We start from the raw sequence: 72,089 nt of genomic DNA, 5'->3' as shown, positions 1-72,089 counted from the left end.
TCCAGGTGTTGCAACCTGGTGCACTGGGGTGCAGGACCACTCAAGTTAAGTCCAGCTGCCCCTCCATCATAACGGAAGTGCAGCAGGTTGAAAATTGAGCTAGTAGCATTGTGACCTGGTGCACAAGGTTGCACCACACGTTTGGCCTGGCCAGCCCTTCATCACAACCTAATCTTTTAAACATCCACCAGCACTGTTTGTACGCTGCCCACCTATGACCATCACCACCTGCTTGACATCAAATCTGGGCACGTTAAATACCAAGCTGGAGGTTGCTTGATGGCAATGGCTAGGGACTTAGTTTTATCTGGATTAATAACCAGTCCAATGCATGCTGCTTCTTGCCCAAGCAAATACTCCATTAGCTGCAGTGATTCACCAAACAGAGACAACAAGACAATATTGACATTCTGAAGATCTCAAAACAGAATGGCATTCCACTTAGTGCCACTGACATCTGCCTCCTGAAGTTATCTGTCAACTAATTAATGCTGATATTGAACAATGATGGTGATAGAATGAATGGAGCATTTCTGAACTCCCGTGGAGCTAGGAAACCATGCTGTATATCTTCCATTGACTCAGGCACATCTTTCCATTCCTCTACAAACACTGGTTTTCAATATTTTTTCATTTACAGACTCCTAAAAATTTTCAAACGGAGATGTGGATCCCTTTGGAAATCTTAGTCTGCTGACCCCCAGAGGTCCACAGACCACAGGATGAAAATCACTGCTCTAGAAAGCTCTTCTTTCTATGACACTATTTTCTCAGGGATGCTGAGTTGCCTCATCAGCTCTCAAAAACCTGCTTGATGCACTGAATCAAAGGCCTGAAGGAAATTTATAAAAAATTATGCTTGTGGCTTATTAAATTCAGCCACCTTCACAAAAAGCTGTCCCCAGGTAGAGATCTGGTTGACAATGGAACAACCAGGTTGAACACCACATGAGTATCCCAGCCTTTGCCACAAACTACATCATTGATTTGAGATGTTAATGCAGAAGCGAAGACTCTCCCCGGCACCAACAAAAGCATAATGTTTGGCCTTATTGTCCTTTTCGAACAAAGGCAGAATAATGCCGTTCTTCTAGCCATCAGGGATGATATCAATGTGCCAGATGGTCCAGAAAAAGCCTTTGCAGCCATGGTAGAACAAAATTCTCACCTGTCTTCAGCAACTCAAGGCTGATGTTTACAAACCCCTGTTGCCTCCCCAAACTTCAGCTTATGGACTACGATCCAGATCTCTTCTTGACTGAAGGAAGGTGGCTCTACTGGAACTTCCTGCCAGGGGCGGCTCCAGGCCCCAGCACGCCAAGCGCGTGCTTGGGGCGGCAAGCCGTGGGGGGCACTCTGTCGGCGCTGTGCGGGCCGCAGCTTGCCTGTGGAGGGTCCGCTGGTCCCGCGGCTTTGAAGCCATGGGACCAGCAGACCCTTCACAGGCAAGCCACCGAAGGCAGCCTGCCTGCCATGTTTGGGGCGGCAAAATGTCTGGAGCCGCCCCTGCTTCCTGCCCCTCTTCAAATAGCAGAGGGTGGACAGTTGGACAGTTGAGGAGCAGCTTGAAATTATTTTCCCATTGATGCAACTGATTCTGCAGACTCTGGCTGATACTGCTATCCCAGTTCTTTGCTGGACAAGCTGGTGCCACCTTCCCCCACAAACACTGCAAAGTTAAATAGAAGGTGCGGAGATAATGCTTGGCAGCAGCCTGCTTTAAACTGGCTGACTGAGTCAACTTCCAGGATTCCTTTCCTTTCTTGTTCCAAAGTCACATCCATTCAGTCTTTGTTTTTGCTCCTCGATGAACACGTCTGAAGACTCAAATTGTATCGTCGTTTTTTTTCTTAGCTCTGACTGCAGTGAACATCTCCTCACTGATCCATGGGTGATTTTTGAAGGGCTGCAACCCAGCATTGAACTCACAATGATCAGCTCTCATGACTCCCTCATCAGATGACAAAGGGAGTGAGACTTTAGTCTCTAATGCTTTGATAGCAGTTCAAAACAGAAAACTGTCCATTAACTTGGTCATACTACGAGCTTTTAGTTGACTCAGACAATTTTGGCCCATTACCTGTCTATCTTCAAAGTCAGAGGTGCACTTTTGTCAGCAGAAGCCGATGGTCAGCGTCAAGTTCAGTATTTGTGAACCTTTGCATCTAGGACTATGATCACCAATGACTGCTGACAACGACATGATCAACAGCAGTCCTAGTGAACCATCTGGGCTGCAACATGTTTGGTTGTGAATCTTTGGGTGATGGAGGAGTCAGCAGCAATCACCATGTCATTGGTAGCCACAAAGTCCAGCAGTCACTGCCTGTTCCTATGCTTCGGCTTGATATCACCCTTCCCAAGTATACCTGCCCAGGTGTCATTATTCCTTCCTACCTGCACATTAAAGTCACACAGGATCATGATAGCATCTCTTCTTGGAGTTTCATTAAGCATTAATTGCAATTGCTGGTAACAATTACCTGCAGCCACTTTGTTTGCCTTGATTTTGGTGTGATGATATGCTGTAATGCCCACAGCTGTTATGGAATCAGATGCTGACGAGTCATTCATTAATTTCCTACCAAGCCTATATTGCCTGTCTCGCATTTGGGTGAAAGTACAAAGGCCACCTCCTGCTGAAGCAACCTGTCAAGGAGGCCTGATAATAAAAACCTGTGGTCCTTAACTTTCCTTTCACTAATCCTGGCCAGTGCACTTCAAAGAAAGTGCAAATATCAACATTCAGGCTTTTAAATTGTTTGACAAGGTGGGTGGCTTTAGTAGTTACTGGCCTTTGATGCTCTAATAGTCTCAGAATTTAAGTAGAAGCCTTTCAATAGTAGCAAGTATATTTAGAAAATGGAGACATTTATTTTTATTTTCATTTTCTCTGTTCAAGTTGAAATTTGCCATTACTGTGTGAATTTTGTAGGTCTGAAGAATTATGGGAGTCACTTCTCAAGAGGCAGCTGGTAGAGCCAGCAAAGTCTTAGTAAAATGCTGCAGAAGGGTAAAATGAGGCCTGCTAGATTTACAGCCTAAATATAGGGATTGAGTATAGGCAAACCACCTCCAAGATTTACCTTGAAATGCTGGGGAATGCAACATGGCAGGGGATTACATCTCAGCATGAGAAATGGAAGTGCTAATCTGCAGGCTCCCATAGAGACCATGCTTTTGTATATGCTCTTTTACCAAATCTGACTCATATTAAGTAGCTGGCATCAATCTCCTTGCTATCCTTAATCTGACCTAACATTGTGATAGGGTTTATTCAAAGCATTTTAAGGCCTCCAAATGGTATTTTGTTAATTTGCTCTATTCCTGCCCAAACCCCAATCAGCAAAGAAGGCATACTATGAATTTTGATCCTAAGGAGGCTTTACGTGCTCACAAAGGTGATGAGCTAGAGAAGAAGTTGGGAATGATGCTAACAGGGTCATTCACGCTGTAGAATTTCTGCTAGCAGTTTGACCCAACCCAGGGAGTTAATGTATGACCTTAGACAGGTCTTCTAAATAAGTATTGTAATGATAGTCTTGCGAGCGCCGTACCACTGCCTGCCGATACTCAAACTTCTGTGCTTATTTTTGCACAGGTATAGGCACTATGAATTCCTCCCGTTGCTACTCAAACTGGGACTTCACTGAGTGATGTTCGGATGAAGATTTTGATGACATAGTGTCTTACCATGTAATAGGGCAGACCATCAGAATGTTGTTATCACCTGCACCATCCTTAGGGAGGAAGGCCTTCTCCTGAAAACCAGAAAAATTATCCCATGCAATGCAATGATAAAATTCTTCCAAGAAGTTCTGATCAGTCACAGATTTCATGTTTTCCTTGGTGAAAAGCTCAGCAGGCCACACACTCCCAATAATGGCTTACCACAGGGATCCTACCTAGAGCTGATCCTATTTAATATTTATACCAGTGATCTTCCCCAGACATCATGGACATTTTGTCTATGCTGATGACATTTCTCTGATGGCATGAGATTTAACCTACTGTAACACTGGCAGACCAGGCACCAGCTCACATCAAGATCCCTAGGCCTCACTGAACACCTACAAATGCATAGCTGGAAACCAGTCTTGTTTATGTGTGTGTTAACAGTAATCAAAATAGATATTAGAATTATAGCAATGTGTTTAGACTTTATGGAATGCTTGCAGGATGCTGCATGTATTAATCCTACTTGTAATATCAGTATCCCAAGTTATAAGGTAACGTTTAAATGTTTGCTCTGTAGCTATAAAAATGTTTGTTAAGATTGTCAATTCCCCACTGCCAGGGAGAAGCAGTACCAATGTTAAATATTAGTTTACCCCAAGAAGTGTTATCTTCTTCCCATCAGGAAGGATGACTGAATACAAATGGGCCATCGTGGAACAATGACTTTGCCAATTGCTCCCTCCACTGCAGGAGTGCTTGTCCCATCTGCTTGGAATCTAGCTGGGGGCAGGGGCGCGGTAAAAATCTGTAACCAGAAGAAAGTGAGGTCTCTATGCTGCGTGCACTCTGAAAGGCAAAGATTCCTAGACATAAGCAAGAGATCTCCAAGCTTCTTGACTTGAGTTAGCCCCAATGGACATAAAAGCTTGATTATTATAGAAGCTTCTATAACCCTTTGAATTTAAGATTGTACCTCTTATGTGTTTGTACGCTTACATGATTTAATCTTGTAAATAACTCACTTATTTTCTTAGTTAATACATCTTTAGTTAATTACAGTGTTGGGTACAAGTGTCTGTGGTTTGAGATCTGAATACAACTGATTTGAGGTAAGTGATGGTCCTTTGGGACTGGGAGTAACCTGGATATTAATGTGATTTTTGGTGCAAAGTGACCATCTAGGACATAGTCCTCTTGGCCGTTCCACTCAGTCTGTAACTCCAAGTGTTACAGTGCTTTAGGAGTTCATACTTATTACTGGGTTGGTGAAATCTAATTTTATAACATACAACCAGTTTGGGTTTCTGGCCTGCCTGTTAACAGTCTGGCACTCATGAGCCATTCCAGACAACATGACACCTACCATTGAACAAAATCTAACTAATGACCTTAAAATCATGGAAGAATATTTGTTACATCCGAGGCTAAAACCAAACCCCACTAAGACTGTTGTGTTAGCATTTCATCTAAACAATCAAAAGGCTAGAGCAGAATTGCACATGGACTTCTGTGGCCCACAGATAAGATACGATCCCACCCCCAAAATATCTTGGTGTGACATTAGACTGAGACCTTGTATAAATCTCATCCAGAAATTGGCAGAACTATGTAGGGAACCAATGGAAAAACTCCATTGACTTCTTCACTGGGCCACGTCTCCTGTACCATACATTACTTCTCACTCATCCGCCTGGATAACTCCCATGTATCACTTGCTGATTCTCAATTTAACACCGTCATGCAGATCATTATGGGCACAGTAAAATTAATTCCAAAACAGTGCCTTCCCATACTGACACATATCCACGCTCCCCAAATTCATCATAACATGAGAATACTTTGGGAGTCCTTCGCATTCAAGGGAACAAGGATCCTCCAATACATGAAGACCTAAACAACATATCAAGAGTCTGACTCAAATCCAGAAAACCTTTTCTGGCTTGCAGTGCAAGGGTTTGAAGACTTGGGGTTTTCCCCTGAAAATCAATGGCAAGCAAGGAGGAAGAATGCCAACATCCTCAACAAAAACCTCATAAAGGACCCAACCAAAGAACCCAGCAGCTTTTCACTTCCACAGAAAATATGGTCCACTTTGAACTGCATCTGCACATGACATGGCAGATGTGCTGATCCCCTCCATAAAGGGAGACTGTGGCAATGTCACTGTGTTTAAGCTATATGAAAAGTGGTGGTAGTGGTAGCAGCGGCACTATGAGCATTTTTTTTAACTGACTCCTATGTGATACTGACTGGTAGATCACTCCCCCAAGTCCCAGCAGATTATCAATGGAGAACAGAGTATCATGAACAAAGACTAAAAGAGAATCAGAATAGACCATGGGGCAGTATGCAAAGGGGCTGGCAAGCAATAGAATCGTTAATTTAAAAAAAATACAGAGGGTCATCAAAGCCAGGATAATATGGGATCATCTAAGTATTGGGGCATTATAGAGGTGATAACAGCAGCAAAAAATTTCAAAACATTCTGTGGAATATAAATGTCAAAACATAAAATTCATCCCTAGTGTAATTCCTTATATTAAGCATATTTAGATGGGGTGAATTCAGTCCACACTATTTTCTGAAATGTATAGGATGAAATTTTATCTTTACAAGAGGCCACCATCTGTGTGATAAAGGAGGATGGAGGGAACAACCTACTTTGTGCCTTAAAAATGTCATGCTTTGGTTGGTAAAGTTTTTGGAACAACATTCCTTGTGGGGGAAAAATACTATAGAATTCTGAAATAAAAGCATTCTGTGAAAAGTAGTTTAGGAACTGTAGTGACAAAAGAAAAATGGGCCAATTTTTGGTAGAGATTCTGTGGAACATCCTTTAGAAATTAAATGAAACTAGTTTAACTGGAAGTCTAAAGGAATGTTAGAGAGAAATTCTATAGACATTCTAAATTGAAAACATTGTCATAAATTGCCCTTTTGAAGTTCATTTGGCAGGACACAATAATCCCCTTTATCTATAAACAAGGCACAAGGCAGAAATGATTAAAAAAAATGCATTTAGTCAACGCCTTGAAGGGGCACTGAAGACAGCCATAAATAGCAGTTCCTATTTCAATCAAAATTGCTGAAAAGAGTACTGGCTCACTGCTGGAAGGAACCCTTACAAAAATGTAACTCAGTCTCTCAGATATTGACACTTATTTTTAAAAGGCTTTTTTTCCCCCCCACTAATACTGGAAACCAGAAGTTATTGAACACCACAAAATCACATTTGCAAATAAATGGATAGGCTTCACTCTGCTATATGGGGGGTCATATTAGTCAATATTTGAAAGTCCTCTGATAACTTCTGGGTATTCATGAAAATGTTTCCAGATCCAAAGAGTTTTCGGAATTTTAATAAAGAATGATAATTTGTCTGAACATTCATACCAGATGCACATTATTCATTTTTTGCTATTTGTTTTTTCTGTATAAATAATTTCATTCATCTCCATCAGGGAGCAGAAACAAGATCATGTAATTTGGAGAGACAACTGCAGCCCATGAATAGCAAATGACAGAATCAACATGTGTAGTTTACAGTCTACAGTGGGAGATACAGCTGCCTTGGAATTCTCCTGTGTGAGAAAATCTTCAGATGGTGGTGGGCTGCTATAGTACCTCTCCTTCCTCTCATACTAGTGCTGGGTGAAATTTTTCAGTTGAATAATGGAGATTCAGGTGGACTGAAACATTTTGCAAATTTGTGTCAAATTTGCTGAATTGCTTTGATTAAATAAAACCTAAAACATTCCAGAAAAAATCCAACCATTTCACTTTGACATTTTCAAAATGAAACTTTTGATTATTTTTTAATTCAAAATGACTTCTCATTTCAACATTTATTTCGGTTTTATTTTAAAAATAAATGTTTAAAACAGCTCAAAACCAAAATGTTTCAGTTTGGGTTGAATCATTTATTTATTTTAATTTTTTTTTTGTTTTCTGGAAAATTTTGAAATTTTCATTTCAGGTTGACCTGAATTATTTCCCCCCCCCAATTTTATGGAACGGACAGCAAAAAAAAAAAAATCAGTTATTTTGCACAGCTCTATAGGCAACCAGAATGGGGACATTCCCATGGGAAGGGCCTCAGGCATCTATATGTGCCAGTGATCCCTAGCTGACGAAATGGCCCCTTTAGGCTCTGGAGAGTAGACACAAATTACGACCACACTCACCCCACAATTGGAGCACCAGAAAGGTAACAAAACTTTGCCTCCTTCTGGGCCAATCTTCTGATGAGCAGAGGATCTTCCCTTAAGAGAGCAAGAACTGACCAGGACAGTAATAGTGATGATGAAATGCTAAGGGAAATTAGAGAGGCTATCAAAATTAAGAACCCAATAATAGTGAGGGATTTCAATTATCCCCATATTGACTGGGAACATTTCACTTCAGGACGAAATGCAGAGATAAAATTTCTCGATACTTTAAATGACTGCTTCATGGAGCAGCTGGTACGGGAACCCACAAGGGGAGAGGCAACTCTAGATTTAATCCTGAGTGGAGTGCAGGAGCTGGTCCAAGAGGTAACTATAGCAGGACCGCTTGGAAATAGTGACCTAATACAATAGCATTCAACATCCCTGTGGTGGGAAGAACACCTCAACAGCCCAATACTGTGGCATTTAATTTCAAAAGAGGGAACTATACAAAAATGAGGGGGTTAGTTAAACAAAAGTTAAAAGGTACAGTGACTAAAGTGAAATCCCTGCAAGTTGCATGGGCCCTTTTTAAAGACACCATAATAGAGGCCCAACTTCAATGTATACCCCAAATTAAGAAACACAGGAAAAGAACTAAAAAAGAGCCACCGTGGCTTAACAACCATGTCAAAGAAGCAGTGAGAGATAAAAAGACTTCCTTTAAAAAGTGGAAGTCAAATCCTAGTGAGGCAAATAGAAAGGAGCACAAACACTGCCAACTTAAGTGCAATAGTGTAATAAGAAAAGCCAAAGAGGAGTTTGAAGAACGGCTAGCCAAAAACTCCAAAGGTAATAACAAAATGTTTTTTAAGTACATCAGAAGCAGGAAGCCCTTTGAGGGCCCCTTGATGATCGAAATACAAAAGGAGCGCTTAAAGACGATTAAGTCATTGCAGAGAAACTAAATGGATTCTTTGCTTCAGTCTTCACGGCTGAGGATGTTAGGGAGATTCCCAAACCTGAGCTGGCTTTTGTAGGTGAGAAATCTGAGGAACTGTCACAGATTGAAGTGTCACTAGAGGAGGTTTTGGAATTAATTGATAAACTCAACATTAACAAGTCACCGGGACCCGATGGCATTCACCCAAGAGTTCTGAAAGAACTCAAATGTGAAGTTGTGGAACTATTAACTAAGGTTTGTAACCTGTCCTTTAAATCGGCTTCAGTACGCAGTGACTGGAAGTTAGCTAATGTAATGCCAATATTTAAAAAGGGCTCTAGAGGTGATCCCGGCAATTACAGACCGGTAAGTCTAACGTCGGTACCGGGCAAATTAGTCGAAACAATAGTTAAGAATAAAATTGTCAGACACATAGAAAAACATAAACTGTTGAGCAATAGTCAACATGGTTTCTGTAAAGGGAAATCGTGTCTTACTAATCTATTAGAGTTCTTTGAAGGGGTCAACAAACATGTGGACAAGGGGGATCCAGTGGACATAGTGTACTTAGATTTCCAGAAAGCCTTTGACAAGATCCCTCACCAAAGGCTCTTACGTAAATTAAGCTGTCATGGAATAAAAGGGAAGGTCCTTTCATGGATTGAGAACTGGTTAAAAGACAGGGAACAAAGGGTAGGAATTAATGGTAAATTCTCAGAATGGAGAGGGGTAACTAGTGGTGTTCCCCAAGGGTCAGTCCTAGGACCAATCCTATTCAATTTATTCATAAATGATCTGGAGAAAGGGGTAAACAGTGAGGTGGCAAAGTTTGCAGATGATACTAAACTACTCAAGATAGTTAAGACCAAAGCAGACTGTGAAGAACTTCAAAAAGATCTCACAAAACTAAGTGATTGGGTAACAAAATGGCAAATGAAATTTAATGTGGATAAATGTAAAGTAATGCACATTGGAAAAAATAACCCCAACTATACATACAATATGATGGGGGCTAATTTAGGTACAACGAGTCAGGAAAAAGATCTTGGAGTCATCGTAGATAGTTCTCTGAAGATGTCCACGCAGTGTGCAGAGGCGGTCAAAAAAGCAAACAGGATGTTAGGAATCATTAAAAAGGGGATAGAGAATAAGACTGAGAATATATTATTGCCCTTATATAAATCAATGGTACGCCCACATCTCGAATACTGTGTACAGATGTGGTCTCCTCACCTCAAAAAAGATATTCTAGCACTAGAAAAGGTTCAGAAAAGGGCAACTAAAATGATTAGGGGTTTGGAGAGGGTCCCATATGAGGAAAGATTAAAGAGGCTAGGACTCTTCAGCTTGGAAAAGAGAAGACTAAGGGGGGATATGATAGAGGTATATAAAATCATGAGTGATGTTGAGAAAGTGGATAGGGAAAAGTTATTTACTTATTCCCATAATACAAGAACTAGGGGTCACCAAATGAAATTAATAGGCAGCAGGTTTAAAACAAATAAAAGGAAGTTCTTCTTCACGCAGCGCACAGTCAACTTGTGGAACTCCTTACCTGAGGAGGTTGTGAAGGCTAGGACTATAACAATGTTTAAAAGGGAACTGGATAAATTCATGGTGGCTAAATCCGTAAATGGCTATTAGCCAGGATGGGTAAGAATGGTGTCCCTAGCCTCTGTTCTTCAGAGGATGGAGATGGATGGCAGGAGAGAGATCACGTGATCATTGCCTGTTAGGTTCACTCCCTCTGGGGCACCTGGCATTGGCCACTGTCGGTAGACAGATACTGGGCTAGATGGACCTTTGGTCTGACCCGGTACGGCCGTTCTTATGTTCTTATCTTCTGCCAAGAACAGAAAACAACATAGGAAAGTTTGCCTCCAGGAAGGAGTCAGTTGTGAGACAGTGCTACCACATATGGTGGAAGTTTTCACAATCCATTCTCACCTACTGTTGCAATAGAATTACCAATATCATGTAGTATATGAGGAGTCATATGTCCTGTCTACTGTTTGGTATTGAGTAATTAGCTAAATCTCACTATTAGAGATATAGTGGTGTTTCAAAAGTCAGTATTCTTTAACATTAGGCAGGTTTCAAGGACACTGATTGAACACTAATATTAAAACTGCTAGCTATGCAGGAGAGAATATATAACAAAAGTAAACACAATTTGGAAGCAATATCTGTATCAGAGTTTCAAAAAATATTTTTTAAAATATGGTTAGAGTTCTTAATGGAGTGTCCCTGCTCTCAGAAATGAAGTGTCTTACCCTAAAATATTGTGACTGCAAGCGTTTGCCACTCTGTAATCTGATCTAGGGGGAGAACTTGACTCTCTTCAATAAAATCATGACAATATAGCATACCTTACTCTTACCTCCGGTGGTACTGAGCTATTGCAATGACAAGCTTCAGAGGTGGAATGGTGATATTTTAACTGATCATAATTCTGGTGGCTGCCTTATAGTCTCACCACTAGATACAAGCAAGTCACACTGAACACAGTTGGTGGTGCTTCTTCTCTGTATTTGAAAACAGGGTGCCTGGACTGTAGCTTGACCATTATGAATTGCAGTCAGTTGAATCATCACTACATGTTAAAAAATCAAAATTACCATTATAGCACATTGACTTTCAAACATTTCTCATAATTCATGATGGAAAACAATGTTTTCCCCCCCAAGGATCAGATACATAGTATGCTATTCTATTTCTTTATATATATAATTATAATGACAATTCAAATAATTATTTAACTACATACATTATCCTTCTGTTTATGGTAATAGGGGAACTATAATTGCATAATGTGAAAAGTCATGGATGTATTTTTCAGCAACTACAGATAGATGAACTGGTTCCAAAAGCCCAAACACCTCAACGGTGGTCCCAAACCTTTAGTGGTACCAAAATTAAGTCTTCTATAAGTTTAGAGAACAGTGTAACGGACAAGCACTCTAAGCTCTCCCTCAGGCTTTTGCATAGACTACAAGGAGAATAAAGTATGCAGTCAAAGTGCCAAAACAGTATTTCTTGATCCCATCCATTGCACTTATTGACCTATTAAAGAGCAATATTTACTTTATTTCCAGATTAAAAAAAAATAGAAATGTGTGTGTCATTTTTTTCAGACAGGGAATCTCAGGAGGCAGATAAGTAAAAACCAAAGTCTTAGGCTTTTCAATTTTCCATTGCAGGTAGGTATGAGTGAGATATAAATATGGGACCCAAAATATAAGATGATAGGGAGAGATTTCCCAATACCTGCTGAAATCACAGAAGTGGGCTACTGCTTGCCAGAGTCAGAAATATACAAGGGCTAGAAGTACATGTTAGCTGCTTACTATTCCAGCTGGATCAGAGAGCACAATGGTAATGCGGACACTGTCTTAGAGAAACCAAGTGAACATGGCTTCTGCTAAACTGAGCAGCCCCCAGAATGATGATGTGCAAAACTGGAAGTGACAATGGAGCAGAAAGACCTGGTTATATTGGTTGATCACAGGATGACTATGAGCTGCCAATGTGATGTGGCTGTGAAAAAGGCTAATGCAGGCCTTTTCATCAGGTGAGGTATTCCCGGAGAGACAGGGAAGTGTTAGTACCATTATACAAAGCACTGGTGAGACCTCATCTAGAACACTGTGTGCAATTCTGGTCCCCATGTTTATGAAAGATTAATTCAAACTGGAAAAAGGTGCAGAGAAGGGCTACTAGGATGATTTGAGGAATGGAAAACCTACCTTATGAAAGGAGACTCAAGGAGCTTGCCTTGCTTAGCCTAACCAAAAGAAGGCTGAGGAGAGAGGAGTTATGTAAGTTAAGCACCAATGTGTACACAAGAACAAAAGGATATCAACTGGTCATCAACAAGTTTAGGCTTGAAATTAGAAGAAGGTTTCTAACCATCAGAGGAGTGAACTTCTGGAACAGCCTTCCAAGGGGAGCAGTGGGGGCAAAAAATCCCTTACTGGCTTCAAGACTGAGCTTGATACATTTGTGGAGGGAATCGTATAATGGGACTGCCTACAATGGCATGGGGCCCATTGACGACTGACAGTAGCAAAAATCCCCAATGGCCAGAGATGGGACACTAGATGGGGAGGGATTTGAGTTACTACAGAGAATTTTCCCAGGGGTCTGGCTGGTGTGTCTTGCCCACATGCTCAGGGTTTAACTGATCGCCATATCTGGGGTCAGGAAGGAATTTCTCCCAGGTCAGATTGGCAGAGACTCTGGGGGTTTTTCACCTTCCTCTGCAGCATGGGACAGAGGTCACTTGCAGGTTTAAACAGTGTAAATGGTGAATTCGCTGTAACTTGAAGTCTTTAAAACATGATTTGAGGACTTCAGTAACTCAGCTAGAGATGGGGGGTGTCTATTACAGGAGTGGGTGAGTGAGGTTCTGTGGCCGGAAATGTGAAGGAGGTCAGACTAGATGATCACGATGGTCCCTTCTGACCTTAAAGTCTATGGGAATGTCTACACTACGAAATTAGGTTGATTTTATAGAAGTCGAGTTTTAGAAATTGATTTTATACAGTCGATTGCATATGTCCACACTAAGCGCATTAAGTCGGCAGAGTGCATCCTCACTACTGTGGCTAGCATCAATTTACAAAGTGGTGCACTGTGGGTAGCCATCCCACAGTTCCCGCAGTCTCCACCACCAATTGGAATTCTGGGTTAAGCTCCCAACACCTGATGGGGCAAAAACATTGCAGAGAAACTAAATGGATTCTTTGCTTCAGTCTTTTTATTTAGGTCACAATACAAGGCACATTTGTTGTGTTTATTTGATTATCTATTCTTGTTTTGTATTTTAATCCCTGTAGTAAAAGTTGCCATAGTGATAGGCACTACAGAAATCAGCAAAATAATAATTAATTGGTATAGTATCTAAGTACCCACTACCATCAGGGAGAATAGGCTCCTGAATTTGTGCTTTATAGAACAGCTGACAGCAGAACTAGTGATAATAGATCACACTGACAACTTTCGATTTATGTAACAGATTAATCCACTTTGCAGATTGGGTTTGCATATATTCTTTGTGTGTGAGAGAGAGGATGATATAAAATGTGCGTATTACACTGTGTACTATTACATATATTATACATTTTATGTATTGTATATAAATTTACACTTACATTTTTAAAAGGCTCATACCAGTGGTGGGCAACCTGCAGCCCGTCAGGGTAATCTGATGGTGGGCCGTGAGACAGTTTGTTTACATTGACCATCTGCAGGCACGGCTGCCCGCAGCTCCCAGTAGCCACGGTTTGCCATTCCCGGCCAATGGAAGCTGAGGGAAGCAGTGGCCAGCGTGTCCCTGCAACCCACGCCACTTCCCGCATCTCCCATTGACCAGAAATGGTGAGCCGTAGCCACTGGGAGCTACAGGCGGCCAAGTCTGCGGACGGTCAATGTAAACAAACTGTCTTGTGGCCCGCCAGCAGATTGCCCTGACAGGCTGCGTGTAGCCCACGGGCCACAGGTTGCCCACCACTGGCTTATACAGTATACTATAAATGTATGTATTAAATAACACACACACACACACACACACACACACACACAATGTCTGGAGGTGAGAACCATGTGCAATGAATTTTGAGTAACTCACTTGGCCTCAGTCCACTAACCCATGCCCTAGGATTTATTCTAATATTCCAAATCCTTGACCAGCTTCAGACAACCACCAGTTTTCTTTCTTTCAACATACTAGAAACATATTTACAGTCTCCACAAGCCGTGGAATTGCCCCCAAAGAACTGTCCCTGCCCCAACTGGGCCAGTGATAAGTTGTCCATAACTAGAACTGTAAGTTTCAGAACAGGGATGAGACCAAAAACCTGAGATAGCAAACATAATGTGCTCATAACATGGATAGGCTGTTATATAGTGGATGCAGCAGGGGTCTGTGCTCTTGTTGGCTTTCCTGCAGCTCCAACAGATGCTTCATCATGTCTGTTTGCGCCCCCATTAGCTTCAGCATTGCATCCTGCCTCTGCTCTTTGTGATCACTTAATTCTTTCCTGGCCTCTGCCACTGAATGCCTCCATGCATTAAGCTGTGCCCTATCAGTGTGGGAGGACTGAATAAGCTCGGGAGGTGGGAGAAGTGAAGCAGCGACAGTGTGCTCGAGGAGGAGGCGGGACAGGGGTGAGCTGCTTCACTTCTCCCGCCTCCCAGGCTTGCGGCACCAATCAGCTTAGGCACCGCAAGCCTGGGAGGCGGGAGAAGTGAAGCAGTGACGGCGTGCTCGGGGTGGAGACGGAGCAGGGGTGAGCTGGGGCGGGTGGGGGTGCCTCAGGGCAGAGGGTCGGGGGTGGGGAGCTGTCACAGGGGGGCACCTCAGGGCGGAGGGAGAGAGCTGCCGTGAGGGGGGGCCTCAGGGTGGGGGCTCGGGGACAGGGAAAGGTGCAAGGTGGAAGTTTCGCCTAGTGCGCGAAACATCCTTGCATCGGCCCTGATCCTAGGCACTTATATGGTCTTCATTACTATGGTATCTGCAATGTAGGGAAGTGCTCTTATCCTTATTATACAGAGTGGGAACTGAAGCACAAAGCAGCTAAGTGACATGCCCAAGGTCACAGAAGTGGTGTGTGGCAGAGCAGAGAACTAAACTCAGGTCTCCTAAGTCCAAAGCTGGTGCCCTGGATCATCCTCACTCTCTTGTTTTTTAAAAAACATTTTCAATTACAAAAAAAATGGGTTTTTGTTTTAAAATTTAGGATTAAAAAAACCTAACTGATTTTTTTTCAGTTTTCATTTTTTTGTTCTTAAATATTTGTTCAACCAATATACAGTAAAAACTTTGTTATCTGGCATATTAGGGCAATAGGGAGTGCTGGTTAGTCAAAAATTCTGGTTAACTAAGAATTATACTTACCAATGGATTACCAATTTTCAAAGAATTAGAATACAATAAAATGAATAAACATTCCTATTCTCGCCCTTTTCAAGACATGTACAAATACCTATTTTCTGTTTTTATGTCAACAATTCTCTTACGCTTCTCTCCTTTGCTTTTTGCTGGTATTTTGGATGCCATATTGGTAGGGTGACATTGATATTTTATGATAAACACCGGCCAATACACCGAGTAATAAACGGACCGATCACAATGGCGGATACAAAAGGAAAGAACCGCATTTGGCTTTTCTCGGCTAACTCGAATGTAGTCTGACTGTTCTCGGAAACACTCGGGTCTCAAATAACTTCCGCCAGTTTCTAGAGTTTTCCAGTTGGTAAAGTGCCAGATAACACAGCTTTTACTGTAAAAGTGCCCCATGTAAATATTTATTCTGGTTGAAAAACCATTTTTGGTCAAAAATATTCCTACCAAAAAATTTCAGCCATCTCTAAATCATGTTTAATGCAGACAGGAAAAAAAAATGACCCAAAGAGCTGTACACAGCTCTGACTGCCCTGGAGGGGTAGTTTGAAATAATTAGTCAGAAATAGCCCTTTGAATATTGTAACTTTACGTGAACTTTGACCATGAAGCTGAAATATTCCACTGTAAGTAATACCTACCAATAATAAACGTATGCAATATGTCTGAACAACTGCTGCAGTTGTTTTGATTGCATTAAATAAGTTTGTAAATGAAGCTGGGTCCATAAATAACTACTTTTGCCACTCACCTGTATTTCTAAAATTGAAAACAAAGAACGTGAAATACAACAAGGGATCAATAATGTTCTCTGATGCTTGGGTACAGTTTCACCTCATGTTAATAGGAGGCCTAAATGTACAGTACTGGAAATTTAACCAAAAATGCCCATAAGTTGCATCCACAAACAGGTAGTTACATACACAAATATGCATACATAATTTGTGTGCGCAACTACAATCACGAGTTTATATTTTACAGAATATCCTACATGCCCCTTTTTCAAAAATGATCCAGATTCTGCTCTGTCTTAATGAAATAAACAAGGCCTACTTCATATAACCCTCTTGTGAGCCTTTTACTTCTATGGGGTAGCTGGACTGTAAAGGAGAAAATAATCTGAGCTAGAGGAAAAAAAAATAAATGAGTTAGACAACTAACTCTCAGGCCCCTCTGAAATCTCAGCTTTGTCTGTTATATAAGTACTGATTAAATAAACATAAACCCACTTCCTTTGTATTCCGTTCTGCCATTTTTCTTCCTCCTTTCTCACATCTTATTTGCATCTCCCGCTCCCAGCACCCACCCTAGGAAACTTTCCCACTATCTGTACTAACTACATGGCAGTTTCCCAGGAGAACAGTGTTGCATGATCTTTTCCCATTGCATTGACATATGCTTTAGCCAGTCTGAAATGCCAGAAGACAGAGTTTAAGTCAGCTGAAATCAGCAAAACTTGCTGTATCTTGATCTTCTTAGGTCCATCTTCCTGCTGAAGGATGAATAATATTTGCAGCAGAAGAGAGATTCATTACTTTAAATTCTCTGAACAGAAAATCTTGTGAGCGGACGACATTTACCATTTTTGCCCCATTGCTTACAGATATCCTGATCAAGGGTTATCATTAACTGTAAGTAATCCTGAAAATTACAGTAGACAGGATTGAAAAAGAGCTTATGTTTGGTTGTCTGGGCTTCCTGTGTAGGAGATAACAATTGACTTGCTTAAGTTTCCCCACCCCCACCCCCGAAGTGCAATTATTGGAATCAGTGGAAAAATAACTAGCAAGATTTGAGCTGATAGAAACTAATGGCGAGGCCAGACTGCTCCTCTGCTGTGATAAAAATACAAATTACTCTAAAAAGAGTACGCGAGAGTGAAAGATTCAAAGGATCAAGGAATGAGCTGCAAGGTAATCAAACCACAAAAGCGAGGGGGAAAAGTAATGAGGAGGTTTTAGGGAAGCGATATTGCTGAATCTCATCCTCCACTCTAGACTTTGCACTTTTATATTCAGATTATTGCTCACAGCAAGTTCCCTTGGCGTCTGGGTTTTCCCTTTGTCTCTGCTATGATTATAGCGACAGATATTCCCTCCAGCAGTTCCTGCTCTCTGCTGTGCTGTCTCCCTCATGAACTTGCTGCTGCTCTTTCTGCCTCTCTCATTATTTGTTCAGGCTTTCAAGCCCTCTGTGACAGCATTCACAGAACAAAAGGCTGCCATTACATTTATCCCTATTTATACTCCTTTGATGCTGAACTGAATTTTGCTCGGTCAGTGTAGAGAACGCCAGAAAATGAGCCTTCACCTTCTTCCTCAGCTCTGTTTTGCTTAAATCACCCTGAATGCAATGGAATTTAGCCCCCAAATTTATCAAAAGCCACAACAACCAACAACTTCCCATTTTTTTTTTTAAATCCATGTTCTTTTTCTAGCAAGAAAAATGATGCACGTGTAGACATGCTGGATTTAAAATGCCCATGGACATCTCTCTCTTATACCTTGAAAATCCCCAGCAGGGTACATAATGGCCAATTAGCCATCTGTGTATGCAGGTAAGAAGAACAGAACAAATACCAAAACTAAACCATCTTCTTGCTTTGTTTCAACTCTCACTTTTTCTGGAAAATCTGAAAAATCCAGATGTGAAACATTCTCTCCTAAATCAAACCTAGGCAGGAAAAGCATTGAACTGGGACCATGTGAAATAATCCCCTTTCCATCCCAACTCTGAATTAATTTAGACTCCCAGAGCTGACTCCTAGAGCCATTCCTCCCCCACCCCGAACAATATTTTAATTGTGATTAAGTTGAAATAGTTCTGATAATTGGAATTAGGACTTGGTGAAATTTGTTGTGAATGTTTTGTAGATGAAATGTATCTGGATTTATAGTTCTTGGGTTTCCCATGAAATTGGTGCAATTACATCATATTCTGGAATTTTTCAGAAACATTTGGAACAACACATTTATCATTACATGGATTTTTGCATGACTTCAAGAGGCTACTTTTGCTCAAAAATTTACACTGTTTTTTTTTTTTGAAGGTGCTGGTGGCAGGAAGTATACATGCCATCCCAGTGTATTTTTAATATTTTGCACTCATAGCATTTATGAATTTATTTAATTATGCTTCTCCACCCCATAACACAGGAAAAATATGATTTTCCCCAAATTATAGATAAGAATATTGAGGCTAAGCTAAGTGACATATCCAAGATCACACTAGCAAATTAGATTTACCATTGGTAAAAGCTTAAAACATACAATCTCCATTGCAGCACATAGACACAGACTATTAGAACATCAGTGGTTAAACAACCCACTCGAAATCTGCAACAGAAGCCAAGATTTTCTGAGAGGAATAAGGCACTGGTATGAGCAGGGCCCGCTCCAGGCACCAGCTAAGGAAGCAGGTGCTTGGGGTGGCCAATACAAAGGGGCAGCACTCCGCCTGCTATTGGGGCGGTACGTCCGGGTCTTCGGCAGGAATTCGGCCGCGGGTCCCTCACTCCCTCTCTTCCTCTTTGAGCTGCCGCCGAAGTGGAAGAGAGGGATTGAAGGACCTGCCACCGAACTGCTGCCGAAGAATGGAGCGGCGTGATTGAGCTGCCGCCGATTGGCCTTTTTTTTTTTCCTCCACCGCTTGGGGCGGCAGAAAACCTGGAGCCAGCCTTGGGTATGAGAGAAGCGAAGACACTTCTCATCCATAGCAGCACTGAGGTTGCGACTGGCATAACTGTTCTCAAAAGTGAATCAGAAAATCAAGCTGGACAGCAAACCCATGCACCAGTTAATGTGAATAACTCGCATCCTATTATGCAGCAGAGGTAACTTGCATGCCCCTTTAGTAGAGCCCTGCATGGATACAAAATTGATACCCACCGATGTGGATATCCATGGTTATAAGGTGGATATCCGTGGAGCTGCAGAGCTCTACCAGGAACCACAGTGGCCAAAGCATCAGGATGTCGGGCCACTGCTCCCAGAAGCCAGCGCCCTGTGCTGGCAGCACTTCTGGCATGGTTGTACCGCCCCCAGCCCTGCACACTGGGGCGGGCACCAGGCTCACCAACAGCAGTCCCTAGTCATGCTAGTGTGTGCAAGTGGCTCGCACCCTCCCGGACAGGAGTCCCTTCACACAGAAGTCTGTGTCTCCTGTCCAGGAGCATGCGAGTCACTTGCAAACACTAGCATGAGCAGGGACAGCTACCAACAGAGGTGAAAGTAAGCCGGTATGCCCTGGTACAGCGTACCGACAAGAGCTGGTGCGCCGTACCAGGGCGGCCCGGCTTCCTCAGGCAGCAATTTAAAGGGGCTGGGGCTCCCAGCAGTGGCTGGAGCCTCAGGCCCTTTAAACTGGTGCTGGAGCCCTGCTGCCAGAGCCCTGCTGCCAGAGCCCTGGGGTAATCATAGCTCCTTCCAACACCCCCAAATAAACTTTTACAACCTTAAACAAACTTCATCCTTCCGCAAATAGATAAGCATTGTATCACACCCTACAGATCAACAAATTCAGATGCAGGTATTTATCTGGTGTAACTCTGTATGTATTTTACATAATGGCTATTGTGACATTCAGGTTTCATTTATACCAATGTAGACAAAGTAACCATTGATTTCAACAGGGTAAGCATCAGAATCTATTTCCTGCAATTTAGATATAGTCCATTAGTATAGTCTGTGTGTTTAGACCTCACTCCAGCAATGCACTTAAACATGGTGTTTAATTTTAAGGGAATGAGTAGTCCCATGACTTTTATGGAGCTACTCACTTAAGATTCAACAGGCACCTAAATGTTTTATTGTATCTGGGCCTTATGTTTTTGCAACAACAAAAAGTTACCATTCATATGGTTAAGTGATATTGCTAAAAATTTCATGTATTTAAATAAAAACAAAATTGAAATATATAAATCCAAAGGCAGCAGTTCAGTTTATAGACTAGAGACTCACAACATTTAATTTAAAAAAATAAATCAAATTGCTTTTTGAATTAGAACAAAAGAAGGTGAAACCATAAAAAGTAATGCAATTTTTCATATACAGCTATGCTTATTTAAAAACACATTATAATTAAATAGAGAGAGAACAAAAATGTTTCCAAACAGAGACTTAACTGAAAAGCAGGTCTCAGCCCTGAGTGAATTTGCACACCCTAGCAATAAACCTCTGGAAATAGCATTTTGAGGGGGAAAATAACATAATTTGAACAGGAACATCTCAATCAGCACTCTCTAATGGACCAACCCATGTACAGTCATTACGTTGCCTGTTAAAATGGAAAATAGAGGTCAGCGTCTTCTTGTCTTTTATACAACAGTCATCTACACATTTATGATGTTAACAGATTAGTATTAAATTAAATTATGTGCCCATGTGCAATATAAATGCATTTTTTGCATTTACTGATGTGTATTATTTATACTGTGGTAGCACACAGAAGGCTGAGCCATGGGCCAGGGCCCATTGTGCTAGGTACTGTACAAAAACAGAACAAAACAAAGGTCCTCACTCTAAAGAGCTACCAGCCTAAGCACAGTGTACAGACAGGGTGCAGAAATGTTTCATTTGGACTTCACAGCTTGAAGTTCCATTCTCACGTTGCTTGTTGCTATGCAAGGTAAAATAACGGAATTAGTGGGAGAGGGCATTACGTTCTTTAAAACCGAATGTACTGCTAATGAATGATGCTGACTGACTGCTCTGGAGATTGAAGACGTCCCTTTGTCCACAAAAGGAGTACATTGAAACCACGTTGTCTCACCTATATGCCACAGCCCCGGCAGGTTCAGTCTGAGGGTAGTTCAGACTCCAAGCCTGTCCATGCCCAGAAGGGTGCCAATTTTGCTGGTAGCTTTGGTAGGGATTGACAAACATCCAAAGGCGGAAGGTACAGTTAAATTTGGATGGCTATTTCTACTTATCTGAGCCTTGTTGATCTGAAAATTGAAGAGAACATGAAAATTGAAGAGAACATGCAGTCTTGTGAGATGTCTGGTACGTCAGTTCTGGCTGGGTATGAAATGCCAGCACAATAGCCTTTCATTTGGGGATATTATTTCAATTTCCAGCAAAGATCAGGAATTGTAACACAGGCAGATCCAAGCAGTATATTTGAAAGCAGGACCTCATGGTGAGAGGCAGGCCTTGACAGAGCAGCGAGTCAGCAAGCAGCAGGCAAAAATTCACCCAGCTAATGGGCACCAATCCAAGGAAAGCACTTAAGCAGATACTTAACTTTAACCATGGGAATAATCCCATTGAAATAATGGGATTACTCAGTGCTTATAATGCAACATGCACCTACGTGCTTTTCCAGAGAGGGGGCATAGTGGCCATCCCAGATGCCTTCCTTCCATCTTGCAAGCCATAGTCCAATGAGACTATGAAGAAAGGAAAGGGAACACACAGTTGCTGAGAGCCACGTGGAGTTCAATATGCCACCCACAACTGACATACGGCTAAATTATTATATTAGGGTAGGAGCAGAAAGGCATAGGTGGATTTGAGCCTGCTTTGGTCTTAATCTGCCTCTGGAGTGAGGAGGCTTGCAAATATGGGGTAAAATAATTAACTGAATAGTTCTGGGTGACAGTTTGATTCTGCAGATTTTTACATGTAGTGACTTACCATAGTAACTTACTTTTTCTTTTTTTTAGGTCAAGATACATAAAGTTGAATTGATAATATTCTAGGACTTAAAGAGGCCAAATACCCATGATTCCAATCTTTCTATATACAATCCAGAGCATTCACTTCAGCTGTCACAGTTTTCTGACCAGCTGTCTTGCACCACTTTTATTTTGTTGCATGTCCAGTGCCCCTTGCGATGTTACATGTCAGTAAAATCTAAGATGAGTTAAAATGATGTAAAAATTAAGAAATTTCCTTTTTGGAGGAGAAGTGGGCTGCACAGTTGCTGTCAGCTTGGATCACGGGTATCGAATGTAAAATGGAAGCAGCAGTCAGCAAGTGGTTTGTGGGGGATATGGTAATGGAGCTATGGACATTGCTGCAGACTAACAAAATTACATTTGACTGCTTCAACATTTTCCTACCATCTATTTGACAACAATGAAAGAGATACCCCATCTCTGCCTCTAACAGTACAAACAAACAAAAAAATCCAAGTCTGCTTGACAGTATCAAGACATGTTCTGCAGGTCACACTGACACCAGAAAATGAACATCACATAAGCAATACATAATTTCTAGTCCTGTGTGAAACTCTTATAATAGAGCCCCAAACCAGTCAAAGTTCCCTGGTCTCTGCAGGTGACAGACATGAGAGCAGCACTGAGCCATTGGAGGGACTGCTGGGTATGGTGCTTCATTACCCATTGTTCAGGAACATAAAATAACCTGATGATAGCAGGCCCTGTGGGCTTGAATACTGTGCCCAGAATACGCCAGCACCAAGAAGCTGCCTGTGAGTGTTTTCTTAGAAACTTTGAGGGCATTTCTGAGTTAGTAGCTGATCACTGAGTGAACTGCTGCTCCAACCTGCCTGTAGGAGTAACCTAGAAGTGACCAATGTACACATCATTTATATTCACTGAGCCTACTTAAGTACCTGTGCCCTTGCCATTTTCTATTACTGCCATCCTATGATGCCCACTGCTTTTCCCACCAGTGCTCAGTTCAGCATGCGCCCAGAGGTTTGCCATGCCAATAAGGACTCCGCACATTTCTCAATGCTCAGCACTCTTGCTGAGCTGCAACTGAGCGCTCAGTGCTACCACTTCTCTCCACACTTCCTTCAGCAGTCTGCAGGATTGCAGTCTTAATTCTAATGCTGTAATTCAGGCCAGCTTTGTAGAAAATATTATCACAGTTAGGTTCACTAAATGCAGACGAGTTTCAAACAGCAAGATGTGGGCTGATTTCCTATATTGGCAAAAACAACGAGGAGTCCTTGTGGCACCTTAGAGACTAACATTTATTTGGGCATAAGCTTTCGTGGGCTAGAACCCACTTCATCAGATGCATGGAGTGGAAAATACAGGAGCAGGTATAAATACATGAAAGGATGGGAGTTGCCTTACCAAGTGTGAGGTCAGTCTAATGACCCTGTATTGGGTGCTTGTGACTTCCTGGAGTACAATCCAGACCAGTGAGGGGCTGTGTCACTCCTGCCCTGTAACCTGGGGTGCCGCACACTGCTTTGCTGTTGTGGCCTCAATCCGGACTGCTCACAAACAGCCACCAGCATGTAAGTCACTCCTAGATGTGTTTGTGTAACTGCAGCCTGCCACTCACACCCTGGCTCTCACAAGCCTTGACCACAACACACCCCCAGTCCTGGATTGTCTCAGAAACACATGTCTTGTACTGTCCAGCCCTATCATGTACAGTCCAAGCATATTAAGTCTATTATTCCTTTAAGGGAATAAATACACAACAGATTATGACCTTCAATAGAATTACCCAGACACTTTAACTGAAACACACCAGATTAGATAAAACAATACAAGAAGTTTATTCACTACAAAGAGAGATTTTTTGTGAGTATAAGTAATGAAGCATAAGTCAGAAATGGTTACAAGAAAAATAAAGATAAAATGCTTTCTAGTGCCTAACAAACTATATCAGAGTCAGGCAAAGTTTCTTACCACATGCTTCCAGCAGTCTTACTAACCAAACTCTTCAGGTCAGGACCTCTCCCCAAGAGTCCAACAGCTGTTTGCTTTGTCTGCTCAGGTGCAGAGAATGAGGTGGGCAGGGCGAGATTTTTTTTTTAATAGATTTTTAGCACCTCTTTGAAAAGCATTTCCAGCTGAGAACCAGGAGACAGGCACTCTTTTGGAAGAAGGATGTTCCGTGCTGGTCTTTTTCACCTGTGTGAACTTTCTTTGTTTTCCCCCTTCCCGCTTAATGACTCTGTTTACTGCTTAAATGCAAATTGAAACAAGCCTTTACTCCTTTGTCCAAGACAAATCTGTTTGTCCAGTTTGGTGCTACATCGAGACTGAACATGTATTTTTAACATAATACAGGGAAATTTATAACTTTACACATAAAGCTGCTACACATTTTTACCATGATATTACGGATCAGCAAGTTATGAGTTTTCAAATGATCCTGCACACAGCATAACTTGTACAAAGATGACTGCAATAATGTGTAGGGAGTGAACACAGGAATGTATTCTGTCCTAGGGGTGACCATGCTAAAAGTACCGTACTTTTGATTCAAAACCAGAGGGAAAAACTCTTGTTTTGGAGAGTTATTTAAACCTGAAAAGCCAAGCAAAATTTCTGGGATATAAATGTATGAGAATCAAAAACATGAGGAAAAAAAGAGTTTGCAGGAAGCCCTGAGATTCAAATCTATTGATTTTTGCCTGGCTCCAGTAGTTTTATCATGATCTAGCCTCTCTCTGCCCCCTTCTAAGCCGCATCAACCATACATTAATATAAAGTACACATGTAATATGTTATTTCATCATCAGCAAGATGATGAAAAGTCTATACAGTAAAAGAAGTACAACATATCTAAAAGAAGAGCTGTTTCTTTTATAGAGTTGTGTACCACGTGTGAAAGCTGGAGCTCCAGGGCCTAGCAATCAGACCAGTTATCACAATTATGGTACTGGTAAGCAAGGAAATTCCCAGTTGTTTGTTTCTATGGAGCCCAGGTCACATCTCTACAAACTGTTCCTCTTTGCGGGTATTAAAAGCAGAGGATGGGTTTCCAAGGAATTCAAATAACAAAGGTGAGCTGAAATCGTAACTGCACATCTTATATATGAAGGGATATTAACTTTGGTGTCATGCTCAAGCTGTCTAATATAGTGATCTCAATCAACTCCCTCAGTATTCTCAGGGGAGATGGCTTGATAAATTGATGCATTACAATATTTTACACACCATTTTCCAGGTCAACCATAAAGTCAGACATCTCTCTCTCTCTCAATCTGAGACTGCACATGCACACACACATACAGAGCAAGGCCAGGCAACAGAATAAAGGAAAGGGGGAAAACCTGTCGCAAGATATTGATGATGCTTATCTTAAAATGGAACCCGCACTTTCTGAAAACATCTGGAAATCACACACATTATGATAACCAATGTAACATACTGCAACAAAATAAAAAGTAATTATGTATTCCTTCTCAGATTTTAAAACTATTTCTTAAAGTCTCTGAAAACAAACAGCATTGAAAAATAATGAACCAACAAATCTCTCTTCATGTTTCATTCAGAAGAAATGTAGATTTAGGCTTAGTGGATTGCCTGCTGGAACTATTTTGATCAGAATTTATCACAAAAAATGGATGCGACAGAGACTTTGAACTCTATCACAATATCCGTATGCGGCAAAGGTTAATACTGCCACATGGTTTTTTTGTTGGTAAAGAAAGAACATTAAGCAACACAAGTAGGAAAATGTGGAAAGCAAATTCAAAGTATGTGAGAAGCAGCCTAAGAATTGAGAGTTCTCCAAGAATGGTAACATGGCACTCTACAACATGGGATAAAATAAACAAGGGGAAAAAACCTCCTATGAAGAGATGAAGGTGCATTATACATTACCAACTTTAGACTGATGACTGTAAGAGGTTAAGGAAAGTTACATAAGATGGAATATTTTGTACACACACAGACACACACACGACCTCTTCACAGATTAAACTGGGTTGGTGTGGCAAAGTTAGCATAGAAGAGAAAATACAGTTAACCTTCAGGTTCCTTTTGAACAAACATCTGTTTGCATGGGCATTAACAGGGATTGATATTTAGTACTTCGCAGTGCAGGGGGGGCCATCTGAGCTGCAGCACAACGGTTTGGCACCCCCTGTTGTGCATTACACAAGGGCTTATAGGATTTGAGGCCTGCAGGAGTGCAGGGTCAAATGCCTCCAGGTTAGTGTGGTAGTATGGGAATTCCTACTGAGGACTCATGAGTGTCCCTTCCTTCTTTTTTGTATGTTCTTTTTTGTTAATATGTCCCTGTTATTGTTTATCTGGATGTGCACTTCCCTATTGGATATGATATGTGAAATACATAACTGTTAAATACAATCTTTCCTGATTCAAAAACTGGGCCAAGTCTGAAGCTGGCATGAACTAGTGTAGCGCCACTGAATTAAATGAAGCTATTTCAATTTACATCACTGAAGATCAGGACCATCATGTTGAGGAAAAAATCAGTTATGAAATGCAGGGATGAATCTCATTCTACATCTGATTTTGAATCATTATTAATAATCACCACCAGTGTGCTCAGTCGCATACAGAATATTAAGACAGACACGGCCTTCCCCCAACACTGTTCCATAATAACCTATCATGGTCCTTTAATAATGAAATAAAAGCAATAGTATCACACTAACTTGCTTCCTTACTTCCCGCTCAAACTGAATAATTCCTCCTTAATGCAGGCACTACATTTTGTTGCATTTCCTTTGCAAGTACCACCAATCAGCATAAACATACCAGTGCTACCTGGGATACTAATCTTTGAGTCACAGTCGCTTTCCTGAGCTAAGGGCCAAAGCCTGGATCTACAAAACTAAGCCAAAAAAACAAATGACAGTTTTTAGCCCCGTTGCATGCCATGTCTCACTATAACATCACAGGGGGGCAGCCTCTAATCTATTATACCAGTGCAAATATGGAGTCAATACAGCAAGTTTAGTAGTTATTTCAGATTTACACAAGCGGAAAGAGATCAGAACCTGGCCCCATACCCTTACTTTCAGTATAAACATCTCAATAACCCTGGCCACTGCAATATACTTTCCCTATTCAGAGGAACTATACAAAATGCTTCGTTAAATCTAATATGATGGGAGCAGCTGCGACATCCATGTGAACTATGCTGATCTTCTCAGTATTATATTGTGTTGTTAACTGTACCTTCGCATCCCCACTTAGTGCCAAAGTGTGAGGACAGCCTGACATTAACTGCTGAGAAGGCACTGAAAATATTGATGAGCTCAACCTTGTACCTATTTTGCCCCTGGGTGTTGACACAGCCTTGTAAGTTCAGCTTGTTTAATTTTGCTTCCCCTCACTTGTAGAATTCCCTCACATCTCATGTGGAATCAGCTGACAGAGTTAACTTAGCTACATTTAAATCCTCACTTAAAACGTATATGCTTTTCTGGATTTGCTTGCTGCTATTACTCGTACCCTTTTTGTGCAGTGTGTGAAGCTGGACAAGGTGATTGATTGTGATTGCCAACGAAGACGAGCTCTGTGTAAGCTCAAAAGCTTGTTTCTCACCCTGACAGAAGTGGGTCCAATAAAAGATATTGCATCACCCACCTTGTCTTTCTGATACCCTGGAACCGACAAGCTACAGACACAGTTTATAGTGGCATCTCTATCTAATGTATGGAACTGTACACTGTACAAACAAATTCAAGCAGCAAACCGTGAAATGCAAACACTACACAGTGTGCTACATACATACAGAATAAGAGAGTCAACATAGGCTTTCAGTTAAGCTATGTGGATGTACTGTACGTAACCAATAGGTATCAGTTATGTCCCCAATAGACTCTCACAGAACCAGCCATTAACACAGATCTTATAACACGAATGATTGCCTGACAAATCCTTTAAAGGCTATCCAGTTTGAAATAATTATTTTTATATGCAAGTGATTTGTTTTCCTTACAAGATTATTCTCAGAGCGTTGTACACATTGTGTGTTAAAAATTACAGAAAGTTCATTTAAATTGACTGTAAAATGCCTTTTTTAAATTTTATTTGTTTGTTTAAGGATAGAAAGAAGTCTTCCAAGCTCTGGAAAATCAAAGCAGCAGTCGAACCATAATCATGCTTCTTGCTAGCTGCTCTACTGCACAACCCAGTCTCTAGACCAATTAAACCTAGGTGCAGGCTAGAATGCTAATTGTACCAATGTATCATCTTTTGTCTTTTCCAAGTTCTTCTTGTGAACAGGGACAAATACCTGGTGTTTTCATAAACCCATGTTCAATGGAGGTATTAACCTTTAGTTTCTGGATTAGCACACTAAGCAAAATATACATCTAAATCCAAGAAAGGGAAAAAAGGGTGCAATACATTCTCCAGATGTTGACCATCATGTTATATTCAGCAGAATGAGAAAGAAATTGGTGCCAGGTTTATTAATGTGCATATTGGAATTGCACACTACTACCAAGAATACTAAAATGTATGTTTGATATTGGAGTGGACTAACATAGTATTAAAGGACATTCGGAAGATGTATTGAGATGCATAAATTTATGTGAACAAGGGAATGAAGCGAGCAATAAGTGGAGAGAAAAACTGGCACACAGGGTCTTCTTCCCCTCACCTAATGACTATTCATTGTTGTTATGAATAGTCATTGGATCAAAGAGTGAGCATGACTCTATAGACCTGCAGTTAGGACACTCAGCAAGGATGCAGAAGATCCAAATTCAAGTCCCTGCTCTAATGACTATTTAATTATTTAGGCACAGTGCACCATCTTCAACAGAAGAGATGGAGAAAAACTCACAGCAGAATATCCCAGCTCAATGGTTAGGGTGTGCTCCTGCAATGTGGGAGATCCAAGTTCAAATCCCTTCACCACATCAGACACAGGGAAGAACTGAACCTGGGACTCTCAGGTTACATCTGCACTGCAATTAAACACCTATGGCTGGTCCATGTCAGCTCACTCAGGCTGTAAGTCTGTAAAATTGCTGTGTAGACATTTGGTCTTGGGCTGGATCCTGGGCTTCTGGGACCTTCCCATCTCACAGGGTCCCAGAGCTTGGGCTCCAGCCCAAGCATCTACACAACAATATTGAAGCATGAGCCAAAGTCAGCTGACATGGGCCAACCATGAGTGTCTAACTGCAGTGTAGATATACCCCCATGTGCCAGATGAGCACCCTAGCCACTTGACTATGCCCCCAGCTGTTTCTGAGTCTAGCCCTTTAAAAATCCCTGAAACAAACTGTTTAATGTCAAAATGGATTTTTTTGATTCACTGAAATTTTTCACAAATTGGGGATTCGGGTCTGGGTCTAATCAATTTTTGTCTTTATTTATCTTTCAGAACTTCCAGAGAACTGAAAGATCAGTTATTTGCTCAACTCTGCATGTGGTACCAGTGCTCAGAGATTTGCACTGGCTCCCTTTTGATGCTGTCTGATGTGGCACTATTTACCAATAAAGCCCTAAATGGTTTAGAAACTCTGTCTGACGGAGAGAACATCTCTCTCCCTGTTCCATTCTGCATAAATGTTGTCAGAGGAGGTGCTTAAACTAAAGCCGTTGGGGTATAAATGAAGGAAGTTGCCAGCAAGGCATTCTTCCCGCAGGCTCCTCTCAGCTTGACAGCTGAGATCCTTCCTTGTTTCAAATTAGCCTGGGGTTGTAGATTTTAAGAGACACTGCCCAGTCTGTCACTTTATGCAGGCTTTTGAGGCAAGGGGCATGTAATGGGCCTGCAACCTGTGGGGTCTGACAGACATCATTTGAGTGTAATTGTTATCTCTGATAGAATGCTTTCTGGTTTTAGGGAAGTTGCTGGTTTGATCTTTTACATCATTGCAATTTTAATCATGTCAAAGGCTCATAGGGCCTAGGATGGATAAATTTTCCTTTAGATTAGATATGCAAATAAATGAATCACATTAATAAATACATAGAGAGGATGCAAAAGACTGGGTATAGATGTGGGATTTGGGTGCTTTCTAGCACACATAGATATGAACATTTTCATTGGAGCTGATAAATTCTAAGTGAGAAAACATTTCATGAAGAAACAGTGTAATCCTTATGTGGAACACATTATTTGACAGGAAATTCCAGGACTACTGTTTGTGAAAGATTTCTTTTAAGTGCACTTAATGGTAATTGTGATAACCCTGCAGATTGAAGGATGGTGATAAAGTCCTAAAATTAGTAAATCCTTAAAGTAACTAGGTGTTGCACCCAAGAGAAACTGAAAGCCTCATGAAGCAGAATGTTAGGAAGAAGAGAGGATAGAAAGGGCTGGGAATGAAGAAGTGTATGGTGCAAGGAGGTGGCTAGAATAGAGCAGTGAAGAAAATCATAATACAGTGGGTAACATGCGGGAGCAGAGAGAACTAAGGGACGTAAAAGGTTGAAGATGCATGTGAGAGAAAAGAAGATAGCGGCAGCTGCAGAATGCTGTTTTACACCAAGGGTTAATTTTGCTCTCTGTTACACCTTTGCAACCCTGTATAAATCCAGGAGCAAAATCTGACCCCAAGAATATGTAACTTGTCAAAGCAATAATTAATCAGGGCTATAACTGCCTGCAATGGTATTGAAAGGGCGTAAAAAGCAAGAAGGTAGAGTAATTGTCTAGCACAGCCCAAGAGACTATAAATAAGAGTAATGGGAAGAAATTTAAAAGATAGACAATTTAGGCTGAATATCAGGAAAAACTAGATTAATTAGGCTATGAAATAGTCTCCAAAAAAAAAAAAGTAGTGGAAGCCACATCTCTTGAGACACTTATTCCTAGATTGGACAAAGCAGCAAAAAATCTACTGTAGGGAACAATCCCGCATATTGGAGTAGATGACTTAAGAAGATTTTTGTGTCTCTAACTCCTGTGATTCTAAGGCACTGCATGTTACTAGAAAAAAAGAGCAGGCTGGTTAGAAAGTCATGCAAGGCCTCACATCATCATGTAGGTGAAACAGGATAGGAGCCTTCCAACCAAGATTAGAGCTCAGAAAATGCTCTTGTGACTTTACTGGGCTGAGTATAATTGGTTGCACAGGAAATGTTGTTATTGAAAAATGGGTGGGGGGAAAATCTACTTTTATTGGCATAGCATGAACTGATTCAGGGGAGAGTAGAAACATAACTGAATGTATTTGCATAAATGATGTTGTCCTCCACACAAGCCAGACAAGAACAAAAGGAGGAGATTATTAGTCCCAGGAAAGTGAAATCAGCCACTCCAGCTAAAAAAAAATGGGAGGATCAGAAACTATGGAGGTTGCACATTATATAATGATAATATGTGGCCAAGCAAAGCAGAAGTGTAGGTGCCAGGACACGAGAAGTTCAGCTCACAGTGCCAAACGCTATACGTGGGCTGTTCTGCTACAGGAGACTTGATGAAAGAACTAGTTGCAGAAGCTGAGTAGGAAAAATAGAAAGAGATCTGGGTACTATTTGGGCTGCCAGGACTCTGGAGAGCCAACCAACCACAGTGAGATGCCAGAGCAGACTTCCTGGAAGATGGCATTCACTCTAATGAATTGTGCTGGTTCATGCAGCCACTGTACAGCTCAGAAAAGCTCAAATACTCTCCATCAGGTTCTGAACTGATAAGGAACCAAGGACTCATGCCCTTTCAGTATGAGCATGTGGGGCTAAGGAACTGGTTGACTGGACATGCCGTGGGATGGAGAGTAGGAAATTGGGAGTCTGCTTACTGAATTATGATTAATAGTTAGTTCATTGTTACATTAGATGTATTATTTGATGGGCCCGGACAATTATAGTGCTGGTATGGTTATAGAGCATTACTTTCATATCAAAGTATCAGTGAACATCTCTCAACTATTCCTCATTACAAAGGACATTCCTTATTCTAAACTTGCATTTATAACTATGCCACAAAGACCTGGCGTTATCACACTTTAATTCAATACATTATTCATCTCTGTAAGGCTGAATCAGGAAAATGAGAATAATCGAAATGCTACAGAAATAAAACCCACGTGGGTTCCAAACCTGTAGTCTCTCCAGAAAAGCTACCATCAAAGTTAACAGGGCCAGTTGTAGGCACAGAAATGTCACAAGAGCACAACCAACAGTAACTCACGTACAGGGCCGGCTCAAGACCCCAGCGCGCCAAGCGCGCACTTGGGGCGGCATTTTGCCGGAAGGGCAGCAGGCGGCTCCAGCGGACCTCCCGCAGGCATGACTGCGGAGGGGCCGCTGGTCCCGTGGCTTTGGTGGAGCAGCCGCAGGCGTGCCTGCGGGAGGTCCACCGGAGCTGCGGGACCAGCGGACCCTCTGCAGGCACGTCTGCAAGAGGTCCCCCGGAGCCGCGGGACCGGTGACCGCCAGAGCAGGGCCGCCCAGAGGGGGGGGCAAAGGGGGCAATTTGCCCCAGGCCCCGGGCTCCGCAGGGGCCCCCAAGAGAACAGCGGAGGCTCCCGCCTCCGCCCCTCTCCTGGAGCCTCAGCGCATCAAGCGCCGACTCTCCGGCGGAGCCCCTGAGCCCCGCCCCGCTCCGAAACGCGTGGTGAGGGGGCGGGGCTGCGAGCTCCGGGACGGGGCTCAGGCCCTGCTGGAGGCACGCTGCGGCTGTTCCGGCGAGGCGCTGAGACTCCGGGTGAGGAGGGAGCCGGGGGTAAGAGGCTGGGGCCGGGGCGGGGGGGAAGCGGGACCCGCCGCCGAAGCGCAGCCTGGTCTTCGGCGGCGGGGGGCCCTTCTGTTCTGGGACCCGCCGCCGAAGTGCCTCGAAGACCCGCGGTGGGGGCCCCCTGTCACCGAATTACTGCCGAAGACCGGGCTGCACTTTGGCAGCGGGTCCCGCTTCGGCGGTAATTCGGCGGCGGGGGGCTCCCGCCGCGGGTCTTCGGGGCACTTCGGCGGCGGGTCCTGGAACGGAAGGGCCCCCCGCCACTGAAGACCCCGGGTCCCCGGAATCCTCTGGGCGGCCCTGCGCCAGAGCGCCCTGCACGGCGCGCCGCCCTGCTTGGGGCAGCGGAATTCCTAAAGTCGCCCCTGCTCACGTACATTAGTTTAGCTAGCAGAACTTTTGCTGAAATTTCTAAAACATGCTTTTCCCTAGCCCCTGAGCAACACTGCAGGCTCCTTTCGATGGAATGAGTGAAACAGTAGAAAGCTAAAAAATAACCTCCTTCAAATTGCACACACTGAGCCCTGCATTATCCTGTGTATGTGGTTCCCCTCTTTTCCCATTGGGCACCAGGCTGAAATTGCCCAGGATAGATTGGTCTGCTAGAGGTCTGGTTTTACCAAGCCTGTGTCAGGAATCAGCACCTGCAGCAGAGTTAGTCTCCAGGCAGTCTCATCAGTACAGCTGGCCTGCAGCAGGTTGCCTGATTAGCTGCACTGCCTGATTGGCTGCAGAGGCCAACGGGATGCTTCTTAAGCCAAGAGCAGCAGCAGCTCCCAGGATTCTCAGTGCTCATGCCCACCATTGTGCCTGCTCCTGCCTTACCTCATTCCTGCTGCTCCTGCCTTGCACCTAGCCTCACCTGCATTCTGCCCCTGCCTTAAACCCCTCCTTGCCTGATACTCTGTTTGCTCCATCTCCTGCCATCCAGTTTGACTCTTGGCTTTGGCCCCGATTACTGATGCCAGCTCTGACCCTACCCACTAGGCCTGACATCTTCTCTGACCACTAGGCCTGACCGCCTTCATCCCAGGTGGCTGACAGTCTTCTTCTAATGCTTATACAACCTTGTAAGCTGCATAAGCTCTCCTCTGTACTTGGCCCAATGCAAGGTCTGCTTGATTAAAAATTGCAGGATCAGCCATTATTTTAAGCTTATTGCCCTTACTTTTGCTGTGATCCTCCAGTTCTGTACCTCACCCTTGCAGAGCCCTTTGTAAATGGAGGGATATGATCAAGAATGATCTGCCTTGTTACATGACACTGGGATAGCAAAGCAATCAAAATGTAATAACTATTGAGAAATCAAGGCTCCATTGAAAACTCAGTAGCAACAGGGAATATTAGCTGTCAAAGTAATTTTATTACTTTCAGTGCAGTCCCACTGTGTGGAGCTCTGTTACAAAGTCACCTATGAAATTAGGGTACTGTACTGCAGCTTGCAACTTCCTTGGGGGCCATTGTGAATGGTCCTTCAAAAGCATGCAGTGGAAATTCTTTGGCTTCCAAAATATGCCGTGGATGTAAAGGAAGAAGTATGTAGGCTAAAGATGCCTTTAAAATTGGTGTCTTTACATCCATTAGCTCAGTATATATCAAATCATAACAACTAATTTGGTATTTTGAAATAAAATAGTGAATACAGTTCTATTGACTGAGTTATCATAGGGAGTTTGCTATTTGGTAACTTCCCAGTATTCTTTCCTACATACATGCGACTTAAAATGAAAAGATTTGGTGCCAAGATACAACTAACTTTGTTTGTTTCTCTTTACTATGGACCCATTCTCTAATCAAAGACTGTCTAAGAGGGGAAAAGAACAGCCATTCATCAGATGTATTGAAAACAGCATTTGTTTTTTTATTTTAATTTTGCCCTCTTTTGAGTTTAGCAATTAAGCCAACCAGAAATAAAAATGAGCCTACAAGAACTGGTAAATCAGGCCATTTTCATTAATATTCAGATGTAAGAAAAGAAAGCCTATTTAATAGGTCTAACACCAGCTTCTGCTAACAGTGTAAATCCAGAAAAGAGGTACTCTAGGTCTGTACCATTCTAAATTGGAGCAGAATGTGGCCTTTATAGTTAAGACTAATGGAACTGGAGCAGACCGCTGGGAGCTCCTTGTTAAAATTTCAGAAACAAAATTAGAGAGAGAGTTGGGGCAATGATTTCCTTGCCTCTGATAGAATCTTCCCTTCTTTGGCTGTTGCTAAAACATCCCTGACATAAATTGTTTATGTCATAAAAATATTTCTGAACAGCAATTTTTTGTCTTTGCAAGGAACCAGATTTCACTGAGTAGCAGGTATTTTCAAAACAATTTCATAAGAGGGAAGAGTCTAAAACCCTTCCCTCCTTCCCTAAACCCCTTCAAATCACAAACTGAACACTGTGCTATATTATTAATATACACTGTGTATTTCTCAGGGACAAAGTCTTAACTGTGCCAGCAATATTTAGCTAATACTATTCGTTCAGCCAGAGGTACTGAATCTTTCTCCTTGATTATAGTTCTGAGAAAGTGTTTTTATTTAAATAGGAAAACTAATAAAAAATTCCTCCATTCCCCTCCACCCCCACCTCAACAGGCATGCCCCAGGATGCAGATTTTAATCACATGCTAACAGCAAAATTACTGCAGAAGCCCAATGTTTAAAAAAAACTGGCACCACATCACTGGTTTCTTAGAGCCAAATTCTATGCTTACTTGCATCCTGTGCAACTCCATTGACTTCAGTGGAGTTGCGTGGCCTTTATGGAAAGTTCTATATTAAACCAGTTGGTTTATCTGAAAATGTAAAGAGGGTTCTACAGAAATTAGTTACAGAACCAAGCAGCAGATGATACTCATTCTATAGGTCTTTTGAATCATTCTATGGAATTCTCTAGCTGGGACATTCTTGTTGGTTTCAGTTGCTTATAACTTAGCAACACTTTCACCATTTGGGCTGACATTTTCCATGCTGGGTGTCCGCTGAATATTTTTGGAAATTTTCAGCAAGAATAGTGCAGCCATTTCTGAGAATATGGGTAGGAGGAAAAAAAGATGCATTGTTTTGCTTGTGTTGAATTCTGGGAACTTCTTTTTTTTTTTAATCTCCAGGCCCTCACCCCCATTTATGGTGCAGAGACTTAATTTGTCAGCTGGGCTTTTGTACCAAGGATGTGCCTTTTGCTGTCCCTGTGAAAATCCGCTCAAATTTGGCTTAGTTATAAGCTTGTGAAAAAAAAAAATCACAGTTCAGACATGCTCAGTAGAAACCAGATAGCTAAAATCTCCAAAGAGTCTATACTCAATAAGCATTCTCAAGCTTCTCTCAGCTTCTAATGCTGACCAGATTCTGTGCACACTGTCCCAACAGAGTAACTCAGCATACTCTAGCAGCACAGAGTTATAGCAGGACATTCCCTATAATGACTGATCCAGGCTAGGGTGGGGGCCAGACACTAGAACTGAGAGCCTGTCTCTCCTGTGCTGTCAATGCCCCTCACCCCCAACTAGCCTTCTGGCAGCATAGAGAAGGAAGCCTCCGATACAGATGCAGAGGTGACAAAAGACAGACCAAGGGGAGGTAAAGGGACAGAAAGTCTGGTGAGATGGGAATTGGAGTGCAGAGACAAAGTGTGACTAAGAGTTGAAGTGGGGAGACTGGGACAGTTTAGACAAGGAGACTGGGAACCAGTGAGGGAAATGGGGGAACCAGTAGACAGTTGGCTGGGGGGCACTGAGATTGGGCAAGGAGCTGGGGTGAGCTTGGGGAGACTGGGCCTGGCTGAACAAGGAGACAGACTAGGAACCGGTGGGGTGGGGGATAGGCAGGAGGTAGGGTACAGACAGACTGAATTAGGATCTCAGGGAGGGAGACTGAAGCTAGGAGCATGTGATCATATACTTAAAGACTGTATCATAATGCATATACACAAGGGGGCCACATGAAGGTTGTTGGAGTTGATCCTGCTTTGAGCAGGGGGTTGGACTAGATGACCTTAGATGTCTCTTCCAACCCTAATCTTCTATGATACAGGCAACCTTCATTCTGGCATTTCCTAACTCTTGAGTGCTTGACTTTGCAACCTTAGTAATACTCTATTAACATAGATAAAATACACACACAAAAACAATTAATAATATAGAATGATTAAGGAATCCTATAGAAAGGTTAGAATGTTGTATTAAATTCTTTAGGGAGTTTTCCATAAAAAGAGGCATAAATGAGAGCAGAATTAGCATTTATGTTGCTATATTAGTTGTAATCTGCCCTCTGTTACATCTGTGCAATTTCAGGGATGTCACTTGGATTGCACAGTATCAGGGAAGGCAAATTTGGCCATGGGGCCCAGATTCTGCTTTCATTTACACTAGGTGAATCTGGAGTAAATCCTTTTATCCTTGCAGTTGTATAATGAATACATTTCAAATAGTGCTGACTATCACAGTTATAGCTTTCTCTAAAGGAGGATACTTTTTCCTTTGCAGTTCTATTGGTTTCATGGATAGCTGTGGGATTAAGGTTTTATGTTAAAGATGGCATAGCTGTTTTTGTCTTTAGTCAGCTCCATTAAAGCAAACTACCAGCAGAGTTGAGGCATATAAATGACACATTTACAAGAGCAAAACTTCTTTGTATCTTGAGCAAAATAGTAAGTTAGTCATAACCAACACAGTCTTGTATTGAAAAAAACAAAAAGAGAGAGAGATGAGATGAGATGACAGGAGACAGGAAGAAGGTATGATGTTTATATTTATTAAACGTCACAGAGATAAACAAGTTAATAGAGAGACATCTGAAAACTTGAAATACAGACAAAAATCCAAGTTAAATAGTGAGTCCTCGGTACATCCAACATATTGCAGTGATTAAAAAAAACCACTCGTAGTGCCTAGAAACAGCTTAGACATTTGGAGGCTACATATGCCATCACATAGGGTATGTAGAATTATAAATCACTTGTATACACAGAGCGAAATGCTAGTGATTTTAAATGTTCCTGTTGAAATACAATTAATGGTAGAACTATGCTGCTTCAGTGCCTTCACAGCACTGTCTGAGCCTGCTGCCGTCCCCAAAATCAAACTTGCCTTCTGTTGCTGCAGGAACATCATAGATGAATAAATACAAGAATTTACTACCTTGAAATAGCAGTAATCACCTGTTAAATATACTGAGACATATTTGTCTTGTTAATATCACTTGTATCTGCCAACAGTCGTTTGGAAGAATCCCCAGGGCAAAACAATTAAGTCAGCTATAGCACTTCAAACATGTACAAGGCAAAGTATGGCATATGGATTTGGGTGTCTGGATCTTTCTACAGTACTTGATAGGAATCATGGATTTCCCATTTATCCTGTCAAAAAAGGAATTATGAGCTGCTCATCCTCTGGCTGGAAGGTATCCACATGAGAACTATAAACTCTCAATTTAAAAGGATGTATTTCTGTTCTTCGAGTATTTATAGGTGCTATGACATCATAATGCTGGGAACTGTAGTATTTATATGTTTTCTGTAAGGGAATCATTTACAGTAAAGCTATTACCGTAAATGAAGGATAGAAGCTAGCACATCAACAAATGCTATACAACACAAAGAAGAAGTCCTACAAAACAAAGAATTAGCCTAGTAACGGAATATTAATCACACATTTTTGCCATAATTAATATACGCACTCGAGGAAAAGTAACCCAGTGAAATAAATATTAGGAAGGAAGGAAGGGAAAATATAAAGAAAGAATGTTTTGCCAAGAATATATCGGTCTCCTATTCACCTGCTGTACTAATTGTCCTTTGGCTTTGTCCTCTAATTTCTCTCATGACACTCTCTTATACTGTTCCACAAGATAATTGATAGTCATTATATCAAATGTGGGCTCACCCTATTCTTACTCCTCGTAAACGCCTGTAATTTGAAAAATGTTTGTTTTTCCAGGCATGTAATAAAGTAGATGTCATACATGGCAATTTTGGATGATGCTACAATATATTCAACAGGGAGCGACAGTTAGCACAAAGAAAGCAATACAAAGAATAATCCACTTTTGTATGAAATCAAGTTCTAATGAAATTGTCATTAATATTTATGTTAACTGTCATCAAAACCTAAAAGACATGTTAACATCAGAATCTGAGCAGCCTGGAATCACATTATACTCTAATTTCAGAAAAAATAAGCGGCTTTAAATGCAAAAGCTCTGTGATTTCTGCTCTACTGTTGATTGTTTCCTTTTAAAAAAAAATTCCATCTTCCTTCCAGATGCTCAGGAAGCAAACACAGAGTGGTGTGGATAAATGAGAGCATTCAGTTGTAAAGGAAAATTGGCTGTTTTATTCACTAACAAGTTGCTCTAATAAGGTCTTCTGATGCCTAAACAGCAAAATCCTGCCTTTTCACTATTCACAGTTCTCCACATATTACTAATATACAGCGGCTTGATTTACAAATATCTTGTTCTTTAGTGCACATAATGCAGACTAAGTCTTTGGTAACCATCAGATGAACTCTAATTTTGCACTTTGGGGATCATGGTGTGGGGATCTATAATTAACATTTTGAAAATAACTTTGTTTATGGTGGTTGGTTCATCATTAACATTTATACTTTTACCAAGCTGAGGAAACATATGTACATTGGAGAAAATAATTTATAACAAAACATGTAGTATTTAAGTGCTAGTATGCACTATCTGTATTACATGTGTGCAAAGAGAGGGAAAATGCCATCAGCTCCATAATTGGAGATTTTTATCCCCCACCTTTCAAAATACTATGTGAAAAGTGTGCATCTTGATTTCCAACGTAATGAACACTGCTTGTTCCTTCTCCATCTCCTCCTGAGCTAGCAGCCAATACACACAACAGGTTCTGTCCTAACTGGCTCAGGATATGGCCAAGAAATCCAACTACTGCTGTTCATCTCTACTCCAAATGGCATTTTCAGAGACGCTGTAAAGGTCCTTTTATAAAAGCCTGGTGTATTCTGTCCATACAGAGCTGGATTAATCAATCATTAGCAGTCCTAACTGTGAGACTAAAAGTACATTCAGAGATTAAATGATAAATGGACAGCAAGTCAGTTGCGGACACAGCAAGGATGGTTTAAACCAATGTCCGACAGCTTCTTATTTTCAGGTGAATGTAAAGGGTCATTCTCTGTCCATACATTTATATCTCTTGATATAATCACCACTTTAACTCACAGTAAGCATAATTCTCCTGCTCAGTGCCTGGCAGAGTTTTCCTTTCCATGTGGCTAAATGATATCCCTCTTTCCTCTGATCCTGCTAAAGTCTATCTGCAAGAGCTCTGCAGGGAGGAGGATGCAGAATAAGGGGTTGGGGAGGAAAGGGGACCTCCAATATTTCAACCTCACCACAGCCTCACTACTAACATACTCCATTATTGCCAAAAACAGGACGGGGTGGTGGGTCATTGGCAGCAATCAGAAGATGTTGTGATAGGAATCACACTGCAATGAAGGCTGGGGAGCGAGAAGCAGTCTGGAAGCACAGAACCTCCACACATGGGTGCTAGCCTCTGGCAGGTCTCCTTAGCTCTCAGGAGAGCTGCAGGTTTTAGGGACCCGAGTCATTATTTTATAGATGTTAGAAACAGGCTTATTCCATCACCACCACAACTCAGAGGAAATAATGAGATAGAGGCTCTATCTGTCAAAACTCAGAGTCTTTTCCTCAGTTCAGAAATCCCAAAAAGGTTGATTAGTCCCAGAGGTCAAATTACCAAAAACAAATAATCAAACACATCCCAAAAAGTAAGCTCTTAAATCCATGTTTAGGCATCTAAAGGTGTGGCCTGATTTTTTCAAACGGGTTGAGGAAACAGCAATTTCCCTGGACTTCAGTGGAAACACTTTTGAAAAATCAGGCCACTTCTTTAGGCACTTGAACATGTACATACAAGTTTAATGTTAGACACCCCTTTTCGGAAAATATTCACCTGGGTCTCTTGGCTAGATTGTAAAAGTTCTTCTGTTTAAAATATTTTTAAAAAGCAAAGAAAGAAAACATGTAGCATTTGCACAGTTTTGATAAACACTGACTAGAATTTGAAAAACACGACGGAATGAAGTCAAATCAAAAAGAAATATTTCAAGGAAATTTAAAGACAAGTATCTGATTCCATCAGATATTTTTCTACTTCCAGTGTTTTTGCAATCCAAACATCATATCATCTTACAAGTGCCAAAGAGCCAAAGAATAAAAGAGGCATAGCCAACTTGAAAACAACATTTTAAAAAATTATACAAGTACTATCTAAGGATGGGTGAAGAGAAGAGAAGAAATTTTTTTTTTATTTTTTCCAATTTATTCTCATTGTTAATGTGAGTTAAAAGTATTTTTAAAATAAAATGTTTTAACCTGAAAATGCCTACTTAAACAGATGTTATTTTTCAATTATTTCTATTTACATTCTGGTATTAAATATGCTAGTTTTATCAAGAGACATGACTGGAGGAGTCGGAAGCACAGAGTTTACTGCTGTACATTATCTTCTACCGCAAATCAAATGGTGGACAGACAAGGGGAATTACATTTGCACTTCACCTCCCAAGCCAGCTGTGATTAGATCTGGAATTGTCCCCTGAACAAAATTAACAGGAAAAGCTTTTGCCAGGAGTTTTTGGTGGTTTTGTGTGTGTGTGTGTAGGAAGTAATGTGATAGCTCATGTTTACAGACATGTAAGAGTTGGTTTCTACTTTTTTTTTTCCTTTTTGACTAATCTCTTTCCTTTAATACTATATTTGGTCTCAAAAAGTCCACCTAAAAACAATAAAAGGAAAAGTATATTTTGGCCCAGTTATACCTAACAATAACTTTATGCATCTAAAAGCCACCCTCAGACAATAGGTGCTATATTCTTTCCACACCAATGGGTGTAATTCTATTGACTTCTCTGTTGCATCAGTGTACCTGAGAACAGAATACACAATAGTTTAATTGTCACATAAGCAGCACTACACTTTGTGCTAACAATGAAAGTAACAATGAGGCAAGTACTGAAAGATTTTTTTGTTAATTCTCAAAGAACTTGGAACGACTACAGGGTATGTTGTCTACAAACCCATGAAGTCATGGGCTATGTCTGTTGGAAGTTTGGCTGACTACCAAATGTAATGTTAGCTTTATATCTTTGCACTTTATTATTGAGCTCTCTCCTAATCTTTCATTAGGTCAGATTGGCTGGGTTTTTCTCCTTCCTTGGCAGCGTAGGGCATGTATCACTTGCTGGCTTGAAGCAGAGAAAATGGTGGATTCTCTGTAACTGGAAGTCTTTAAATCAAGATTTGAGGACTTCAGTAACTCGGCCAGAGGTTATAGGCCTATTGCAGAAGCGGGTGGGGGAGGTTCTGTGGCCTGCGATGTGCAGGAAGTCAGACTAAATGATTGTGATGGTCCCCTCTGGCCTTAAAGTCTATTTGGGATTTGTTTACCCGCCACTGCTATATCTCTTAGGCCTGGTCTACACTAGGACTTTAAATCGAATTTAGCAGCGTTAATTCGAACTAACCGCTCAACCGTCCACACCAGGAAGCCATTTAATTCGAACTAGAGGGCTCTTTAGTTCGAATTTGGTACTCCACCCCGACAGGTGGAGTAACGCTAAATTCGACATGGCTAGCTCGAATTAGGCTAGGTGTGGATGCAAATCGAACTTAGTAGCTCCGGGAGCTATCCCACAGTGCACCACTCTGTTGACGCTCTGGACAGCAGTCCGAGCTTCGATGCTCTGAGCAGCCACACAGGAAACGACCCGGGAAAATTTGAATTCCTTTTCCTTTCTGGACAGTTAGAATCTCATTTCGTGGTTGGACATCGGGGCGAGCTCAGCAGCACCGGTAGCAATGCAGAGCTCTCCAGCAGAGGAGTTCATGTAATCTCTGAATAGAAAGAGGGACCCAGCATAGACTGACCGGGAACTCTTGGATCTGATCAGTGTGTGGGGCGAGGAGTCTGTGCTTTCGGAGCTGCGCTCCAACAAACGGAATGCAAAGACCTACGAGAAGGTCTCCAAAGCCATGATCCAGACAGAGGATACAGCCGTCATGCAACGCATCGCCACGTGAAAACCAAGGACCCCAGACAAGGCTACCAAAAAATCAAAGCGGCAAACGGACGCTACGGAGCCTGCCACCACTGCCCCACCAGTGACCATGGACTCTGATGATGGGACAGTGTCGACGGACAGTTCCTCGACGATGTTCACGGACGGGGAAGATGAGGAAGTGTTTGTGGAGGACGAGGCAGGCGAGAGCGCTTACAACGCTGGTTTCCCCGACAGCCAGGATCTATTCATCACCGTCACGGAGATCCCCTACCAACCCTCCCCGGCCATGAACCCGGATCCTGAATCAGGGGAAGGAGCAGTCGGTAAGTGCTTTAACCATGTTAACTTTTATTCTTAATAGAACAGGAATCTGAAGTGTGTGAGAAGGAGGTCTCTCTATATATGGGGATAGAACAGAAATCCTCCTGGGAGATCTCCACGAAGCTCTCCTTCCGTTAATCGATAAGCATCAGCAGGAGGTTCCTGGGGAGAGCTGCCTTATTGGGTGCTCCGTGATGGAACCCTTTTCCACGCGAGGCTTTCATGCGGTATTCAGGGAGCATTGCCTCCCCGAGCACGGCTGCATCGGTCCGTGGTTCGTGATAGATTTCACGCAGCATGCGCTCTCTATCTCCTTCAGTGCCCGTCCTCACGGTGATCTCGCTAGGAGACTCATGCATCTAAGTAGTGGAATTACTGTTATGGAGCGCCTGGTCCAAAGTATTTTTAATAAATCCACGGAGAGACGGCATAGCACAGACTCAGCACGCAGCTGCGTGACGAGCGTAACGGAAAGCCAAAGAATATAATGGACGCTCATGGAGGGAGGGGGGAATGAGGACGCAAGGTATCCCACAGTTCCTGCTGTCTCCGAAAAGTATTTGCATTCTTGGATGAGCTCCTAATACTTCTAGGGTCAAACACAGTGTCTGCGGTGGGTCAGGGCATAGTTCGGCAATTTGCGCACACACCCCACCCACCACCAGAAGTGAAAGGGAAAACAATCCTCTCTTGACTCTTTTACATGTCACCCTATCTTTACTGAATGCTGCAGATAGACGCGATGGTGCAGCACTCAACACCAACATCCTTGCTCCCCCCACGCTATGGATGGCTGATGGTGCAATATGGCTGGTATCCGTCCTCATCATCAGCCTATTGGCAGATGGGGCAGTGCAAAAGGACTGGTAACCATGCGTACTAGCATCTGTGAGGTCGATCAAGGGCACCTGGCCCTAATTTTTCATGGTAGATGGTGCAATATGGCTGTTAACCGTCCTCATCATTGCAACAGGGGGCTGAGCTCCATCAGCCCCCACCCTTCATGTGTAAAGAAAAGATTGAATTGCCCCTGGACTAGCAGAGGGATGATGGGCCCTTTCATCCACAGTAATTAATGTCCTGCCTGGACTATCATTGCAGCTGGAGGCTTCCTTCCACTCATTTCTCACAAACAAGTCACTGTGTCTTATTCCTGCATTCTTTATTACTTCATCACACAAGTGGTGGGACAATGGTATGGTAGCCCAGGAAGGCTGTGGGAAGGCCGGAATGAACAGGTGGTGTTGTTGCAGGAGCACCCCCTGTGAATAGCATACAGCTCCAAATTTATGCAGGATCGGACACAGAGCAGCTGTGCTATCTGGTTCTATGATACAGTGGTTCTCTAGTACACTTGCCCATAATCTAGGCAGGACTGATTCTATTTTTAGATACCAAAAAGGAGGGATTGACTCAGGGAGTCATTCCCAATTTTTGCTTTTGCGCCCCTGGCTGCTCGGCCAGGGGCACTTATGACATCACCAAATGGTGCAGTGCAAAAGGACAGGTAACCATGCCCATCTTATTACCAATTTATGGTATGGTAGATGGTACAATATGGCTGGTAACCATCTCTGCTGTCATGCAAAAGCAAAAGCATGCTGCTGTGTAGCGCTGCTGGACCGCCTCTGTCAGCGGCATCTAGTACACATACGGTGACATACACAAAAGGCAAAACAGTGTCCATGGTTGCCACGCTATGGCGTATGCCAGGGCAATTCTGGGAAAACGGGCTTGAAATGATTGTCTGCCGTTGCTTTCCCGGAGGAAGGAATGACTGGCGACATTTACCCAGAATCCACCGCGAAAATTATTTGTGCCCCAGCAGGCACAGGGGTCTCAACCCAGAATTCACAGAGACAGCCTAGACTCAGTTAATTGTTCGCAAAAATGTATCTTTGCAAGGAATTCACTCCCTGTTTCCCATCTCACAGCTTCCACTGTCTCCAGACCTGCCACAGCATCCCCCTCGCAGAGGCTGGCAAAGATTAGGCGGAGAAAGAAAAAGACAAGGGACAAGATGTTCGATGAACGTATGGGCTGCTACCTAGCCGAGGCGGACCAGCAGAGCCAGTGGAGGGAGACCGTCTCTCTGTACCAGCGCTCACACAGCGAACGGGAGGAAAGGTGGCGTGAGGAAGACAAGCAGGCGACTCAAACAATGTTTGGACTAGTGAGGGAGCAAACGGACACGCTCAGGCGCCTTGTGGATGTTCTGCAGGACCACAGGAGGACAGAGCCCCCCTGCAGTGTATCTGCAACCGCGCTCCCCCGCCACAAAGTCCCATACCCCCCTCACCCAAAATAACCAGAAGGAGGGGCGCCAGAGGCCGTGTAAACTGTCACTGCACCCCAGCAGAGTGCTCAAGTACCCAAAAGCTCTCATACCCTACATTTGCAGAAGTCGTTCCCTTCCGGACTCACACAAGTCCCAATCCCAGTTCCATCCCCTAAGTGTCTACTTAAGTAATAAAAATACTTTGCTGTTAATTACTGTTTCCGTCATGTTTTTTCAAAGAAGACTGTGTTTGAATGGGGGGCGTGGGGAAGGGGGTTGTTAATTGCATAGGACAGTCACCTTTCCCAGGGTACAGACACGGGGGCAGGATCAGCAGTGGGTCACACACACAGTGCAGTCAGTAGGCACCATGGTCGGTATGGGAGGTGGTTTCCAGGTTCTGTGTGGGCGGGGGGGATGTGACTTTGTAGCGGGGGAGGGCGGTTACAGATCTTATACAGCGGTCCTTGTCCTGGACCGCTGAGTCACGCAGCTGAGGAATCTGTATCCGTCCTCCTCCACCACAAGGTTAGATATCCCCCCGCACACAGAATTCGAAAAAGAGGGATGGCAGGCTCCGTTGAAAGAAGCATTCCGGCACTGCGGACCGCTCTAGGAGCAGGAGCCTGTCATTCGTTGTGTTTAGAGGCGGTCTTTACATCACCGCACACCCTACCCAGCACAGTCTGCCTCCTAGTTTCAACCCTTTAACGCAAAGTCATGAATAAAGAAACCTTTCTTCAGTAACAATGGGACATGTATTTTATTTTTACACGTGTGTTGGAAGTGGGGGAAACGGGGTGAACGGGGTATGTAACCGAAGAGGAGAGTCAACAGTCAGTGGGTAAAGAAACAGGGGCAGGTTCAGCTTCTCTGTAAAGAAAATGAACAGTCACAGGTCACGCTGCTCACTGGTATTTGAAGAGTTCCTTGTCGCTGTCCCAGGCGCCTGTATAGGGCTTCATGAGCAAGTGCATTAGCGGGCAGGCTGGGTCCCCGAGGATGACTTTAGGAATCTGCTCATCCACAACAGTTATTTCGTGGTCCGGGAAGAAACTACCTTCCTGCAGGCGTCTGAGCAGCCCACAGTTCCTGAAAACACACGCATCATGAACCTTGCCCGGCCACCCGACGTTGATGTTTGCAAAACGTCCCCTATGGTCCCCCAGTGCTTGCAGCACCATTGAAAAGTAGCCCAATTTCTCATCAGCTGACTGTGGAAGAGGAGGACGACAAAGTGCGAGGAGGAGAAAACGGCGATGATCGCAGCGGGCTCCATGCTTGCAGTGCTGTGGCGTCCGCGCTGTCACTGACCAGAAAAGTGCACGAACAGATTGCCCGCAGGCGCTTTCAAGGAGGGAGGGAGGGAGGTTGTGATTGACGGTTCAATGACGACACTTACCCAAAACCACCCTCGACACATTTCTCCCCCCAGCAGGCATTGGGGGCTCTACCCAGCATTCCAATGGGCTGCGGGGACTGCGGGAACTGTGGGATAGCTTCCCACAGTGCACCGCTTCCAAAGTCGACGCTGGCCCCGTGAATGTGGACTCAGAAATTCGAATTAGTGTATTTAGTATGGATACACAAATTCGACTTCATAAGGTCGAATCCACAAATTCGAACTAAGCTGATTCGAAATAGTCTTGTAGTGTAGACAAGGCCTTAGTTTTCATTATTAACACCTCTCATCTCCCAGCTTTTTTTCCTCCTAAATATTAGTGAACTGAGTGCTAAACAAAAGGAGCTAATCTGACAGTGCTGCTAACTGAAGGCCTCTGTTTATCAGAAGAAAAAACAATGGAAGTTTCCCCATACTATCCAGCCAACATGCCTCACTCACTCTCCAGAAGAGCCACTTCTAAATGTCAAAGTGAAAGCTCATCTTTCTACTGAAGATGTAAACATCATAATCATTTAGGTGGTAGCTTTTATAGCCTGGGCATTTGCTCACTAGAAAGTGCACAGGGACCTTTCAATTCATCTCACTTAGGACAACAAAAGAGCCATCAGCCAGTAAAGGCTTTCGGTCAGTACTGATCTAGGCTAGATTTGAAGCAGTGATGTAGAGGCGAAAGGCTCTGTATCCCATTACCAGTCCCTAAGTCATCCAGCCCCTTACTTCTCCACACTTCTTAAAAGAGCTAAAGACTAATGCAGAAAACCAATGGCAGACACACAAATTTTGCTATTAGTGACATCCATGCTACCCTATAAAGTCAGTGGGGTTCCACAAATGTAACTGAGGGAAAAACAGTTTGCATACAACTAAAACCCCATAAATCCTAATTATGTTAATTGCTCTCTGCTAAAGCTTTCTTCAAATTTGAAGGGAGGGCAGGTAGACAATTTTCATTTTTTTAAAATGTTAGAACATTAAGTTTATTGCAATCTTTCCAATTCTAAAGTAGACAACTCACAGTTCTTGAAGTCAACACAATTAGTCATTTAAAGGCATTATAGAAAGATTAGATGTTTATGAAGTGGCAATTTCCTAGAACAAAATGAAATCCACTAATTATCATCAGAACTACTTGTTGCTTATCTTACTTTTGAATTTTAATGATGCGTAGTGTGGGGGAGGTGGGGCAAATAAGAAGAAAAACCATCTTGCTTTCCTGCTTTTCTCTATATGTTAAACTTGGACTGTTATTTCAACTGAAGCACAAAACTGGATTAACTGTTTTTAATTTAGTTACTCTGTAGAGAAAAGGTCTTTGTCTTCCTTTTAAAAACTATAGTTAAAGATTGCACATAATGCTCAGGTCCATTTCTCACGGTCATCAACTGCTATATTGCCATCACATTTTGATCCAAATCCTTTGACTTTTTTTAGTTTGAGGTGTGTTTTTGGGGTTTTTTTTTTGTATTTTTGTGTGTTTGTGGTATAGCTCAGCTGAAATTCAGGACACACACACATACACACAGAATTTTCCCCATTTCCAGCTGGAGGCTGATGTTGCTACTTTACAAGCAAACAGGTCATTCAAAATAGAAAGCAATGAAAAATATGCTGACGCTAATGCTGACGCTAATGCTGACCCTACTATTGCCCCACTTGTTAATTTTCTGCAACCTTAGATGTTGGTATGACATACTGCATCACATACTGAATCAACTATCCATTCTGGATCTGGCCCCCTACCTTTTGCTTAGTGATTCTGCTTAGTTACATATACACACCACAGTGCTTAGGTAAGTTATTATAAATTCAAGTAGACTGTATGTGGATATTTGTAAAAGATGGGAGAAAAATAAACTGTTTTCAAATACTTAATCATGAAATTAATGTTTTTTTAAAAAACAGATGCATGGGAGGGGCACTCAGGATAGCCACACGTGTCCCATTTTTCCTTTGGGAAATATGATCATCCGATGACTTGACCCAGATTCTGATGCAATAGCTCTACTCTCAAGTATCAGAGGGGTAGCCGTGTTAGTCTGGATCTGTAAAAGCAGCAAAGAGTCCTGTGGCACCTTATAGACTAACAGACGTTTTGGAGCATAAGCTTTCGTGGGTGAATACCCACTTCGTCGGATGCAAGACTTGCACGAAAGCACATGCTCCAAAACGTCTGTTAGTCTATAAGGTGCCACAGGATTCCTAGCTCTACTCTGAAGTTCATGGGCTGGCTGCACCTTTTGGGGTGAATAGATACACATAGGCCAGATCTATATTTTAGCTCTGAAGCTAACACAAGAAATTTACTATATTGCTTTTCTGTTGAAAGACACTGTTTTCTATTCACACCCCTAATCATTCCTAGAGCTGGGGGAACACTGCAGAAACATCCCTGCAAATATTCACGCAATTGTTTAAATGCATTTAATTTGGTAGTGTGTGTTCCCCTTTTGCCTTCAGTATCCACCAACATTTGAAAAATTGAGGTTTACATGCATGAATGTTAACAGAAAATAATTGCAAAGTAATTGCAAAGACTTGTTCCAGAAGTGTCACATGCTGATCCAACCAATGCCCTGTAATTTATTTAACCAATCACAACAAAGAAACATAGTTCAACTAACAAATATAGACTACTCCCAATGAACTATTTGTGATCAAGCCACAGGGTAAAAACAAATATTTGGAAGAGTATACTCAAATAAATACATTTGAAGGAGACAGCATGGTCTAGTGCTGTGGTTCTCAACCAGAGGCACGTGTTCCCCTGGGGGTACAGAGAGGTCTTCCGGGGGCTACATCAACACATCTAGATATCTGCCTAGTTTTACAACAGGCTACAGAAAAAGATCTAGTGAAGTCAGTACAAACTAAAATTTCATACGACTTGTTTATACTGCTCTATATACTATACACTGAAATGTAAGTACAATATTTATATTCCAATGTATTAATTTTATTATATGATAAAAATGAGAAAGTAAGCAATTTCTCTGTAATAATGTGCGGTGACACTTTTGTATTGTTACATCTGATTTTGTAAGCAAGTAGTTTTTAAGTGAGGTGAAACTTGGGGTACACAAGACAAATCAGAGTCCTGAAAGGGGTATAGTCATCTGGAAAGGTTGAGAGACACTGGTCCAGTGGACTGTGACTCAAGAGACCTGGACTCTATTCCCAGCTCTGCCACTGACCTGCTGTGTCACCTTGATCAAGTCACTTCAGTTCTGTTTTGCCCTCCCCACCACTTATCAGTTTGTCTATTTAGCTCATACGTTTTGGGGGGTGGACATTGTCTCATACTGTGTGTCGGTACGAAGGCTAACATAATGGAAGTATGATCTCAGTGGAGACCGGTAAGCTCTACTCTAAGAAAATTAAAGAAGAAACCAGTATGATCTGTTCATGGAAAATAGAAAACTAAAAAAGAGAGAGAAAGAAAAAAAAGGTTAAATTTCTCAGATAAGTTATTTGATTCAAATTATTGAATCAGTTATTCAGTTAATTAATTCTAGGAATCTGGGTATTAAATCCAGGCTATGATATTTTAAATTGTCTATATAATTGTAGTCATAAGGAATTAAATGCTTCCCTCCCACCCCCATCATTTTGAGGCTGAGCCAAACTTCTCTCTCAGAAAATCTATAGCTCCTAGAACTAATAGAAAATTAGCACTGCTTAATAAAATCCATGGATGGCTTGTTATTGCAGTTCCATATCCAAAAAAGAACAAATGTATTGACTAGCACATCTTGCTACAGCATCCCTAAATTACCGGTATTTGAAATAATCCTGAGGCCAAAAAGATTGACCGTGATATAACTCTTTGTCAGTAGAAGTAAAGCATTGCTAAGTTGGTAGATAGGCCACAGGATGGGTGTAGGAGGCAAAAAAACCCTCTCGGTTCTTCTTTTTCTTCTTCTTCATTATTAATTATTATTATTGTTTATATTACTGTAGTCATGGACCTGGACAAACAGAACAAAAAGACAGTCCCTGTTCCAAAGAGGTCACAATCTAAGTATAAGAAAAGAGACAGCAGATGGCTATAGAGAGGTTGACAGGAGAGGACAAGGCAACAATGAGACAATATTGGTCAGAATGATAGGCAGTGATTTCAGTGCATCAGCAGCCTAATGGCTGTCAAGTTTCTGTAGGGATCATGGCAAAGAAGTGCTTCAAGGAGAATGATGAGTTAGAGTTGCAGATGTTTATGGGGAGCTTTGCTATTGACTCACTCTCTGATCATGAGGGAATCACTCGGGACATGTTTTTAGAGGTACTTATTACTCCTAACTCCAAGTGAAGTTAATAGAAGCTGCAGGCACTCACCAGCTTTGAAAAACAGGGCCTTAACCTCTGTGCCTCAGTTTCCCAAAGTACTTCACACATCTTTTTAGAACGCTTGACAATTACACCTCAAGTGTGCTATATATACACACACAGTGTTGTTGTTGTGTGCTCCACTTTTCAGATCTTCCTACAGAAATCCAAAACAGTTTGTTAAATCTGCATCTAAACCTTGCTTCTCTGTAAGGTCTCAAAGAGAATTTGTGTTCATTACTATATATATGCATCTGCCCTCTGTGGGATATTGCCAGCTGAGCCAGAGTTCTTCATCTAATCCTAGCACATCAAAGGATATTAGCAGCTCTGAAATGAATAACTAGAGGGGTTCATGACATGGTTTTTATACACATATATAATGTGGAGAGCCAAAATCATTTTGCAGTCCCGGAAAGCCATTCACATTTCAGAACCTGTCTCTCATGTCTCCTTTATGCAAGTCTTCAAGTAATTAACCAAATTCAGCCTGTTCCCTAACTGGACACCTGATGCCATTAGCAAGACTGACACAAGAGGAATGCCAATTCATTCCCACCCCCTATTCTGCTTCCAGATTTCTGGTGAAAGCCCATCTGCTGCAATAGTTTTCACCATACACTATGCAATGCAGCGTTCGTGGTGTGCTCTCCCTGAAAGAAATGCGGCATGTGACTTTTGTAAGATCTGCACCTGTCCACATTCAGAAAATGTGATGGAGCCTTCCACCCCCTCGCAAAATTAGAACGTAATTAGTTACAAAACAAATTTGCTGTGTTACAATGGTGATTTTTAACTCTTCAAAAATCTGAACATACATATGTGACCGGGGTCCTAGTGGGGGGCCAGCTGTGGTCACTCAATTAGGGTGAACTGCAAAGAATGGGGCAGACAATCAGGGCCGGCTCCAGGCACCAGCTGAGCAAGCTGGTGCTTGGGGCGGCATATTCTATGGGGCGGCTTCCACCCAATCCTAGGGCAGCACGGCCAGGTTTTTTTTGTTTTGGTTTGCCGCTCCGGCGGCCCTGTAGGGGGCGGCAGTGCAGAGGAGGGGAGCGCCCTGCAGCAAACTGGGCAGGGAAGCCCCTGTTCTTCCCTCTCTGCCGACTGGAGCGAAGCGGAGCCCTCCCGGCAGGCGGCACAGTGGTTGGGACTGCGGGACAAGCGCCCCGCTGAAGCCCTGGTCACCCCCCTGCTCCCTCCCCTTTCGCCTCACTAGACTGGGTGCGCACTCCGCTGCACGTCAGCAGCACAGGGAGTCCCCCTGCACCCTGGCTCCGGCTGCCCGGCAGGGGGTTTTTTGTTGTTTTTTTCCCCCTGCTTTGCCGCTCCGGCCGTGCCATTTTTTTTTCCCCTGCTTTGCAGCTCTGGCCATGCTGCAGGTGCCTCCCACCCCGCTTTGCTGCTCCGGCCGCGCCACAGGTTTTTCTTTTGTTTTGTTTTTTCCCCCTCCTGCTTTGCCGCTCCGTCCCCCCCCCCTTTTTTTTGCTTGGGGTGGCAAAAAAGCCAGAGCCGGCCCTGCAGACAATCCCCAAAAAGCTTTTGGATATTCCAATACTTAGATTTACTAAGCCAGCATAAAACAGCTTCTTTATTACCTTACTGGTTACTCAGAAGTCCAAACAACACAGTTCCCTTAAAGTGATCCGGCCTCAGGCCTCCATCCAGGTACCTAAGTCAAATATGATGATTTCTGAAAATCTTATTTCATCATATAAAAGAAAAGGTTCTACCAATCCCAAAGGATCGGACACATTACCTACTAGGTTAATGAATGTTTCAGATCTTACCCAAATACATGCTACAGCCAATTCTTATTAACTAAACTAAAATGTATTAAAAACAACAAGTATGGTTAAAAGATCAATATACATACAGACATGAGTTCAATTAATTGAGGTGCAGATTCATAGCAGAGATGGTGAATTTTGTAGTTGCAAAGAATTCTTACAGAATTCAGTGAATAGGTTATAGTCCAATGTCCAAATATTCAGGGCGTATCAGCATACCTGGGACCCCAGTCTTGCAACTCAAACTTCCCCTGATGAAGCTTAAGCAGATCTGAGATGACAGAATCGGGACCCAAGTATCTTTTATACAATTTTATGTCCTCTTTGGCAAGTTGGGAGTTCCTCTGGGAACAAAAGGTAATTAGGATGACTTTGAAGGTGGTTCATCACTGCTACTTAGCTATAGAATTAACATAAGGCAATCATTCACAGATTATTTGCTATATATTTCAAAGAGAGATGAATACAGAGATATCCCGTGTTTACAATTCATTTAAATGCTAGGATGTTCTTTTGATCTCTGAACTATCAGAATATAGCATAGACAGGGACTGTTGATTACATTGTCCACCCTACTCATACATATGTAAATATACAAACACACTAACATTATCTCCTCACACATCTTTTGAAGGTTGTTTATTTTGCAGGATGTTTAACCCTTTCTAGCCATGCATCACGATATAGTTATGCTTCATAGAGCAACTAAATCTCTCGGTTTCCTTTGGCATATGCACTCCATGCGGCTTCCTATACAGGGGATTGTTATATTCTTGGGGGCAGCCGGTTTAGGAAGAAATCACTTGAGGCCAGACAGCAGACAGCTAACAAAACCACCATTTTATTTACAGACTCAGAGAACTCACCCAGCCGGCTGAAGCTGGCTGAGCTATCCCCTAATAATCTAACTTAGTTACCATAGGAACCAAAAACCATGACAACCAAATACACATCATTTTCCTCCCCCCCTAATAAGAACATCCCCTAAATAAAACACACACTAGACTAGAGAAGGAGGGTAGACTGCCTCCATTCCCGGCTAAACCCTGGGGATTATTTTGCCCCATAACCATGGGTTCGCCCTAGCTAAAGATACAGCCGATGAGGAGGCCTTCTGTCTCTAGGTGGATTATGGCGAACTTCTGGTGTTGTTGCACCCGAAAGTACCATGGGCTCAGGGTCCGCAGCACGAACGGGTGAGGAGGTGGTATCAGCTCGTGCTGGGCAAAGGGGCATCTCAGCCGCTGGCAGTAATGGAGGAGGACAGTCAGGAATAGGTGATTCGTAATTCGGTGTCTCACCAGAAGAGGTGAAGTCAGACCCCTCAATTGCAGATGTGTCCTGAGGACTGGCATGACCTGGCAACAGCTGATCTACATGTCACCGCCAGGGAAGATTCTCTGCAGTCTGGACTGTGTAGGAAACAGGTCCTGTTTGAGTGATGACTGTGGCCGGGACCCATTTAGCTCTGGAAGTATAATTCGGAGCCAAAACTGGCTGTCCCGGGCTAAAGGTTCGGTCTTTTGCTCTGGGTGCCCGTCTGATGACTTGATATTGCTGCTGATGTTGCACAGTTTGTCTGGGTTCAGAAGGTTTCAGCAGATCAAAGCAAGTGCGCAGCTGTCGTCCCAACATTAGAAAGGCTGGGGATGCCTGGGTCGTAGCATGAGGTGTGTTTCGGTAGGAAAGTAAGAAGGTATCCAGACGCTTTTGAATGGAGTGTTGTCCCCTTGCTGATTTTAAAGCGTTTTTCATTGTTTGCACAAATCTTTCAGCTAATCCATTGGTGGATGGATGATATGGTGCTGACGTGATGTGGTGTATCCCATTTGCCTTCATAAAATTTTGAAATTCCTGAGAGACAAACTGCGGTTCGTTGTCGCTCACAAGTTGTTCTGGCAGACCAAAACGACTAAAGAGTCCTCGTAGTTTTTGGATAGTACTCTCTGCAGTAGTGGACTGCATTATAGAGACTTCTGGCCATTTAGAATGGGCATCTATTGCCACCAAGAACATGCTTCCTTCAAGGGGGCCAGCAAAGTCAACATGAATACGTTGCCATGGGTTTTCAGGCCAGTCCCATGGGTGTAGGGGTGCCCACTGGGGTGCATTCCTCACACCCTGACATGACATACAAGCTTTTGCCTTCTCTTCAATAGCACTGTCCAATCCAGGTCACCAAAAATAGCTTTGTGCAATTTCCTTCATGCGCACTATTCCACAGTGACCAGAATGTAGCTGTTCTAACAGCTGTGATCTCAGTGGTGGTGGAATAATGACACATCTCCCCCACAACAAACAACCAGATTGGACCGATAACTCCGTCCTTCTGGACATGTAGGGAACAAGGTCAGATGAGACCGGAAAGGTTTGTCGAGATTTTCCATGCATCACCAGGTCCATAACTTGGGACAATACTGGGTCAACGCGGGTTGCCTTTTTTATTTGAGTAGCAGTGATGGGTGTATTCTGTACCTGTTTAAAGTAGAAGATTTCCTTTTGGGCACTATCTTGATGTTTGACCGGCAAAGGCAACCTTGAGAGGCCATCTGCATTGCCGTGCAGAGTGGATTTCCGATATTTGATTTCATATGTGTGTGCTGAAAGTAACAATGCCCAACGTTGCATACGACTAGCAGCTAATGGGGGAATGCCTGTGTAGGGTCCAAAAATTGACATCAGAGGTCGATGGTCTGTGAGAAGAGTAAACTTTCGCCCAAACAGGTACTGATGAAACTTCCGAATTCCAAAAACAATTCCTAATGCCTCATGTTCGATTTGGGCGTAGTTAGTTTCTGCTTTGCTTAGAGTGCGTGAAGCAAAAGCAATAGGTCTCTCTTCTCCCGAAGGCATAATGTGTGACACGACTGCTCCCACTCCATAAGGGGAGGCATCGCAGGCCAATTGTAGGGGTAAGGATGGATCAAAGTGCGTTAGAACTTCAGAATTTAGCAATGCATCCTTAGCTTTGTTAAATGCAACATCACAGGCTTCAGTCCACTTCCAGGCCTTGTTCTGCCCAAGGAGCTCATGAGTGGTTTTAGCAGTGTGGCTAACTGTGAGATGAACTTTCCATAGTAGTTCAGTAGTCCTAGAAACGAGCGTAGCTGGCTTACATTTCGAGGTGGGGGAGCCTCCACAATAGCTTTAACTTTTGCAGGGGCCTTATGAAGACCTGCAGAATCAATGATGTGTCCCAAATATTCAACAGAGGGCTTGAAGAATTCACACTTGTCTTTGCAAACTCGTAGGCCATACTCTTCCAGTCTTTGTAGGGTAGCCTCTAAATTCTTTAAGTGATCCTCTTCATTTCTTCCAGTGACCAGGATATCATCCAGATAGCACTGAACTCCTGACAAGCCACACAAGATCTGGTCCATAGCCCTCTGGAACAGGGCGGGAGCAGATGTTATTCCGAAGGGTAGGCGGCAGTATCGATAAAGCCCCTTATGAGTCACAATAGTCAACAGCTCTTGGGACTTTTCATCGACGTGCATCTGTAAATATGCTTGACTCAGATCAATCTTACTGAACTTTTGTCCCCCAGCCAGGCCTGCGAAGAGGTCATCGATGCGGGGAAGCGGGTATTGCTCTGCACACAACACTGGGTTGACAGTGACTTTAAAATCACCGCAAATCCGGAGAGAGCCATCTTTCTTCACTATTGGAACGATAGGAGTGGCCCATGAGCTATGGGTAACTGGTATTAGGACTCCATTGGTGACCAGGCGCTCCAGGTCTGCTTCAACTTTTGGCCTGATGGCATATGGCACAGTTCGGGCTTTCAGATATTTTGGTGGACTGTCAGGTTTAATGTTCAATGTCACAGTGATTCCCTTCATACTTCCCAAATCATCTCCAAAAACAGCAGCATGTTTCCTTAGTATAGGGGTTAGACTGGTTTCTTCTTTAGTCATCCGGTGCACTTCTGCCCAGTTCAGTTGAATCTTCCCAAGCCAAGACCTACCCATTAAGGCTGGGTAGTCACCTCTCACCACAAACAGTGGCAATTTAGCCACCTGTCCATTGAGCTCCACCTTAACATCAATAGTGCCCAGCATAGGCACTGCTTCTCCCGTATACGTCTTCAGAACAGTTTTTGTTGCCTTAAGTGGAAGATGCTGTAGCTTTTCTTTATACACAGTTTCGGAGATCAGTGAGATGGCTGCACCGGTGTCCAGTTCCATGCGTATACGTTTGCCATCCAATAACGGGGTTACCCAGTATTCATGTGAGCCCACTGCCAAAGACAAAACATGCAGTGGCACTTTCTCTTGCGCTGAGGTGTCACCTTGATCATCCTGGGTCTGCTCTAGGGTATGCAAGGTTCCTCTTTTTGTCGGCCAGACCACAGGCCTCCTTTTCTTTTGTTTACAGGCACACTCAATGTGTCCCTTTTTGCCACAGTGTCGACACACCAGGTCCTTACACCAGCATTCCGATGCCTGGTGACCCGGATTACCACAGCGGTAACATTCTTGACTCTGCACCGTTTTGTGGGTCAGTTTTTGTGACACTTTTTTCACCCTAGGGGATGCACCGATGTATTGCGCCTCCCTTGTAGCCAGTTCCATGGAGACAGCAATATCAACAGCCTTCTGTAAGGTAAGTTGAGCTTCTGTCAGTAGGCGCTTCCGTATAGCTTCACTGTACAGGCCACACACTAACCTGTCACGCAGGGCATCATTTAACATCTCTTTAAATTCACAGTGTTCTGCTAGCTTTTTTAAAATGGCTACAAATTGTACAACTGTTTCATCTTCCTTTTGGTCTCTTTTGTGGAACCTATATCTTTCAGCAATTACCAGTGGTTTTGGGGAGAAATGGGACCCCAGGATTTCCACAATGTCACTGTAAGATTTAGTCTCAGGCTTAACAGGGTGTAGTAAGCTGCGTAGCAGGGAGTAGGTTTTAGCCCCTACAACACTTAAGAATATTGGCACCTTCTTTGTTTCTGTAATGTCATTTGCAATACCAAAAAGCTCAAAACGCTCAGTATACACATGCCACTGCTCTATATTCTCATCAAAAGGTTCCAGTGGCCTGGTCAGAATAGCCATGATTTTAGTTTCACTTTCACAGTCAGTGCAAACAAGCAGTATTTTTATTTGTTTGTTTTGTACCTTGACTTCTACTTCCTTCTGTTACTGGAGCAGCACCAGGATCCCAACCTCGTCGCCACTTGTTATATTCTTGGGGGCAGCCGGTTTAGGAAGAAATCACTTGAGGCCAGACAGCAGACAGCTAACAAAACCACCATTTTATTTACAGACTCAGAGAACTCACCCAGCCGGCTGAAGCTGGCTGAGCTATCCCCTAATAATCTAACTTAGTTACCATAGGAACCAAAAACCATGACAACCAAATACACAACAGGGATGTCTTCCAATTCACCACCCTCTCCGATTGTAAATGCCACCTTGAGCCTCTGCCAGATCATATACAAGAAATAGCTCAATGTAAAAATGTTATGAACATGAATTACAAACAAGATGCAACTGAATCTGAAAATGCACAGTTGCCAAAGCTGAGTGGTTGCAACTGTAACCATAGCCCTTCCACTACCTTCCCTCTCTATTAAATACTAGTCTCTCATCGCATCACATTTTAAATTAGACCATAAGTTCTGTGAGGGTGGGAAGGAAGTTGTCTTTTTTATATGTCGCTGCAAAGCTTTTAGCATCCTTTGAGGCTCTAGGGCCAGAATGTTCAAAAGAGCTCAGAGCACACATGATCTGAGCCAGGTTTTCCAAAAACAACTCCAGTCTCATTTAGGCACCAAAATAAGTGACCCGATTCTCAAAAGATCACAGCAGGCTGAGCACACATTGGGTACTAAACTCTCTTGAAAATCTGATCCAAAGTGTCATGATGGGAACTGCTGACTTAAGAACATTTTTGAAACTTCGGCCCTTATTGAGGCACTTAAATGGGAGCCAAGTTCTTTTAAGTCTTCTCCCAAACGGGGCTGAACATTTAAAAATCTAGTCCTGTACATGTGAACTACAACAATATTCAGTGTATTTTAGTACTGATATAGTATTATATATGTATTATATCTTAGATGGATGAAATGCATTCATACTCTTGTGGGAAGAGACAATTGCTAATGAGTTGAATGATTGCACATTCAGATAAATGCATGACATGCTGTACGTGGACGACATTCTGCATGACATTCAAATGACGTATATTGAGCTGGTTGGGAAATTTCCATCAATTTTATTTTTTTTGACAGAAAATGCAGCTTCCACACAATCAATGTTTTCCAGAAGAAAAGGTAAGCTTGATTTTCATGCTAAATTGGAATTTTAAGTTATCAAAGAGCAAAAACATCTGCCTTTTCATTTAACTGGCTGAATCCCGCCCCCCGCCCCCCACCCCCACACTTTTATTATGGTATGTTAACTGTGGTCATTTATATATCACTATCTGCTAATATCAAAAAGGATCCCATTAGAATTTAATCAATTTTTTAAAAAAATCACTTTTAGGCTAGGAATAACCATGAGAATTCAAGCAACTAATCTTCTGGCTTCCTCTCCTGCCTACATCCTCAAATGGATTTCAAATATCTATCCCTCATTTTTCAGAGGGGTAGTCTGTATTAGTAAAAACAACAAGGAGTCCTTGTAATTTCCCCTCTGTTGATATTCACCCCTTCTTGTCAGCTGTCGGGAATGGGCTACATCCATCCTAATTGAATTAGCCTCATTAGCACTGACCCCCCCCCACTTGGTAAGGCAACTCCCATCTTTTCATGTGCTGTATATTTATACCTGCTTACTGTATTTTCCACTCCATGCATCTGATGAAGTGGGTTATATCCCACGAAAGCTTATGCACAAATAAATGTGTTAGTCTCTAAGGTGCCACTAGGACTCCTTGTTGTTTTTACTTATGCCTAATTTTGTTACACCTGTTCTATTCCTCACACCCCTTATCCCCTTATTCTGCACCCCATCATTAGCAAATGGATTTCAACATCACGGTAATCATGAAAACATTGTCTCCACACCTTGTGGCATGGGCAGTTCTGATCTGGGATAATAATATGCCCACTGGTCCAGAGCATAATGACCTAAACTGCTGTACAGTAGACAGTCTCTTAGTCTGTCAGTGTGACAAGTCATTCATCTGATACCTTTATATCTGCCTTAGACTAAGACCAGAAAGAACAGAGCAAAGCCAAAACCTGTGACTTTACTGGGCTGTTTTTGTGCACTATATATATCAATCCATTCATTTAGTCACAGCTTGCCATCTGACTACAGCGGAACTCAAAGAGATCAGCAGAGATCAATATCTTAACAATTTTTTTAAAAGAATACTCTCACTTGATAAACTTTAGAATAAATACAAAAGTAATTGAAGGTAAACAACAACAACTAAACTGGGAGAAGAGAAACATGAGAAAAGAGGAGAGGAAACAATAAGAATGAACCACTCTCAAAGTTACGTTCACAATGAAATATGCTCATACTACCCAAAAATAGCAGCAACAGCTCAACCACCAGCAGCCCCCACCATTTGCTCAGTGTCCCCACTCCAGACTCTCTCTCTCACACACACACACACACACATACACATACACACACACACACACAGAGCTCTACAGGTTTTCCACAAACAGTTTGTTGTGAGGATTTGACATGCAAGCTATGATGACCGGGGATCCTAGAAATCAATTTGCTGTGGAAAAACGTGGAATTTGCATTTTCACAGAGAATTTGTAGTTTTTACATTTTGTGAAAAAATAAAAACATATTTACTAAAATTTACTGAAAGTACCATTCAATGTACTTATTCAATGTGCACAACCTCCCCATCTTGTGGTTGATTTTGGAATGAACTTTAGATTTACATAGCTAAACATACTCCAACAAATTGCTTATAGAGTATAGAAGTTACTCAGCATATAGAGGTTTGTGTTTCCATGCAGCTCAAATTTCACTTCAGCCTCCAGACGCGAGTAATTAAAGTTATGAAAAGATGCCGAAAATTTTAAAAATCACACCTAAAGACCATGTCACTGAGTTTGGCAAGTACAAATGTCACGTTGATGGTAATGTGCTGTTCTGTACTGCATGCAGCAAGAATGTAGATTATGTTCAAAGGCAGACAATTGTAGAACACATGGAAAGCACTAAACAAACTGAATGAAAAGGAAAAAAAACAAGAGGCTGAAACAGCAGGGCCATTGACAAGAGTAAAAAAAAAACAATGCAGTGTAACTGGGCTATTCCAGTCTTTTGGTGCATTTGAAAAAACAATTTTCTGAAAATATAGGATACAGAAATAGAAATATTTGGTATATTTAAGAAATACAAATTGGAGTTCTATTAATTTTATTTTATTATAATGATTGATGGCACAGGTAAGCTTCAAACTTCCTTAAAAATTGTAAATATATTAATAAAGCTTTGTGTTTAACTGATACCTAAATATACTATGGCTAGGGAAACTGAAGTTCAGTGGTTCATTTTAATTGTGGAAAAATGCAGATTTTTATTCTTTTTTTTTATCATTAGAGAATTGTGGTGGGTGGTTATTTTTAAATTGTAGAAAGCTAGGGTCCCTGGTGATGACTCATTAGGACAGGCTCCATTATGTTCTTGTTCTCTGGGTGAGCTGACTCACAGGCCTGGTCTACACTGGGGGGTGGGGAATTGATCTAAGCTACACAACTTCAGCTACATGGATAACGTAGCTGAAGTCAACGTACTTAGTGTCTTCACTGTGGTAAGTTGATGGCTGACACGCCCCCGTCAACTCCGCCTATGCCTCTCGCCCTGGTGGAGTACCAGAGTTGACAGGAGAGTGCTTTGCGGTCGATTTATCGTGTCTAGATTAGACGCGATAAATCAACCCCCACTGGATCAATCGCTGCCCATCTATCCAGCCGGTAATGTAGACAAGCCCTCAGAATCAGGTTTCCAAAGCCTATAGTTCTCTTTATAATTTTAAAATAGTGTTTCTGTAAATATCATCTGCCCTTCACTTACAATTTTCTGTTTCCATGAGAGATCGTGCCCGGGAAACATGTCTGCTAGAAGTTTCACAGGAAGCAGATGCAAAAGGAGTTTGAACTTAGTCAAAGTGAATTTTTTCCCTAAATTCAAAGCAATCATAGACTTTTTTGTACTGTTTGGCAGCTCTACATTCCAGTAACAAACTTCTCCTGAAACTCAGGCAGATTTATTGGAAAGATTTTACTTTCTTATTCTTCAGTTCTCCAGGGGGGGGAAAATTAAAAAGTACCCAGTGGATTTAGGAGCACAAATCCCATTAATATTTTCAGTGTTGTGTGTGTTCCCATATCCCTTAGGCACTTTTGAAAGTCTTCCCCTGAATCATTAGTGGTTGATCTCATTCATTTACCAAATTGCATATTTCTAAATACAGCATAAATCTTCTCTTAACCAATGGCCAATAACTCAAGAAAGACGTGCAAGTTTAAGTTTCCTATTCATTTTATTTAATTTAAATGTATTTATAGGCATTGGTATAACACTCACTGTCATATAACTTCAATAGATCTTTTATTCAGTAATGAAACAGCAGGAGACACCATTCATATGGTGAATACTTCCCTTACATTCTGCCTGTTATCAGAAATCCTACTGGTGGCATTTCTAGTTTCCCTTCCTACTTACTTGAGCCTTTATAGATGTAGTAATTCATCTGGTATTTTAACTTCCCATGTGTGGGGCTTTGTAAGTATATATTATTGCAATTTCACTTTCTGCCCCAGGATAATCTATCACAGTCTCTGGTATGTGACCTTCAGGTGCTCTTGTGAATAGTGTGGTAAAGAATCCATTCCAGCTTTTAGCAATATTAACCTCATCTGTCATTAACTTCCTAGTCAGATGCTTTAATGGCCCCATTGACTCTTTGCCGAGCTACATATTTCTTGTATATGTAAAAATACTCTGTTTGTTTAACTTGATTTCTTGTGTTATTTTTACTTCATTTACCATTCCTGTTTCCTCCTGGTCTCTTCACACTTCATTACCTTTTTTCTATATACCTTTTCACCAGCTTTCTCCTTCAATATTTTATACTTCCAATAAGCTTCTTTTGTTACCTTAATCAGTTAATAAAAAACTTTAATCAGCTGCAACAGAGTTTTTTTTCCTAAGTTTTTCTTACACACATGAACAGAACCAAATGTGTTGGTTTAGACTGAAACCATTCTTCCATAACAGAAGTCTGAAGATGCTTTCTGCAATCCCGTTCAGATGTATTTTGAGCACCCAAAGGATCAGGGTAGTACTGAAGAGAACTACAAAAATCTGAACAACACTGGAACATGAAACATGGCCAACAAGAGCCTTGAAAAAGGCTGGGAAGACAGTGACTACAGAAGTAGGCTGGAGGAACATCAGCAGATCAAGAGAGGTTAAGGAGCCTCAAGAGACATGGTGTAAAAGGGGAGACCAATTACAGCCTCATTGTGATTTCCTGGGCACTCAAAATCCCATTCAACTGTGGTGAATTTGAGTGTGCAAGGAATGCAGGCTCTGACCCTTACAAAACAAATTAATCTTACTGGACCATTTTTGTAGCATCTATTGGAGGGGGGACTGCAGCTACTTTATTTTCTAGGTCTATTAAATATAAAATAAAAGATGTATATTTAAGACAATTGTGAAGATGATAGAAGGAAAGGAAGAACTTCTGCTAGAGGTTCAAACTGTATGCCTAGTCTCTCATTGGCTTTTCCTGAGAGACAGCCAGCAAGCATGCCCCTTTTGTGTGTGTGTGTGTGTGTGATGCGAACATCTGACACTAAGAACTAGACTGAGAGCCACAAAAACTGATTTCATATAGGACAAACAGCAGGCAAGAGAAAAGCTTTGGTTATTACCACATCTGTCTGGATTGGAAAGAGATGAAGTGAAAGGTTCTACATCACATTAGCAATCCCTTGAGCCATCCACTGATCCCACCCCCTTTCATGTCTGTTTCAGAAACAGCTCTCATTCACAATGATTTATATTTATTATATAAAATGGGCCTGGACATTCACTTTCAATATAGTATTTTATTGGTATCACAAGCTAAGATTCTTAATGTTTTGCAAAGAATTCATGAGTATAAACTTAAATTGTTATGCCCTGGACAATGTGTGTGTTTAACCTTTAAGGGCAGCATCTATTACTAAAAAAAATTGCTTCACTTTCTTTCCTTCTTCAATTTACAGTATTATTATTATTATTATTTATATTCTGGTAGCGTCGTGAACTCCGCTAGTCCCAATTCACAGAAGACATGAGTCTATTACAGCCTCAATTTAAGTACCTGGCTTTTTATCTTAAGTGATAAAGGCTCGTGCATTTTGCTCTAAAGGTTGCCAGTTCAATCCCCAGTATGCCGGCCAGGATGGCAGCTAGCACAGGAGTACAGCAGGGCCCTGATTCAGACAATTATCTCGATAGAGTTGGTTCAAATCTAGAGCCTTCTGCAAAGCCATTAAATTGGTCCCCTAGATAAAGAGATCAGGGTTTATCACATGGCCTTCTCTCCTACTCTGCATCCCCCCCTTATACTGCTCTGCCACAGCAGACAGGAAGGATGATGTCCAGTTGGAGGGGGGAAACATCCAGAAATTATGTATCTACTTTTCCCCTGGGGCTCAAAATATCATCACTGAGCTGTCAATCAGCACCAGACAGTTTGTACTACACACTAGGTAGCAGTGGAGCATGAGAAGAAAATGTCATACTATCCTTTCAACCAGGTCCCTGGCAGGTTGGGGTGCCAATGATATCCTGCAGGCCTGGCAGCATTGTCGGAACCAGTGCTGCTCCTTAGAGAGCTAGTTAAAAGCTTCCACCCAAATAAGGCATCACAAACTTATTTTTAACGTTTTTAGCTTTATTTAAGGAAAGTGTTGAGACACGGTGATGTAATGCTTGATATTAGTCTTCAGTCAACACGGAGGCAGACAAAATGGGGTCAGACAAGCTAGATGAATACACACTCATACTAATGATCAAGATAGTAAAGAGAAAGTACTTGAAGTCATTTTGTACACATGCAACTTATTTCTGGAGAGAGCAGGCTGGGAAAGCAAATTCACCATTTACTTACACAACTGTGGTTAGAAGGGATATGATGACTTGCTATCTTAAGGGAGAAACTTATAGCTGTGTTGCATACGCATCTAGAAGTAATTTATTAAATGCTGTGGGTATTTCATATAAATTGCTATATAGTGTTTTCTACTTTCTTCCTTGTGCAAAATCCAAGAAAAAGTTATTCAGAGACCAAGCAATAATTAGGCTCCACCTGCTATTGGTAATTTAGAAGTAGAGAGAAAAGGGCAGTCTTTTTCTCTTGTCCTCTTACTGAAATCTATTGTAGCAATACTGTGTAGGTCAGAGGTGGGCAAACTATGGCTCTCAGGCCACATACGGCCTGTGGGACCCTCCTGCCCAGCCCCTGAGCTGCTTGCCCGGGAGGCTACCTCCCGGCCCCTCCCCTGCTGTTCCCCCTCCCCCACAGCTTCAGCTCACTCTGCCGTCGGCGCAATGCTCTGGGTGGCGAGCTCCCGGGGTAGTGCAGCTGCAGAGCCACAGCCTGACCCAGTGCTCTGTGCTGTGCGGTGGCGTGGCTGGCTCCAGCCGGGCAGTGCGGCAGCCTATTCTGGTGCTCTGGCTGTAGTGCCACCAGCCACCGGTGATCCAGGCAGCGCCGTAAGGGAGCGGGGGGGTGGGGTGGGGGTGGACAGGGGTCGGGGCTGTCAGAGGGCAGGGAACAGGAGAGTTGAATTGGGGCAGGAGTCCCGGGGGGAAGACAGGAAGGGGGGGGTTGGATGGGGTGGCAGAGGGCAGTCAGGGGCAGGGTTCCAGGGGCTGTCAGGGGACAGGGAACAGAGGGGGGTTGGATGGGGCAGGACTCCTGGGTGGGGCTGTCAGGGGGTGAGAAGCAAAAAGGGTCGGACAGGGGGCAGGGCTGGGCCACGCCTGGTTGTTTGTATGGAGGACCGGTTAGCAGAGGCTGTGCCTCCCCAAAGTGGTCCTCCATACAATTTTGGAAACCCGATGTGGCCAAAAAAAGTTTGCCTGGCCCTAGTGTAGGTTGAAAAGTCAGTTCAGACATTGAGCTATTTTGTTCAGATTGCTTGACATATGCTATTAGCACTACCTACAGTAGTTTACCACTATCTCAGAAACAAGGGGTAGGAGGAAATTTAAAAGACTTTATAGTTGGTTATGACCAGCTGGTCCAACTCAAATTGAACAAGGATTCTCATGCCTGGATAGAGTTTGTACATCTGGAAGGTGGATCTTATTTTCAGAAGAAAACAATATCTTGACTCTTTATGCATTACTAGATTTTTTCAGAAGTGGACCCCAAAAACTCACAAAGGGTGTCTGACTTCAGCAGTGTTTGAGAATATGTGAAGCGTGGTTTGCTTCATCCAAATACAATAAGAACAAGTTTATACAGGAGATCAGACTAGATCATAACAGTCCTATCTGACCTTGGAATCTATGAATCTACTAGGAGCAAAGACATCACTCTTCCTGGAGCATCACCTTTATCGGTATGAAGAGTGTTATTAGCATCGCTGCTTTGGTTCAGAAAAGCATTCAAAAATGACATGGTTGTACAAACTTGTATCAGCTCTAAAATGGAGTAAGATGGCTCATGATGTTTCTGATGCTTCATAGATCTGATCCCAAATTAATACACCACCAATCTTCACTCCACATTCCATTATTTCTGCTTCCTGTCCACTCAAACCAGGAAAATCAGAGAGGCTTTACATATAAGAAAAAGTAAAGGTGAGATACATTTGTTCAAATTCAGTTTAATCTGTGGTGAAAAGGAAAGTTTGGGCTGGTTCTTTACATATTCAAAGCAATTTACCCAACTATCAAATGTTCATTCTTGGAAAGGAGCCTAAGGCAAAAGATCCTGGCATCAAAACTATGGCCCCAATGCAGCACAGTACTTAAGCACTTGCTTAACTTTAGGCAGGTGAGAACTCCCATTTACTTTAATTGGACTCCTTATGCCTTTAAATGTTACACATGTGCTTAAGTACTTCAATAAAACACAACCTATATCTGGTATTCTTTGACCAGTCTCAGAGGTCACTATAATCAGTGACAATCTTCCTTTCAACATTTTAGGCCTAAATATTTACTGCACGTTTAGATTTTGTCCTGGGGTTTTCCACTATTGTACTTCACTCTTTCATTGGCACAAAACTCGGAGTCTTTACAAAGTCCTGCTTCAGGGAACACGCCCACTGAAGTGAGCAGGAGTGCAAGATATGGCCCATTATATAACCAGGACATTCTCTACAATTCCAGCATATGCCTGGGTGCTGTTCTGCATTTGTGGTGTGTACTTGCTGCTTTCTGTCTCTTTTGCATCCCTATCCTCAAATCCACGGCAATCAAATTAATGGGCAGTGTGTATTCATGCAGGGTATGCTATGGATGAATATGTTCCTGCATATGTAATGTGTGTTCTTTTACTGCTGTGCCCTTTATTAGGACACCTGAATATTAGTGGCCTGAACTTGATATGATTAAGGTTTAATCAGCTGCTGATTAGCACTAATGAACACAACCGAATACATGTTTTATTAAATGATTTGTCTCTTTTAAAATGAAAGTAATGTTGGGTCCATTAATAAAAATTATTTGGGTCATTTCTGAGCAACTGTTGCACTCCTTGGAGAAAAAAGGATAGAAAGCAGCCAGCCTGCCATCCTATTAATGTCTCAGCATGTCTTGTTTAACACATCAGCAGTCAGGGTTCATGGGCTCTATTTTCTAGGGTTAGTTAGGTTGAACATAAGGTTAGATACAATTCTATAAGTGTTCTTTGACAGCATAAATATGCTGTGTCTTTATGCCCTGAAGGGATTCAGGGTTGTATGAGATGTAAGTCAGGGTACGGTTTTGTCCATTAGCTCCAAATGATAAAATGGGTATAAAGGGTAAAAAAAAAATGATTTTTTTTAAAAAAAGAAAAGAAAGTGACTTGGTTCTTAATAATGACAATGTATGCTTATATGTGATCCTTTCCATCCCAAAGTAATTTGCAAATCAAGTATAAGAATGCCTCCATCCACAAAATGCAGCCTTGGACAACTGCACATAGTGCAACACAACACAACTTAGGTTCGGAACTAGATAGGAAGAATTCTATACGCAATACAAAAAAACATGAGGAGAATCTAAACAAACAGAATGCAATTGTCCCAATTACACTGACTGGAGATATGGCTAACATTCTTACTTTACAATCAACAGCCATGGGATCTATAATGACAAGTGATCAGAACCATAGTTTTGCTTCACATGCTAAACAAGGGCCTCTGTAGCATAGTGCTCCTTAGTGCCATGCTGGTGTACTGGCGTATCAGTACTGACATACACTGAAGATTGCCTCCTAACAATTACCAACGCCACTTCCTACATTACTTGGATTTTCTGCGGAGGACACCTTTCAAATTACTAACCTTGCTCTTAGTGGGAGAGATCTGACAATATCACCGCCCAGAGTGATGTCGTTTAGACACCGCACTACCAGTTAGCAGAAATTCCTGTGTGAATAGATGACTTCACTTCTCAGCATTTAATTGCTTTCTCATTTACTCTCCTGCTCAGTAAAATGTGTATTTACCATTTGAACAGCATAGCAACCTTGAACCAATAAGTGTGTATTTACCCAGCTGCCTGCACAAGAACAATGTGTGCCCTGATACTGCAGGGCAATCCACTGAAATCAGACAAAGGGTCACCCATATAGAGTGCATTGCAAGACTAGGGCCTAAACATGCACCTGTAGACTAAAAAGAATAGTCTATTGTGCATGCTCGGTGCACACGTTTCAAAGTGTTCCTATCTTTGCTAAACTAAGGCCAATTATTGTCAAGACAAGCAAAGGTACTAGTGAGCAAAACAGAACACAATATTGCAGTCCCGGTATATAAACACCAGACCCAATATCGCTCACATATCAGCTGGAATGATGAATGTAGAAAAATTGCAGCACAAACAGAAAGACTAATGAGACATTTACAAGATGATTTTCATGTAATTAGCTACAATCACTATATTCTGCTCTTATTTATGCACCAAAGTAAACTCAAAGTAATTCTCATGGAAATTACTCAGATTACAATAGATTTACTCTGTATTTCACAGGTGTAACCAACAGTAGAATTTGACCTGTTGTCTAGGTTACTGACTTAGTAAAAACATTCATTTCTCTCCACCATGTAACTAACTAAATGAATTTACAAAGTCTCAAAATTAATTTATTTGTAAGGTATTGGAAAAAGACACATGGTTGGGGTGGCTGCTCAGAGGTGGAGGGCTGATAAGCATTATAGGCCTGATCCAAAGACCACTGAAGTGAACTGAAAAACTAGCACTAACTTTAATGGGATGTGGATCAGGATCTGTATCAGGACCGGCTCTAGGCACCAGCGCTCCAAGCATGTGCTTGGGGCGGCACTTTCCAAGGGGCGGCACTCCAGCTCCTTTTTTTTTTCCCTTGGGGTGCAAAAAGCCGGGAGCCGGCCCTGAGCGGAGGTGAGCTATGGCGGTGGGAGGCACAGGGAGGGCTGCAGGAAGTAACCCTGGGGAAGGGCAGAGGAACCGCTCCCCCCACCCCAGCTCACCTACGCTCCACTGCCGCCTGCTCCCCTGAGCGCACTGCCAGTCCACTTCTCCCCTCTCCCTCCCAGGCTTGCCGCACGAATCAGCTGTTTTGCGGCAAGCCCGGGAGGGAGGGGGGAGAAGTGGAGTGGCAGCGGCCCGCTCAGGGGAGCAGGCAGAGCGGAGGTGAGCTGTGGCAGTGGGGGGCGTGGGGAGGGCTGCAGGAAGTAACCCAGCGGGGGGAGATGAACCGGTCCCCCTGCCCAGCTCACCTCCGCCTCCTCCCCCGAGTGCGCCACTTTCCCCGCCCTCGCTCCCAGGCAAGCCTGGGAGGGAGAGAGAGGTAGGAGGGGAAATGCGGCGCACCCGGGGGAGGAGGCAGGGCCGGGGATTTGGGGAAGGGGTGGAGTTGGGGCAGGGCTGCGGGAAATTTTTTTTCTTGGGGCGGTAAAAACTTGGAGCTGGCCCTGATCTGTATTCACGGATGAGGATAGCATCATGCTCATGTTCTTGAACATCTTTGGTAATTTACAGTGATGTCTGTTGACATTGTGTCCCTGCAACAACAAACACTAAGGGAGGGATACTCCCATCTGCTGTGGCCCCTTTATGCTGTTGAAGTAGCACTAAATTCCTGGACCCATCAAAGAAAGAATTCCGCTGGCGCAGAAACTGCGGACAGCTGATTCCTCTTTTAAAAGCTCATGAGTAGAGAGTGCTCTGGTGATATCTTGGGAGGCAAAGGGGGCAGGGTCATAGTGCACACTCCAATGGTGATTCTGTGCTGGGATGCCACTCATAGGGAGCTTGGTTTGGGCTGCCTAAGACAGGCACCTACATAAGACTGAGACGATTCTCAAAGGTGCAGAGACACCTGCTAGAGAACAGAGTTTCACATTTCATAGAATTCAGAGGGCACACAATCTGCGGTTTGCTCCTGCCTCCCACCAACTGCGGTGGAACTGCAGCAGTTCCACAGTATATTGGGGTTTTCTCTGCATCAGCATACGGAATAGGCAGCAATTGCCCTTGATCTGATAAGGCCAGGATTGTTCAGTTCAAATACATGTGATGTATTTTTTGTTATACACTCCCTTGCTTAAAGAGATACCTTTCCTAATGGTTTACACTGAAAATGTTCATCTTGATTTGTTGTTGGCAGTGTTTTTGTCGCCCTGTTGGTCCCAGGATATTAGAAAGACAAGGTGGGTGAGGTAATATGTTTTATTGGACCAACTTCTGCTGGTGAAAGAGGCAAGCTTTTGAGCATACACAGAGCTCTTCTATGATGCCCCAAAGTGTGTCTCTTCCACCAGCAGAAGTAGCTACAATAAAGACTACCTCACTCACCTTGTCTAACAGTTGATTTGTGAATTAAAATGCTGTGACTCTAAAGCCTATTAGGCCCAATTCTGCCATATATAAACTTGCTAAAGTCAGTAAGGATGCAAGAACATAACCAAATTTGGCTTTTTTTTATTTTAAAATTAGGATGTTGAACAAATTCATGATGATTGCATTAACCCCAAATAAATTCATCCAAAATAAGCGGGCTACTGTGCCTTCAGACATTTAAATTAACAAGAAAATTAACTTAGATGTTACATTATTTCTAAGATATACTGCTCCCACCACACAGAACAAAGTCCTGAGTGTGTAAACATTGTAGAAGAAAAGTAATAATGGTTTTGAGAAATTGTCATTGTAAACACTAGTTTAAGGGCAAGTGTTTAATATAGGATAAATCAGACTTGTCAGGGCATAAAGTAACCACGAACTGGTTGGGATTAGCAAGAAACATCCCCAGTGGGCAGGTTACAATGTCCACTATAAAACTTCTAGCACCTTCCTCTGAACCATCTGGTTCTAGCCACTGTTACGTTCATTATAATGAACTACTGCTCTGAGCCAGTGTGGCAACTTCTATATTCGTATCAACTAACAGGCTTGTCATGTTTTGGCCGCATTTTTTTAATCATATTTATATTTTTAATTATGAATGAGTAAAAACTGAACTAGAACCAGCACCAAAAGAGCGGTTTCATTTCAATTAACCTAGTCTTGCAACCCTGCTCTGTCAATGACAAAACGGCAATTTTTTAAAAAAGCTCGTGACATGAAAAAGGAAGGGCAAAGTTTATGTCTAACCCAATGTCGCACATTTATTAGTTAATCAATGGCTTAATCAGATTTAGTTTTATCAAAAGAATCTGGAAGTGCCTTGTTATAAATGGATAAGATGCATGTCTTTTCACTGAAACA

Source organism: Mauremys mutica, chromosome 1 (genome assembly GCF_020497125.1).
Source record: "Mauremys mutica isolate MM-2020 ecotype Southern chromosome 1, ASM2049712v1, whole genome shotgun sequence".
Taxonomy (NCBI): domain Eukaryota; kingdom Metazoa; phylum Chordata; order Testudines; family Geoemydidae; genus Mauremys; species Mauremys mutica.
Note: the sequence above shows the minus strand (reverse complement) of the source record.